Raw genomic sequence first — 72089 nt, forward strand, 5'->3', positions numbered from 1 at the left:
AACCTTCAGCCCTTCTACCTTCCCCAGAGGTCGGATATGAGACTGAAAGTTCCAATTGTCCAAGGCACAGTTGACTACAGCCCCTATCTTTATGTGCTTTCCAAAGTCACCTCCTTAACATACCAAAAACACCTTTATCATTCTCAACACTCAAGAAAATCCAAGGGTTTGGGGAGCTGTGAGCCAGAAACTGTGGACACAGACCAAATATACATGAAAATATATTTTGGTCTCCTGAATAACTGAATACATATTTCTCATAAATCACAATATCACAACCATCATTTCCCTCAGGCTCTCATTTCTCATGTTTAATTACTGGTGTATACCATTTCAGCACATTTTTACATAGTGTATATGTATTACATAGTTGTATTCAATATATTTCTATGTACATCTATATTGTATGAATTTTTTTTCAAAATAGAATCACACTACATATTGTTTTAGAATTTGCTTTTATTTACCCAAAATATCTACCATGGATATACACGGATTATCCTCATTCCTCTTAACAGCTCTAGAGTCTTCCATAACACTTCAATTTTTCACTGTAAATAAAATGTTGCAATAAATATCTTTACATAATTGCCTGGTTGTAAGATTACTTCTAGAGTTTATGCAGCTTAAAAGTTATGTACATCTCCTTCAAAACCTGTAACCCCATCTTCCTCCCACAAAATAAAAATTTTCTTTAAAAAATGTGGAGTTCTTAAGAAGTAATGTTCACTTGTTCACAATTTAACCTTGACAAGTTTAGTTAATTATTCCCTATCACTAGTTCTTTATCAGCAAAATAGGGATAACAATAGTACCTATGTCTTCACCTTGTTGAGAAGATTACATTATTAGAACAATTCCTTTCACTTAGTAAGGGCTCAACTAACATCACCTATAAACTAAAACGATTGTCAACCATCTAGGATATGAATGTGAAGTGAAGTGGCCAACTTTCCTTTTTTTTTTTTTTAATTAACAAAATGGCAAATAAAATTAAATAGTGCAAATTTGTTCTCCTGATATGAAATGACAATTTTATGATATACAAAATTCATAAAATTCTCTTTATTGCTTCTGAACCATGTATTTCTCTTTCATTGACTTACTAGTGTATTCTTGTACCATAACTGTACTATAAAACAGTGCCTTTTAGGGAATATAAATAAAACAAATAAAATATACCCATTACTATATCTAGCAATAATCACATGCACTTTGATGATCTTGTAGTGACATTTGGATGTGAATAACCTTTAATACTCAGAATTATAAAATTAGGAGTAAATAGCAAACATGTCCATTTGCATATTTCATCTCATTCCACTTCAATGATTTAAATAACTTAGTAAGCAGAAAGCTTCATTTGAGACATTTATTAACATACATAAAAAAGCCTTCCAATTGCACACATGCATGGGTATGTCTAGGTAACATTTTCAAAACTGTTAAATAAAGAATTACTACCATCTTTTTTTAATGTGTATTTTCAGTTAAAGCCTTTTTGAAATGCCCATTCTGTACTGAGATTCACTTTTTTAGTTATTCTTATGAGACCTATATTAATATAGGAATACCCAATGAGATATATATATGTGTGTGTGTGTGTGTGTGTGTGTGTGTGTGTGTGTATGTGTGTGTGTGTGTATAAGGAGCAGATATACACATACACAAAATAGGCTCATTATAGTGAAAAGTGCAAATCCAATTGTTCTGGATGCTTACTACTTCCCCCTTTGATAATAGTAAGTCTGGTTCTACAACTCTGAGTTATTTTGGAGGCTCTTCTTTTCTAATAAGGTCATGTTATACCAGAGAGCTTCCATTGTTATGTAGTCATTTGGAGGTTCCCTGTCCCTCTTTTCCTGTAAAGACATACAGGATGACAGGCACAGGGTTCATCTCTACTGGAAAGTTAGACATGGATTATCCACTCCAAAACCACTCCACAATGTGAACACTTCTCTTATGATATGATGAAAGCCTGGGGAATCATGTATGTTCTGCTGTAACTTTGCTTGTAGCATTTTGCCAAATAACCCTATTTTGAATTTACATGGAGTGACATCAATGGCATTTGTGTATAGAGGTCCATGTCCCCAACTATCAATAGTGGGCAAAAAAGTGCATAGTGTTATAATGTGAATTGAGAAAAATAAATATATGGTCAGTCACATTTATATTTAGCAGTTAAAACTAAAGAACATAATCAGTAAGTGCTATTGTCTATCTAGGAGGAGTTCACTATTTAATCAAGAACACATAACCAATATCGTCTCTCATTTCTTCTACCACCTATTCTAAACATTAACCAGAATCCATTCTAATGCAGTAATGAAAAATTCTTTCTTTTACATGATCGAATTTGAGGTCTTGAGTTGCACCACCAGCTATCGGAGCTAATTGAGAAAGCATTCTTAGTTTCCCTCTCTTGGATATTACTTTCCCCTGATATGTTCCCTGATCCTCCTTATGGAGAGTTAATTATGCTCTTCTCTATATTATCACCACTACCAGTGTATATTTTTATGCACTACTTTCATCAAATTCTAATTATTTCTTTGTTGATCTGTCTTCTCAAAAAAAATTTAGTTCCTTAAAAATTGAGGACACAACAATGAAAAGACAATGAAATCCACAATCTTAAAAGAGGAAAGAAATAATAACATAAACATACAAACAAATGAATAAAAATATAACAGGTAAACAAATGATTAAATAAAAAAATATAGATCATTAATGTGTGCTAAGAAGGAAATGAATAGATCACTATGATGCAAAATAGTAAGGGACAATTACTTGAATAAGGTCTATAGGAAAGGCAGCCCTGAGGCACTGAGGCTGAAATCCAAAGAAGGAAACATCGGGAATTCATGGGAAGAGAGTTCCAGGCAAGGCCAGCTCTGCCCTACATCATGGAATGAAAACTGGACTTTTTTCTTAGTTCAAATAATTTATTTCAACAGCATTGTTTTGGAATTTATAATACAGCTGAATGTAATGATAAACATAAGATATCTGTTCTCAATGGAACTTATACTGGAGAACAGGTGAGGATGAAACACACAGAAAGATATAAATATTAATAAACAAAATGATTTCAGGTATCAATAAGGTCTGTAAATATGATACAGAAAATCTTAGTGTAATGGGTTGTGGCCAGGGTGGTTTCTCTGAGCAGTAATGTTTATAGAACACTGAACAACATGAGGGAGTGAATCAAGTGAAATCTGAGGAAGGGCACAGCAAGTGGGAGTAGAGCAGTACAAAGCCTTGAAGCCAAGAAGAGTTTGACCAATGGGAGGAACAGCAGAGCTGGCATAATGGAAGCACTGTAAGTCACAGGGACAGCGGTAGGAGAATCAAGTAAAGAAGTGTACTAGAGCCAGATCTTTATAGTGTACTAAATCAAATAGGAACAGAAGAGTAAATGTAAAGAATGTAAAAAGAAAAACTTTAATCCAATTCTGTCTCCACATTTTTTTTCACTTATACAAAAGGACATGCTTTTCAAAATGCTTCCAGGAGGCCATCTAATGGCCAGGTATACCTTGCATTCACCTAACTAATGTTATTTTTGGTCTTTGACGAACATTAGAATCTTTAATGATTTTTATAAAGTTTTAAAAAATAAAAAAAAAATGTTCTTGGCCCCCTCCTTCATGAGGTGTAGAAGCCTAGATATGCATATGCATATATATACATATGTATGCATATGGGCAATCTGATGAGCAACAGAAGGAGAAAACCATTGTTTTCTATTCACTTGGTCGAATTGACCATTGTTTGTAGAAAACAGGAATTATCAGAAGAAAATATGTGATCATCAAGATGATTTCTTTCTCATTTTAGTTGCATTTTTATCATAGAAATTACCAATTGCAAAGTAGTGATGTGACTCAATCACATTTTGCTACCTGGATGTTATTGAAGATTTCTACATTCTCTTTTCAAACTTGAATCATATCACTAATGAAAAGATTAGTTTGTGGTCAATGAATACATTTTAATGGTAAAACCTCTGAAAGTTGTTTTTCTGACACTACAAGGATTACAAATTATGTAGTCATAACTTAATAGATATTACATTAGGGTTGAAATTTTAAGGTTGTCCTGACTGATAATTCTATCACAAATAAAATAATCTTTTAAAGTATAGCAATAAACCACTTAATTTCTATGCCATATGCTTAACAGTTGCAAAATATTATTGGAAATTAAAATGTACAGACTTATCTTAATATTTAATATGAATAAAATATACAATAGAAAGAATATAATACTCAGTAATCTTCCAGCTGAGCCTCAGAACTCCAATGCCAAATTGCTTTAAAAAATAAATTCTGATAGAATGGCATATATGCTACTACATTATGCATATGAGTCTTGTGTATATTGAAAAAAGGAATTACATTAAATGTGGTATTTTTGCACACATGGAAGAAAAGTTCTTTTCTGAAAATGAGATGAATCAATCAGAGTTCCTCAAAATCAAAATAAAAGGAAATGCCCTTTCTAAAACAAGTCTGTATATGAATACCACACCATTCAACAAATACACTTAAAGTTAGATTTAGGGATTATGTATAAAATTTTCCTTAATTACCATAGTAATTGCCTCTTTAAACATCTCCTCAGAGACTTATTCATCTTGTAACATTCAGAAAGTAAAGATAGATTTATAAATATGTTGAAGGTGTCTTATTAAAATTATAAGCTCTAGAATAGTGACTCTCAAAGGGGAAAAGATTTCAAGAAAAAGTACAAGGTGGGGCATATCAGAATGCAAAATATTATAAGTGCCTTAACTTTTTTTAATGTTGAATGCTATAAACCTCTTTTTAAAGCATATAAAAACAGACATGTGTTGAAAACTTATAAAATACTGCTTTAGAATTCCAAATGACATATTACATGTCAAAATATGTTTTGTGGCACTGTATTAAAGGAAAGGTATGTGAGATCTCTTTCTTCACTGAGAAGAGAAGGCCACAAAGGAAACATTAAAAAGAAAGACTATATAAAACTTCTCAAACATCAACCCTTATTAGAAATTTGACTGTGTTACATTGAATACATATGTGCAGGAAATTAGGATTTCCACTCTAAAAAGAAAGTAACAAATAACTCAAATATGCTTTCTTCTAATTTTCAAATTATGGCTGCTAATTCAGTTGTCATTTAGGGGAAGAGTATTTAAAGTTGATGATGATAAATTCCATACCAGTATAATTTTGTAGGAATCTTGAAAAATTTTGTACTTCAAACTTAGCCTATTAAAGTCAGCAACTAACCTAATAAACTCAGATCTTTCTTTTGCAAGGTAAAACGGACCTTATTAGTTTTAGATTTATACTTTAAAATATGAGAAAATACTGATTATTCCAAGGCAATACACATATAATGCCAGAAATTTATGACATGAGATCGGTAGGGGAAGAAAGGGATAAAGAAAGGGGGGGTAATCAGAAGGGGGAATGAAACATGAGGGACTATGGACTATGAGAAACAAACTGAGGGCCTCAGAGGGGAGGGGGGTGGGGGAATGGGATAGACCGGTGATGGGTAGTAAGGAGGGCACGTATTGCATGGTGCACTGGGTGTTATACGCAACTAATGAATCATCGAGCTTTACATCGGAAACCGGGGATGTACTGTATGGTGACTAACATAATAAAAAATCATTAATTAAAAAAAAAAGGAAAAAAAAGAAATTTATGACATGGCATAGCATCTCCTTTCATGCAATACACTGTTTTGAGGAAGAAATGGGGGAAACTCACTCACACGTAAAGGTCTACAAACCATGAGCCAACACCATGCTCAGTACTTGACGTACAACATTTTCTCTGATTTTCAAAATGCACCTCTTACTGCCTATTATCATTCAGCTGAGATAGTTTAGTTGAATTAGCCATTGCCACATAGCTTGTTTCGATTATTGCTGGAATATTAACTTTTCAGCCTAACTCCGATACCCTCTACATTTTATTCAGACACTGTGATCTCTATGTTGAACCTATATCATCCCATCACACCCAAAAATTAGTTGAATAAATCTTAAGTACCATTCCTAAACAAGTTCTTAATTCTAAACTACCTTCCTTGAAAGATAAGGGAAACAAATGACATAGTTAAGCAGGAACAAACACACTAAGATCTCCTGATTTTTCAGCAACAATAGCAGCAAAACTAGTTATATACAGGTATCAATTTCCCATGCTGATGATATATTTATACTTTCAACTTATTCTCGTTACTTCTCAGAAAAATGTGATTATCCAAGAAAATCAATCTACTTCTATTAGAAGAAGATTTCAGTGATGAATGGTGTCAAAGACTGTGTGTTTGTGTGTGTGTGTGTGTGTGTGTTTGTACATATATAATCTGTCTTGGAAACGGAATTGCTGGCTGTGAATAGCTCTTTCAAAAATTGCTATTTTTACTGGAGTTGTCTAGGACAGAACTTGTATTCAGAAGCACATATTGGAGTGCTGATTACATTATAAGGAGAAGCACTGTTGCCTGGACCAACCAATAAGAGGCAGGGAGAGGATAAATCAAATTTTAAAGATGGGGTGTGTTTGGAAACTTTCCTGTATTTGGCATATGCCCCTAAACAGATACAACTATCAGGAAATATAATTAGGATGAAAGATGTTTTATGATAGGAAAGGTGTTCTATGAGAGGTGGTTACTTTGTTTTTATTCTGATATTTCGTTGCCTGGACCAACCAATAAGAGGCAGGGAGAGGATAAATCAAATTTTAAAGATGGGGTGTGTTTGGAAACTTTCCTGTATTTGGCATATGCCCCTAAACAGATACAACTATCAGGAAATATAATTAGGATGAAAGATGTTTTATGATAGGAAAGGTGTTCTATGATAGGTGGTTACTTTGTTTTTATTCTGATATTTCTGAGTGATCTCCAACATGCATCTTAATATAATCTTAAACTATCTTATAACAAAGTAGGTAAAAAGGTTCAAAATCTTGAGAAAAATGGTTTTTAAACAAGATATTATTTAAAACAGATTAGAAAATACTCTTAAATACCATTTGACTATCAATTTGCAAAGGTCAAAATAATCACATTATTTCTGAAATGCAAATAAGTATTAACCTAGACATTAAAAATTAACAAACTATTCATAACCCATGATATTAATAATATTATACACATTTTTTCTGGAATCCAAAAGAGACATATTATAGCTCCAAAGCTGATGCAAATGTGCGAGTATACCTTTTAGATTACATTGGAAAGCCATAAAAGAAGCAAAGAATAACCTAATATTCCCTCAGATATGGACTTATAAAAGATGGGTTAAACCAAATATTATGTGGGTGGTATTTTCTCAATCATTACCAGTTTCTCTGCAATCTCTTTAAATAATCAATCTATACTACTTGAAGGGACAAATGACAAACTCCTCACTTATCCACCACAATAGGCTGAACTACTCTAAGAATACAATTTCAAATGTAAAGCAACCCATAAAATTTACATTTAATCTTTTATGTGTTACAATGTTTTAGTTTTGATATACACCACTTCAATTATATCCTTTTTCCTAAGAATCTATACTGCTTCGCAACTTTTTACTAACTAAATTTCATTTTTGAGTTCTCACTGGCATAATAAACAAAATAAGTAATAGTCATTTGATGGTAAAATTGACCATTTCTTATTTGCTTATATTTTGAGATGTTCTGGAGACTAAAATACTTCATTGTCTTTATTAAAACCATATAAAATGTAAACAGAGAGATCTGAGTTAGCCAATCTATTTTCCCACTGTAATGATGTGGATTTCAAAGGTTGATCATATATTCATACACTTGGATTCATGCATGTGTGAATAGATAAGTTTTTTTTAAAGCATGAAAAAGATGTATTTAATGGCACAAATCAGTGTTCTAAAGGTTTTCTAAAAATTGAATTATTACATAAGGCATAAAAAATCAAGACATTTCAGGGTAATGTATTATTAATGTCTTTTAAAAACATTTTACTCTGCATCAAATTTGAAAGAGACTTTTTTACTCTACTATGTTTATTAACCGTAAAAATATATAGATACAGAAAGTTGTACAGGGCCACTAAAAACAAATTACAACATAATTTTCAGATGTAAAACAACCTTGAAGATTCAGTAATTCATGCATCTTATTTTTTATATTTTGGGACCTGAAGAATATTTCATTTTATTCCAGAAGGCACCAAAGCATAAACATGCAAAGAATTGCCTTTAGAGCGTAAGGAAATCTATCAATAAAATTTAAACTCTCAAGTTAATTTTTAACTCCTCCAGAAAGAATGAGCCATGGCAATATAAGTAATACCAAAATAATGTGCATGTGAATTGCTATTAAATTTTTATACATCCATAATTAGAAAGAAAGGACCAACCATTTAAAACTTGGAAAGAAAATCATCTACAGGATTTATATGAGTTTATATATTTTATATTCAGTAGTGTTAGAGAATAATCATAAAACATTAAGATGCATATAAATATAGTCCAATGGGATGACCCAAATTCATGCAACAGTAGTTAGGAAAAACATGGTTCTGAAAAAGCATTGTATAAATAACATTAATATTACCTAAATGGCAATGCGAGGATCTGAAACATTGACTATTACTTGAGGTTCCCATTTGGAAAATCTGATATAGGTCAAGAACTTTCTTTCTACCTTTTAAATAACTTTTTTGTGTATATTCTGTTGTCCTTCTAGTCCTTCCTGGGCTTCTATTACTTTTGGTTATTGGTCAACTAATCTTTTTCTGTCAAGGACTTGGTACTACCAAACTACAGTAGTTTTCAAACTTCAGCATACACAAAAATTATCTGAGGATTTGATTAAGAATGTACTTTTCAGATCATAATCCATAGAGCTTGTGATTCAGTATTGAGGTGGTTCGGGGAGGGGGCACCAGAAGCTGAATTGGAAATTAGTGAGACATAATTTCCTAGAGTAATCCTGTTTTGTATCTCTCCTACACATTTAGTGGCCTAAAGTGGCAAACGTGGCAAACCTGGAATTTCCTATCTATATTGGTAGAAGATTCTTCATTGCCACTTTTGGCAATGTACTGATAGAATAATAATTCTTTCTACCAGCCAAAATTAATATAAAGAGACCATCACATAGATTATACTCTGAGAAAACACTTCATTTTCAAAGACAAAGAAAGAATGCACGTACGTAATCTACAAATAGACCCAGATGAATCTTGACTCAGAGTAAATCCTTTTCTAAACAAAACAAAACAAAACAAACCCAAAAAACAAAATTGACAAAAATCATCAGATGCATTCTGCTAACTAAATATTATCATTTTTTAAAGTTTCACCTGATAGTTGTCAGCATATGTAGTGGGCCTATATTTCTAATTGTGTAAAAAAATGTCCATGAGATATCAAAAACACTTTTTAATTTTTAATTGCACTGTGGCCAGTAGAGTGTAAATGACTTTTTCTTAAATTTAATGTTTTATACTTGAGATGCTTCTTTTTATTCACCATCAAATATGCACTTAATTCAATTAATGCCTTCACCTCACTTTCATAGAGCATTTTCTACATACAGAAAATGGTGCTAAGGGCTTCAGGGATTCAAAAATGAGTAAAATGCCTTTAGACTTATATTCTATTCATTTATCTGACAGTTGAATCCAGTTATCAGGTTTGTTCCTGACTTTCATCATTTTGTGTCCTCACTGAAACCACAGAAAAAATTAGGTTTTGCATTTAATATGCCTTGTCTTACACAGAGAAACACAATAGAAACTGATCCTACAAAACTCATATTTATTGTAGACATGTTCTTAAGGATACTGTGTATGATACTGTGCAGAAAAGTTTATCTCAAAATTCAGTAAGAGGAAAATCCATGTTTCTCTCTCAGAAATTGGTATGATTTTTTTAAAGTTTTTTGTTTTTGAAATGAAAAGGTTAAAGCTAAATCTATGAACATGCCAAAACACTGGTCAATACTACCAGACCACATCTATATTTGTACTACCTTATTTTTTTTATATTGTTTATACTGTGCAGAAAAGTTTATCTCAAAATTCAGTAAGAGGAAAATCCATGTTTCTCTCTCAGAAATTGGTATGATTTTTTTAAAGTTTTTTGTTTTTGAAATGAAAAGGTTAAAGCTAAATCTATGAACATGCCAAAACACTGGTCAATACTACCAGACCACATCTATATTTGTACTACCTTATTTTTTTTATATTGTTTTTTTTTTGTACTACCAGACCACATCTATATTTGTACTACCTTATTTTTTTTTGTTTGTTTGTTTGTTTTTTTGTATTTCTTATGTCTGATTTTATACTTGATTGAATGCCACTAATTTATACAAGCTACACATGTTTGTACACATGCAAACACATACACAGAAAAAAAAGGATAGATGAAATAAGAACAAGAACACCAAAGAAGGCAGGAATAGAGGGAAAAATAGAAGAATGGTTATGAAGTGGTAAACAGGTAGCCCATGAGCTGGACCTCACCCACAAAAGCATGTTATTTGAACTGTACAATATTGAAAAGAACTCTAATTTAAATTAAATAACCAATATTTTAAAAATATCATGAAAGTCAGATTTGGTTTCTCTTGAAAAATTGGAGGCACAGGAAAACTATATTTACATTATTTCATGGAAACAATTAATTATACTTTAATAGCTACTGCCCTCCTTAAGTACATAGATACTGTTTGATTGCTTATACTTAATGTGATTTTCTGTTTATCAAGCTAACTATGCCCTCTCCACACATTTACGTTGCTTAGTGGATCTTATAGCCAGTTAAGATTTTATCACTGAGTTATGATCTCTGTTTTGGTGTAATCTCAGTATTAAAGGGTACACAGGTACATACACAAATAAAGGCATATCCCATTTACTCCATTTTGAAATGGAGTAGAAGAGAGTTCCATAAATGTGAGTAATAAATAAATCAGCCACAATAACCCCTCTGGAGATTTTTCCTACACAGTGATTTCAAATTAAGTTAACGTAAAGTGTGGGATAATTGACTGACTTCTTTTCTTTCTTTACAGATATTCAAATGGTGGACTGGGTGGCCTACAGCTAGTCCATATCCATCTAAGGTTCATATATGTGATGGTACATGCCCTCTTGTGTTTAAAGGACATTAAAATGTTCCATGTTTGTTCATATTTTGGGAAACTTTGAATATATTTCCTGAGGATCAAATACAAATCAATGTCATCTGAAACATAGCTTGTTAGTGGCAAAGAGAGTCAAAAGCATAAATAAAACAGATCGGCAATTGTCATTCAAACTGAGGAAAGCAGAGTATTGCACTCCACTACACAGCTATGAAAAAATGGTGCTCTAGAAAGCAATGCTAAATGAGGTACGTCTATAAATATACCATTAGGCACACTGCTATAATAGATTTTAAAAGAGTGTAGCATAATGAAAGAAAAAAAAAAGATTAATTCTAGGTGGAGTATTATGGAGGAGACCCCATGGAAGAGGAGGGATCTGAGCAGAAATTTAAGGAAACCAACTTAGGCTAATAAAGAAAATGAAAAAGATATAGAATCACTTATCACTCAAGATAATATTTCTTCTTAAGCCTAAATTAAACTTGCACAGAGATAAACATTTATGACAATTAGGGCTACAGTCTGAAGCATTTTGGCTCACAGTGTAAGTGCATTAGTTAACGAGCAAAGATTTCTGTTCCTTTGCATGTGTAAATACTAAGTGCAAAATTTATCATTCACTAAATCGTATCTGCTTGGTTTCAGCATTTCACCAGTGGTTGCATCAATTGTCATTTGACTACTCTAAATAATGTGGTCTCTTCTCTGCTGTATTAAGCTATTCCTATCAAGGCTAATGATTTTCTGATTTCCACATGCCAGTGATTTTTGGCAGTAATAAATGATGCTTCTCTTTTTCATGTTGCAAGTAGCTTAAATTATATTTTACATACCCATTTAAAGGATCATTAGTTAAGTTAATATCCTTGCTATTCAGGAGTATCAAGTAGTTTTCAAAGTATAGTCTAACTAAATAGTAGTATATTCTGTAGTATTTCAATAGCTAAAAATATATTTTAATCTCCATATCTACATTGAATTTGACCTAAAAACATTATTAGACTTTCTGATTTATTGATATTTGCATTTTTTTGACTTCTATAAAAGATAATGGCATATGTATAAACTTTGGAGAACAAGTGTTATCTATTACAAAAATAATAAACTTGCTCCAGTTCTCAACCTTTGGGTGACTGTCCAGATATTTACCTAGTACATTTTATTGAACTTTTCATTACTTAACATTTTTACAAACAACACTTATTAAATAGTTATGATCTGGAATGAAAGGAATTTTGAAAACACTAATAAAAGCATCATGTTGTATTTTTGTTTAATCCACATATGAAGGACCTACCCTCTTTAGACTTTGGAAAATCCACCATGAATATCTATGATATAAAATGGGAGAACTGTTTTAACATGACTGATGACTGACAGATTGGCAAGAAGTTGGCTTTGTACTCAGCAAGAGCAAAAGGGCAACTAAATATCCTTTGTTGAGATAAGCTTAGGTATACATAGATCTGTCTTGTTCCTAATCATAGATCAAACATTAAACAAAATATAGTGCCTTATTGTAGCTATGTGTTGGGAGTCTATCTAAATGACAATGTGCCACTAGAGGCAAGATACATTGATCTCTTAATACTGAGGAATGGCTGACATCCCCCATGCTCTGGAACAATTTTTCCGATCATTACACACATTACATTTTGCTACAGGCAGTGAAAGGATAGTTCGTGGGGCACTGGGAACTCTGGCATTAGCTTCATCAATGGCCACTAACTCAGAAAACTTAGGGCTAATATTGCACTCAAAAGATCAGGTAGACTCTAGTTTTTAAGAATCACTATGTAGATGGTTAGCATATTATCAAATATTCTTCATAACAAGAATTAGTTGTATTAATTGCTAAAGATGAGTAGCTTCTTCCACGTATCAAATAGAAAGTTTACATGAACTAAAGGAGTTATAGGCACAGAGTCCACTGAACATCATACAAATTTCACAGAACCATTAAAAGCCATATGTGTTTTTCTCTTGACCATTTGGGACACGAGAAAAGAAAGCATTGTGATTCATGGAGAGACGGCTAAAGATAACTCAATTAATAGTTAATTTTTTTTCAAAGGGTTTGGATCATATCTTCTAGTAAACCTTTGATGACGTAGGTCAATGAAACATTTCAAAAAGTATTGGGGACAGGGCACCTGGGTGGCTCAGTCTGTTAATCATTCACTCTTGATTTCAACTCAGGTCATGATCTCAGCATTGTGAGACAGAGCCCCACATTGGGCTCCACAGCCTGCCTAAGATTCTCTCTCTCCCCCTATCCTCCAACCCTGTCTCTCTCTACCTTTCTATAAATACATACATACATACATACTAATAATAATAAGTATTGCAGACAATTATAAAAGATGAGGTATGAGAATTTGATCTGAATGGTTGTGAACCATAAGTTAAAATTGTAGGTCTGTAGGAAACTAGACATAATAAAGCCTACATGGTAAAACAAAGAAACAAAAAACACAACTGGGATTTACAAGGGGTGTCTGAGAAGAAACCTACCAAATATGTAGGAGTTCAGAGGTACCATATATAATGTGATTATTTTCTCATGTCAATTTGACCAAACCTTCTTCCTGACTCCTGTATCTACTGCACCTAGAGTTCTGCTGGGGAAGTGAGTTTAAGTGGACATGCCTCCTATCTTTCTGAATATAGGTCTTCTTTATATTGCCAGGGTAGTGATGAGAGACTGATTTATAACTTGAACTCAGAAAGAGAGGAAACGACATTCTTAGGTTCAATAACACATCATTTAAATACCTCATATTTACATGAAAATAAAGGAAACCTCATTTAAAATGGAGTCAGGAAGCCATGTACCACTCTTTGCAGCCTGCATAACCAGCAGGAAAAAGAAAGAGTGATTTAAACAAGGGAGGACATTGTTCACATAGAATTTTATTTCTTGCTTTTAAGAAAAGGAAAGAAGATTCCTTCCTACCCCAGCAACAATGGTTCTCCTGCCAAAACCTTGAACTCCTGCTCTTCTCCAATAAACTTTTGTTCAAAGCAATCCTGCCCAATTTCCTCCTAAAACCTAATAAAAGCTGATCTTCCCATTGTGTCTTCAAATTTGTCCATGATTCACCATAGCTTGCTTGTTGCAAATTGCAATTCCTCTGTTATTCCCAAATAAACTCATTTTTTTGACATAAATAAAATTGTTCTTTGCTCCATTTAAAGTTAACATTTAGAAGCTCTTCACAATGAGTAAGCTTAATGTGCTTGGTTTGGCCCCATGTTTTAGCTTGTTATACCTCTACTCCTCAGTTACCACCTGAAAAGGTTAGGAAATGTGCCCCAATATTTCATGCCTTTGAATTTCGGCCAATGATTTGACTAACACTAATATGCTGCTGTTGTCTCTAATATACCTTATAACCTCATCTGATTTTGCTTTGCAGCTGGTTTCAGGCATTTTCTTGCTACTCTGGCTATAATACTCATTGTATATGTCATATATCTCCCCGAAGCTATTTTAATGGAGGGCATGTCCATTTGAACTAATAATATCACTACAAAGAAGGAGAAGATAAAGATAGAAGATACAAGAAAAGAAGGAAGAGGAGGGAAAAGAAGGAAAATGTGGGAGGCTGTCATATTGTGATTTATAATAAGAAAAATATATACGGTCTTTCTTGCCATTCTTTGATCAAAACTCTTAAAACTCTTAGAATTTCCTAAGTGTTGAGAGCGATAAAGGAATTTTACATTGATGAGGTGACTTTTGGAAAGCACCTAAGGATGGGGGCTGGCTGCTGAGAGAACCAACCATGTGATTAGTGGGTTGGAACTTTTAATCCTTCATGCACCATGTCCACCACCTCCAAGGAAGGGAGAGAAGCTGGAAGTTGGATCACTTGTAAATGTAGCCAATGATTTAATCAATCACACTTATGTAATGAAACTCCCATAAAAACCTAAAAGGACTGGGTTTGAAGATCTTCTAGGTTAGTGAACACCTAAAGATGTGGGGAGAGTGGCACACTGGAAAGAACAAAAAAGCGCCAAGCCCTTTCCTCATACCTTGCCCTATGTATTTTCTTCATCTGGCTGTTTCTGAATTATATCCTTTTATAATAAACCAGTAATCTGTAGTTATATATAATATAATGTTTCTTTGAGTTCTATGTGCTGCTCTAGCAAATTAATTGAACCTAAGGAGGGAATAATGGGAATCTTTGACTGTCAGAGCAACCAGTAACAAACTGGACTTGCTATTGAGATCAGAGTTGGAAGGGGTTGTTGGAACTTCCAATTCATGGCCAGTTGGTCAGAACAGAGGTAACAACCTAGGATTGTGACTGGTGTAGGCAAGAAGTAAAGGAGCAGTCTTGTAAAAATGAACCCTTAACCTGTGTGATCTAATGCTATCTGGAATAGTACTAGGTTGAATTCTCAGATTCCCTGCTGGTGTCCAAAAATTATTTAGTTGTGTGAGGGACCTCAATGCCCATGTTGTGGAATTGGGTGCAGAACACTTTTAGAGGCAAAAAAGGAAACGTTAGCTACTATTTATTTACTGCTATGTGTTTTAGGCTGAATTAAATGCTTACAAAAAAAATGGTCTCATTCTAATCTTATTTAACTCTATAAACTAAAAATGTAGGTCTGCTTAATAATTATCTTGTAATTTAAAACAATATCCTCCCTAGTGAAGAACAAAATCTGAAATTTGTGGTGGGGGCCTGAGACATTTTAGAAATAAGGAAACTGGCTTGGAGAGGTATACGCTACTTTCCCAGTATGAAAACCGGAAAGTGAGTATCAAAGCTAAATATAAACCTAGCTTTGCCTGTAACCATCCTTAACCATTTACTATACAGTACTGCCTCCCCAAATTGGATATAAAACCATTTTCCCACACTATATGAACCAATTAAATTTCATAATTTTTAGAAATGTAAAAATAATTCTAGGCCATTTCTTCAAATTTTCTTCATTGCTAGTTTTTAGTACAAAATATGAGATAAATCTCAATTGTGTTCCCATTTGCACCCTCTGGTGGAAATGTTAATATAAAGAAAATGAGCAAATTGGATTTTGAATAAGGAAGATATTATGCCCAAGTATTTTAATAAAATTGGTCAAGTAGTTTATAAAAGTTGAATAGAACATGTTTGATTCTGTAATTGGTGAGCACTTAAAATTATTCCCTTAGCTTGCTTGGTCCTTTGGAAATAACAGTGTATATAAATCTAAATATACATACTCAAATGATACTTAGATTTATATATGTATATATACACATATACACATAGTATACATACACACACACATAGACACACACATATATATATACAGATGCATACAATAAAAGTGAATGGAGATACTAAACTGGGATAATCAGTAGTTGTAATGAACTAGAATTCAGCAGGAAAATCACTTCAAGCATACTAATATGCTTCATATTAGTATGGCCTTCAGTGTATGCATTAATTCACGCATTTATTTCTTTTTTCAAAGCTTTTATTTTTGCACTTTCTACAATGCTAGGCACTAGTATTTATAAATGGAAATCCAAAAAATGATCACCATTTAGTTACATGTATGTACATAAACATATATGAAATATTTTCAAAGAAAATTTATCTGTTGTAGAAGGGAAATGCCATGAAATTTGTATATCTTTATTTGTTAGCATATTACTGTTTATATTCTCAATGCCATTTTGAAATTTAATCTTTTTCTCATCAACACAAAAGAGATTCTAATATTGTGACAAAGAAAAGATTGTAATTGCTTAATTATTTGTACAATATGGCAAATGCACGTTTTCCCCATATCAACAGAGATGTTATGTGGAATAAAAATATTTTCATTATGTATTTGGGTTTTGAACAAATGTGCAGACCATCAAAACTGTTTACTAATAAGTTAAAAATATGTTTTTTCCTCTGCTAAATAATAACAACTACTTCCATTTCTTTTTTTTTTATGTTTTTTTATTATATTATGTTAGTCACCATACCGTACATCCCTGGTTTCTGATGTAAATAAAGTTCGATGATTCATTAGTTGCGTATAACACCCAGTGCACCATGCAATATGTGCCCTCCTTACTACCCAACACCAGTCTATCCCATTCCCCCACCCCCTCCCCTCTGAAGCCCTCAGTTTGTTTCTCAGGGTCCCTAGTCTATCATGCCTCATTCCCCCTTCTGATTACCCCCCCTTTCTTTATCCCTTTCTTCTCCTACTGATCTTCCTAGTTCTTATGTTCCATAGATGAGAGAAATCATATGATAATTGTCTTTCTCTGCTTGACTTATTTCACTTAGCATTATCTCCTCCAGTGCCATCCATATTGCAGCAAATGTTGAGAAATTGTTCTTTCTGATGGCTGAGTAATATTCCACTGTATATATGGACCACAACTTTTTAATCCAGTCATCTGTTGAAGGGCATCTCAGCTCCTTCCACGATTTAGCTATTGTGGACAATGCTGCTATGAACATTGGGGTGCATATGGCCCTTCTCTTCACTACGTCTGTATCTTTGGGGTAAATACCCTCTAGTGCTATGGCTGGGTCATAGGGTAGCTCAATTTTTAACTTTTTAAGGGACCTCCACACTGTTTTCCAGAGTGGCTGTACCAACTTGCATTCCCACCAACAATGTAGGAGGGATCCCCTTTCTCCACATCCTCTCCAGCAATTGTTGTTTTTTGCCTTGTCAATTTTTGCCATTCCAACTGGCATAAGGTGGTATCTTAGTGTGGTTTTGATTTGAATTTCCCTGATGGCTAATGATTTTGAACATTTTCACATGTGTCTGTTAGCCATTTGTATGGTCATCATTGGAAAAGTGTCTGTTCATATCTTCTGCCCATTTTATGATTTGTTTATTTTTTTCTTGGGTATTGAGTTTGAGAAGTTCTTTGTAGATCTTGGATATCAGTCTTTTATCTGTAGCATCATTTGCAAATATATTCTCCCATTCCGTGAGCTGCCTCTTAGTTTTTTTGACTGTTTCCTTGGCCGTGCAGAAGCTTTTTATCTTGATGAACTCCCACAAGTTCATTTTTTCTTTTGTTTCTCTTGCCTTTGGAGATTTGTGATGAAAAATGTTGCTTTGGCCGATGTCGTAGAGGTTGCTGCCTATGTTCTCCTCTAGGATTTTGATGGATTCCTGTCTCACATCGAGGTCTTTCATCCATTTGGAGTTTATCATTGTGTATGGTCTGAGAGAGTGGTCAAATTTCATTCTTTTGCATGTAGCTGTCCAATTTTCCCAGCACCATTTATTGAAGAGACTGTCTTTTTCCCACCGGATGTTTTTTCCTGCTTTATCGAAGATTAGTTGCCCAAAGAGCCGAGGGCCCATTTCTGGGTTCTCTATTCTGTTCCATTGGTCTATGTGTCTGTTTTTGTGCCAGTACCATGCTGTCTTTGTGATCACAGCTTTGTAGTACAGCTCGAAATCTGGCATACTATTATTCAACATTACTGAATTGCTCTATAACTTCTAATAGTTTGGGAGTGGATTCTTTTGGGTTTTCCATATAGAGTATCATGTCATCTGTGAAGAGAGACAGTTTGACTTCTTCTTTGCTGATTTGGATACCTTTTATCCCTTTTTGTTGTCTGATTGCTGTTGCAAGGACTTCTAGTACTATGTTGAATAATAGTGGCGAGAGTGGGCATCCTTGTCATGTTCCTGATCTTAAGGGAAAGGTTTCCAGCTTTTCCCCATTGAGAATGATATTTTCTGTAGCCATTTCATAGATGGTTTTCATGAGATTGAGGAATGTACCCTCTATCCCTACACTCTGAATGGTTTTAATCAGGAAAGGATGCTGTATTTTGTCAAATGCTTTTTCTGCATCTAATGAGAGAATCATATGATTTTTGAATTTTCTTTCTGGATAAAATCTAAGACACTGATAGATTTGCAAATGTTGAACCACCCTTGCATCCCAGGGATGAATCCCGCTTGGTCATGATGGATAATCCTTTTAATGTACTGTTGGATTCTATTAGCCAGGATCTTGTTGAGGCATTTTGGCGTCCATATTCAATTAGGAAATTCGTCTGTAATTCTCCTTTTTGATGGGGTCTTTGCCTGGTTTGGGGATCAAGGTAATATTGGCCTCATAGAATGAGTTTGGTAGCTTTCCTTCTGATTCTATTTTTTGAAATAGCTTTAGGAGAATAGGTATTATTTCTTCTTTGAATGTTTGGTAGAATTCCCCAGGAAAACCATCCGGGCCTGGAGTTTGTTTTTGGAAGGTTGTTTATCACTGACTCAATCTCTTCATAATTAATTGGCCTGCTTAAAAAATCAATTTCTTCCTGTTTCAGTCTTGGTAGTTTATAGGTTTCCAGGAAGGCCTCCATCTCTTCCAGATTGCTTAATTTATTGGCATAAAGCTGTTGATGAAAGTTTCTAATAATCCTTACAATTTCATTGGTGTTTGTTGTGACCTCTCCTTTTTCCTTCATAATTTTATTAATTTGGGTCCTTTCTCTATTCTTTTGGATAAGTCTTGCCAGTGGTCTGTCAATTTTATTGATTCTTTCAAAGAACCAGCTCCTAGTTCTGTTGATCTGCTCTACTGTACTCCTGGTTTCTAATTCATTGATTTCTGCTCTAATCTTGGTCAACTGCTTCCTCGTGTGTGGATTAGGCCTGTCCCTCTGTTGCTGTTCCAGCTTCTTGAGGTGAGAATAAAAAAACTGCTTTTTAGATTTTTCTATTCTTTTGAGTGAGGCTTGGATGGCTATGTATTTCCCCCTTAGGACAGCCTTTGCAGTATCCCATAGGTTTGGACCATTGTGTTTTCATTCTCATTGGTCTCCATAAATTGTTTAAATTGATTTTTGATTTCCTGGTTTATTGAATCATTCCTGAGCAGGATGGTTCTTAGTCTCCAAGTGTTTGAGTTTCTTCCCAATTTTTCCTTGTGGTTGAGTTCCAATTTCAAGGTGTTGTGGTCTGAGAATATGCAGGGAATAATTTCAGTCTTTTGGTATCGGTTGAGACCTGTTTTGTGTCCCAGAACATGGTCTATTCTTGAGAATGTTCCATGGGCATTAGAATAGAATGAGTATTCTTTGGTGGGGTGTAGTGTTCTATAAATATCTATGAGGTCCAACTCGTCGAGTATGGCATTCAAAGCCCTTGTTTCTTTGTCGATTTTTTGCATGGGTGTTCTGTTTATTTCTGATAGTGGAGTGTTGAGGTCCCCTACTATTAACGTATTTTTATCTATATGTCTCTTTATTCTGGTTAAGAGTTGGCTTGTGTATCTTGCTGCTCCCCTGTTGGGGGCATATATATTTATAATTGTCATATCCACTTGTTGGATACATCCTTTAAGAATAATATAGTGCCCTTCTGTGTCTCTGACTATAGTCTTTAGTTTAAAATCCAATCTGTCTGATATGAGAATTGCTACCCCGGCTTTCTTTTGAGGTCCACTGGTGTGAAAGATGGTATTCCATCCCTTTACTTTAGTCTGAATATATCTTTGGGTTCAAAATGAGTCTCTTATAGACAGCAAATGGATGGGTCATGTCTTTTTATCCAATCTGCAACCCTGTGGTGCTTTATGGGAGCATTTAGGCCATTTACATTGAGACTGAATATTGAGAGATATGATTTTAATGATGCCATGTTGCCATAAAGTCTTTGTTTCTATCGATTGTGACTTTCTGTTCTATATCACTCTTGGGGCCTTTTTACCTATATAGACTAATATCTCCTGTAGGCTGGTTTTCGTGGTTATGAAATTGTCAATGACTGGCATTCTGGAAGGTCTTTATTATCTCCATCAATTCTGAATGAAGCCTTGCTGGATAAAGGATCCTTGGCATGTACTTTCTCTGAAAGAGCTTTAAAAATGCCCCCAAGCCCTTTCTCTATTCCAGGTCTGTGGACAGGTCGCGTAATTCTGATACCTTTGCCTTGGTACGTGAGAAATTTCTTTGCCCTGGCCGCTTTCAATACTGTATCCTTGGATCTAATATTTGTGAATTGCACTATGACGTGACGTGGTATAGGTTTGTCGTGGTTGAGCTTGAGAGGGATCCTCTCTGCCTCTCGGACACGAATGTTTGTTTCCTTGCTAGATTAGGGAAGTTTTCAACTACAATTTGTTCAAATATCTCTTCTAGACCTCTGTTTTTATCCACCCCCTCGGGGATGCTGATGATTCTGACATTGGAACGTTTCATTGAGTCAGTAATCCCCCTTTTGACTGCATTTGATTCATAGAATTTTTAATTTCTGCCAGATTCGCTCTCATTTCCGCCCTTAGAGATTCTATATTCTCATTAACATTTTCGTTAATACTTTTTTCAAGTCTACACATCATCTTGACCATTGTTACTCTGAATTCCATTTCTGATAATTTGGTTATATCCATATCCATTAGTTCTGTGGCAGAGGCCACAGACTCATTGTCTTTTCTTTGCTGGGGGGAATTTCACCTTCTCGTCATTCTGATGAGGAGAGGTTGTGGGGTTGTCCAGAGCCCAAATTATTGACCGGGACCCAGGCCTTGAGCCCTTGTTTTATAGGGATCTTAGGGATGTGGGCTTCTTGATTTTTCAGGCTGCCTTCTGGGGGAAGGGCTTGTCCTGCGGATACTCAGACAACCCTGTTTGGGTAGAGTCTCCACGTCCCCTGCGAGTGGGGATGGGGATGGGCACAGTGTGAGCCGGTATTTCCAGGCTTTTGTTCTCTGGCGGCTTTCCCTGGCAGTTTGCTGTGCCTCTTCTGAGAGTCAGAGCAGCAGTGGCCGAATCTCAGCCTCTGTCTCAGAACAGAGGGATCATGGACCATTCTCCACTGATGTTCTGGCCACTTTAACTCTGTTTCTGTTGGTGCTGCTCAACCCTGCAGCATCCCGGGATGTGCGCCCCACACCTGGCGTCCCAGCCCTCACTTCAGGGCTGGCGCATCTCTGTCCTTTGTGTTTCTAACACTGCTAGCCGCCAGCCGCCCCCGCGTGCTCCCAGAGCTCCTGGTCTCAGTCTGGTTCCAGTGAGCGCACTGGTGCTCTGGTTTTCAGTCTCGTCATGTGCGCGCCGGTCTCAGTCTGCTCTCTCTCGGGTGCCAGTCCGCAAGTCCACCCGCTCCCCCATGCAGGCGGCTACCTCTTCCCGGCGCCTGAACGCGGCGGCTCCCTCCCCCTTCCATTTATCTTCTGATATCTGTGCGTGGTTTCACGGCTCCCCGCTTCGTACCTCAATACTCAGTGCTGGAGATGTTCATTTGTAGAGATCCAGATGTATCTTCCTGCATCTCAGGCTGATTCCGTGGATGTTCAGGCTGGTCTGGTACCTATCCAACTCGACTCAGGGGACCCCTGAAAAAGGGGTCCCCTACTCCTCCGCCATCTTAACCAATCTCCCACTACTTCCATTTCTTACTACAGTATTTAATTTCCTGTCTACTCAATGATAGGCACTGTGGTAGGCTGTATAGATAAAGTAGTTAGCTTCACTTAATAAAGTTGCTGTCTTCACTCAACTTACAATTCAGCCCATGCCTCTTGATTCTGTTTTCTAGTGTCTCAGGAGCTATTAAAAAATGACATTTGTAGGGCTTCATGCCACAGTTACTGAATCAGAATCTCCAGTGTCTAGACCTTAGCAAATCTGTTTTTAAAATTAAAAAAGAGGGGCACCTGGGTGGCCATTAGGTTAAGTGTCTGCCTTCAGCCCAGGTCATGATCCTGGAGTCCTGAGACTGAGCTCTGCATTGAGCCCCACATCAGGCTCCCTGCTCAGCTTCTCCCTCTCCCTCTGACACTTGCCTTGCTGTGCACACTCTCTCTCTCTCTAATAAGTAAATAAATAAAATCTTAAAAAAATAAATTAATTAAATTAAATTAAGAAAGAATTTTTTAAAAAATAGTTTCACATTTACAGAAAAATCACAAGGAATAGTACAGAGAAGTCCCATATACCCTATACCCAGTTTCCACTAGGATTAATACTGTTTATTTGTATGGTACATTTGTTACAACTAATGAACAAATATTGACACATTATTATTAGTAGTATTAGTAGTACCAATATTATGTATATTATATACTGACGTCCACAGTTTATTCAGATTTTTGTAGTTTTTAACTGATGCCCTTTTTCTGTTTGAGGATCCCATCCCTGATGCCGTATTATATCTATTTCTTTTAGGATTTTATTTATATATTTGAGAGAGAGAGAGAGAGAGAATGCAGGGTGGGAAGGGGTAGAGGGGGAGAGAGAGAAAGAAGCAGACTCCCTGCTGAGTAGGACGACAGATGCAGGACTTGATCTCAGGACCCAGAGATCATGACCCGACCTGAAGGCAGATGCTTAACTGACTGAACTGCCCAGGCTCCCTGCCGTATTACTTTTAGTCATCGTATCTCTTCAGGCTCCTCTTGGCTATGACATTTCCTCAGACTTTCTTTGTTTTTGATGACCCTAGCAGTTTTGAGGAATACTGGCCATGTATTTTAAGGAGTACTTCTCAGTTATGAGAATGCTCCAGAACTGGAATTTGTCTAATATATTTCTTATGATTAGACCAAAGTAATGGATTTTAAGGAGGAAGATCATAGGGGTGAGTGCTATTTCATCATACCTTATTAGAGATAAGTGCTGCCAAGACGACTTAATACTACTGCCTGTATTACTCATCTTGATCACACAGCTGAGGAAGAGTTTGTCATGTTTCTCTACTCAAAAGTTACTCTTTCCTCCTACTCCTTTCCCCCTATACTCTCTGTTGGGAATCACTCAGCATAGCCTACCCTGGCGTAATGAGAAGTGTGGTCTATTTCTGAGCTTTATATTATGTTTAATTGATCTATGTTCTATTCTTTTGCCAATGTCACGCTGCCTTGATTACTGTTGCTTTGTATAGTCTTGGAATTGGATGGGTCCTCCAACTTTTCTTCTTCAGTATACTATTAGCTATTCCAGATGTTTTTGCCTCTCTATGTAAATTTTACAGGTTTGTTGTTATCTACAAAGAGGTTTAAGTGGAATTGTGTTGAACTACAGAACAAGTTTGGAAGGAATTGATGTATTAACACTATTCAGTTTTCCAATCCATTAAACAAGGACTATCTCCCCATATTTATATCTTCTTTAATTTATTTCACTAGAATTTAGTAGGGGTTTTTTTTGCATATAAATCCTATACATATTTTGTTAGATTAATTCCTAAATATTTCTCTTATTCAATACTATTAAAATATATATTTTGTCTTCTAATTTCAAGTTCCAATTTTTCATGCTGGCATTTTAGAGAAAATATTTACCTTGTTGTATCTTGTGACCTTACCATATTTACTTGTTAGTTCCAACAATTTTTGTTCAGTTCTTTGGGATTTTCATAATCTTGTCATCTGTTAACTAAGACAGCATTATTTCATTCTTCCCTATCTGTCTACCTTTTAATTATTTCATTGTGTTATTGACTAGGTTGGAATTTCCACTGCGATGTTGAATAGGAATGCTCAGAGAGCACATTCTTGTTTCATTGCCAAATAGGGAGAAAGTCCAATTTCTCACCATTAATTTTAGCTGTTGGATTTTTGAAGATATTCATTATCAAGATGGGGAAGAGCCCCTCTTTTCCTAATTTTTGCATGTTTTTATCATAAATGTCAAATTTTTCAAATGCTTTTTCTGAATGATTAGATATGATTTTTCTTTTCTTTAGCCTCTGGATGTGGTAGGTTACACAGTCTGATTTTCAAAAGTTGAATCAGCTTTGCATACAGAGTAAATCCCACTTAGGTCATGTGTATATTTTATACTTTTTTCAATTTTATTTGATATTTTTTGGTTGAGTTTTGCTTCTATGTTTATGAGATATGCTGACACATAGTATTTCTTTCTTGGAATGTTATTATATGGATTTGATATGAGGGTATTGCATGCTCTGCAGAATGGGTTAGGAAGTGCATCCTCTTTGTTTTCATATTCTGGAAGAGACTGTGGAGAACTGGCATTATTTCTTCCTTAATTGTTTGGGAAAATTTACCAGTGAAATCATTTGACACTGGTGTGTGTGTGTGTGTGTGTGTGTGTGTGTGTGTGTGTGTTTAGAAGGTTAATAACTACTGATTCAATGCTTTGAATGTATATAGCCTTATTTATTCATTTCTCTTTGTAATAGTGTTGGTAGCTAGTGTATTAAGAGAAATTAATCCATTTCATGTAAATTATCAAACTGGGGACAAAGAGTTGTTTATAGAATTCCATTGTTACAGTTTTATTGTTCGTGGGCTCAGTAGTAATGATATTTCTTTCATTTCTGGTATTGTGATCTTTTTCTCTTAATTGGCCTAGCTAAACATTTATCAATTAAATTGCTCTTTTCAAAGACTAAGACTTTGGTTTTGTTGTCTTCTATATAGTTTTTTTTGTTTGTTTGTTTGTTTACAATTTCAGAGATTTCTGTTCTAGTTTTTATTATTGTCTTTTTTCCCCCTGCTTGTCTGGATTTCAATTGCTCTAGTTTCCTAAGGTAAAACCTTACATAATTGATTTCTTTATTCTCCTTTTCTAATTTGTGTAATGGTATAAATTTATATCTAAGCATTGGTTTCATTACATCTCACACATTTTGTTAAGTTCTATTTTTATTTTTACTTATTTAAAATATTTTTAAATTTCTATTGAGACTTTTTCCTTGATCCATGTTTTATTATATAAGTACTATTTAATTTCCAAATATTTGGAGGATTCTCCAGTTATCTTTCAGGTGTTGATTTCTAATTTAATTCCATTTTTGTCTGAGAGCATACTTTATATGATAGCTAATCTTCTATATGTGTTAATATATGGTCTATCTGGGCAAATAGAATTGCAAGCTTAAGAAGAATGTATATTCTGCTGTTGTTGGATGGAGTATTCTATAAATATCAATTAGATCAAATTGACTGATAGTGCTGTTAACATCAACTATATTGTTACTGATTTTTTCTGCTTGATCTATCAATTATAAAATAGGGTTACTGGTCTCTCCAACTATAATAGTGAATTTGTCTTTTCCTCATTGTAGTACTATCAGTTTTTGTCCATATAATTTGATTCTCTGTTGTTAGGTACACAGACATTTAGAATTGTTGTGTCTTCTTGGAGAACTGATTTATTTATCATGATGTAACACTCTATCAGTGATAACTTCCCTTATTCCAAATTACGGTTTGCTGAAATTTATAAATAGCTACTACTGCTTTCTTTGGATTGATGTGAGCATGATATATCTTTCTCCAATCCTTTGACTTTAACCTGAGTTTTTATATTTAAAGGGCTTTTCTTGTAGACAGCTAACAATTTGGTCTTGTATCCACTCAGATAATATCTTCTAATTGATGTATTTAGAAGATTCAGATTAAAATGACTATTATAAGTAGATTAATAATGAACACGTTTATAAATATTATACTCATTGTATTTGGTCTTCCTTTTTCTTCCCCCTCTTCTTTTCTGACTTCTTCAGTTTTATATAAGCATTTTATATGACTTCGTTAATCTCCTTTCATAGCATACAGTACTTTGTTTTAATAGTTTTTAGTGATTTCCCCAGAACTCGCATATACTTCTTTAATCAAAATATACGTCAAAATAACATTATGTAAGTTCACATATTGTGTAGTTGCCTTATAACAGAGTAATCCCAAAGTCCTTTTTCCCCTCCTTTATGACATTGCTGTCTTTCATTTCACATATCCATATGCTACACGCACCCCATACACTGTTACTATTATTACCTAAGAGATACTTTAGATGGATTAAGAACATAAAAATAAAAGATAATATTTTCCTTCATTTATTCCTTCCCTGAAATACTTTCTTTATGTAGATATGAGATTCTGACCTATACCACTTTCCTTTTCCCTGAAGAACTTCTTAATGTAGCTCTGCTGATGAATTCCCTGTTTTTATTTGTCTGAGAAAGTCTTTATTTCCCTTTTACCTTTGAGAAATAACTTCCCTAGATATCAAATTCTAGGCTGGTGGGATTTCTTTCTATCAATGCTAAATATTCCATTCTATGTCTTTTGAGCTTACATGGTTCCTGATGCAGTCTAAAGAAATGTTTATCCTAGTTCTCTACATGTAAAGTATTTCTTCCCCTACCTCTTAAAAGAAAATCTTTTAAGATTTTTCTCACTGTCTTTGGTTTACTTAAGTTTGAATATATGTCTATATATAGGGTTTTTTGGAATTTTTCCTGGTTGGTTTTCTCTGAGCATCCAAGATCTGAGTTTTGGTATTTGCCATAATTGTGAAAATTCACAGCTATTACGACTTCAAATATTTCTTCTGTTCTCTTTCTGTCCTTTCTGCTATTCCAGCTAAGTTTCTGTTACACTTTTTGAAAATTCTCCATAATTCTTTTATGTTTTTGTTTTTCCTCTCTGCATTTCAGCTTGGAAAATTTCTGTTGGCTTATCGTCAAGTTCACTGATTCCTTCCTTGGCCATGACCAGTCTGCTAATGAGTCCATCAAATGCATTTTTTAAATTTCTGTTACAATGTTTTTGATTTTTAGCATTTCCTTTTGATTCTTTCTTAGAGTTTCCATTTTTCTACTTACATATCCATCTATTTTGCAAGCTATCTACTTTTCCATTGGAACCTTTAACACTTCCAAATAATTTTTTTTCACTCTTTAATAATATTTTTTATTATATTATGTTAGTCACCCTACAGTACATCCCTAGTTTTTGATGTAAAGTTCCATGATTCATTACTTGCATATAACACCCAGTGCACCATGCAATATGTGCCCTGCTTAATACCACATAATTATTTTAAATTTCCTAACCAATAATTCCAAATTCTGTGTCACATGTGAATCTATTTCTTATCTTTTCTCTGTCTCTTCAGATTGTGTTTTTTCCTTGCCTTTTAACATACCTTATGATTTCTTTTGTTGAAAGCCAGACATAATGTGTTGAGTAATTACAACTATATAACTCTTTAGTGTTCTTTGCCACCATTGTTGTTGTTGTTAGTCTGGCTACATGTTTGGCTCTATTTAATGTTTGGTATATCTGTAGGTGCCAGGGGCTTCAAATTCCTTTAATATATTTGCTTTGGTCTACCTAGTTACATTTTAGCTTCCCTAAGGACTATTTCATACTTACTACGTGCAAGGATCCCTTTTATGTGTTTATATATGTATTAAGTCCTTTAATCATCACAACCACTCTATGAGGTAGATTCTATTTTTTTTTTTTTTTTACTATTTTACAGTTAAGAAAATCAGGATACAGTATAGTTAAGTAACTTACCTAAGGTTGCTATATTAATAACCCAGAGAGACCAGATTGAAAGACAAATAATTCAGCTCCAGACCCCATGCTGCAAACCACTAATGTACACAATAATATGCTACCAATCTTGGAATGTCCCACATGCCTACATGACCACTAGTCCTGCTGCTACTTTACTCCAGCTTCTTCCCAACTGTTCATCCAGCTGCCATGATTTTGACTGCTATGCCTACACAAAACTATTCACAGGAGTCAGAGGATTTGGAACATTTTTGTTAGTCTTAAATCAGAAATAAAAATATTTTTAAAATTATAATGAGTGTTGAAGAGAATTCAAATAAGCAAAAGAGAAATAAGATGGACTTATTTAAGTATTTTTAAATGGAAAAGATACATAATCAAGAATGAAGAGAATACTCTTTCCCTAGGTCATCCACTTGGAGTCAACAGTCTTTCTCTTACTTGTAAGACAAATAAGATATGCTCATGCTTATTTCTTGTCGCTGTTAACTTGGAGAATAAATTTGCCATATTAGCATTTTTGTTGTTGTTGTTTCCTTATACCCAAAAACTTAATAAATTCTAACTGCCTTTAACAATAGAAACAATAAATCCAAGCCCAATGAAACTGAGGGAAAATGTTTAGCCATATACAACCTAAAACAGGAAAGCTTTGCATAATAAATGACCTTCCTGGTCCAATGAGTTTAGCCACAAAAACAATATATCAGATTTTTAAAGTGTTCATTTTAAAATAATTTTAGATGTCATGGGAGCAGTTTGGAGATATTAAAATTATAAACTAGTATGAGTTTTGTGAGTATATGAAAAATTAAAACTTGAAGAAAAATGACTATGCTAAGAAATAGTTGAAATGTAGAGGCAATTGTTTAAAAATGAGCAATTCAAGACTGATAAATCCTCATTAAGGGCAATATCTTATTTATGTATGGGGTTCTAAGTTTTTCTTTTTAAGGATTAATATTTATTTCATGCTTACTAATTTTAAGACATAAGGTTATGCATCTTATAATCATTTTCAAAAATAATCATATAATCAGAATAAAAATCTATGTCTGGTTTCTATGAGTTTTAATCTGGAAAACTATATACTATTTCTTTTCTACTTATAGAATCTAGTGGAAAAAGAAGTCGTGCCATAGAATTAAGTAAAACATTTAATTTCCAATTTTTTGTTAGTGTTTTGTACTGCCAAAAAAGACCTCAGAACGTGTGACCTGTTCTTTATAACAGCACATTTATTTATTTTTTTTTGTAATGCAAAAAAAGCTCAGAAATCTCTTTGGAGATAGTAGAGATAGGGAGCCTTAAATACCATTATATGTAGAATTTCACTTTTAAAAAAAATTTGGATGGGAGTATGGTTGCATGCTTATCGAAACAATCCAGAAGAGTGGAGGAAGTTGATAATGCCAGAGAGAGGTAAGTAATTGCACCATTTCCTTTTATAGTCCTGAGGAGAAGGTATTCAAACCATAAGTGAAGGGTTTAGCCTTAACTAGGAGCACAAACAGTTCATTTTTAATAACATGATCAATAGCAGAAGTTACTGGCATAGATATTATTATATTAGCTCCTGTGGCTGTGGAAACCTTTGGAAGGTCTACTCAGATTGCTTCTTGGTGAAATAAGAAGCAGGTTAATCATCTAAAAAAGAGACAGGGAAAGAATGCTTGGTTGGAAAAGTGAAAAGAAGGTGTGAAATAATGCTCTAGGTGAGTACAAATGTGAATTATAAATACAGCACCCCTAAAACTTCATGGTTTTATTTTTTATTTCCATATTTTGTGTTAGTTAGTTGTGTTTGAATACAGAGGGTGAGTGAAGTAGACAGAAGATTTTCTCAGGGGGAATACAAAATAAGAGTAAGAATGGCAGGAAGACTGGGTAGAAATATAACCCAAGATCAGTAAGGAATCATTGGAAGATATAACAGATGTTGAGAGAGGCCCTGATCATTCCAGCATGGTCTTGATGAGTTTGCCAAGAATACAAGGCCTAGATTTCTCTCTACCTGGGATATTTCTCAAGATTGTATTTCAGCAGCAATTCAAGGAGATAAATTTAGATCTCCCTCCAGGATAAAGAGCAAACTTGCTATAAAAGAGATGTATGCCAACAACTCTCTGTTCCTTGGCTATGATGGAAAAGCATCATGCATGTAGCATCCACCCAGGTCACAATGCTTCACTCCCATGGAACTTGAGCAATGAGAGGAACCATTGCAAACATGAAGCTCCTATTACTTGTCATGTGAAAATTAAGTCCTTTATTCCTGACTAGGGAGTTTTGTGTCTTCTGCCAGCATCCATAAAACCATAACAGGCTATTTAACTAGCTGGCAAGTGAGAGCCTAGATTCTGAAACAGGAGTAAGTAGAGTGAAAACTTGTTACACTGATGAACAGGGGTTCCTTTACTAGCTTATAATGTAGGCAGTGACATTATTTTGTTGAGTGAAGAGGTAAAGAGATTTGAGAGGTACAGAAATTTGATATGGTATTCAATTGATATCAAGGGAGACAAGGTGGGGGCAGATCCTCTTCCTCCAGTATTATTTTGAATATTATGGAATGGGATAAGGAAAAGAGTACAGAACCAAGAATCAGACACTCTTTGTATTAATACCAACTCCACAGACTTCTAATTGTTTAATCATGGACAAAGTTATTTGATATCTTTGAGCCTCAGCTTCTCTGCCTGTAACATATGTGCTTGGTCCTTGGCAGGTGAAATAAAATCAAGTCCTCGGTACTGACTTTGTCTTTAGAGTACCTCATTTTGTATTTCAGTTTCAGAGAAATAAGTTACCATGAATATGAATAAAAAGAAAAGTTAGATCTATCTTGATATTTTATAAAGGATTTAAAATTCTGAAATAATCAGAAAATATTTCTTTAAAAATATTTCACCTAAAAATCAGATGCATTAAATAAAACATGATAAAAGTATTACATAAATGTCCCTATAAAATAATTGGTGTCTTACTATGTTAGAAAAAGAAACACAAACTATAACCAAGGTAAGTTTACAGTTTGAAGTTTGGCTAACCTAACTGTATAAAACTGACACAACCTTTAAAGTGCCTAAGGCCTCTTTTCATTCAGAATTAAACTAAGTGAAATTTGGCAACATTGCTTCTATATTATTCAGATTCAATTCAATTTAATTTGACAATCATTCTGTTATTTAAATGTTGCAACTCAGAGCAAAATCTAGAAGTGAAATCCATAGAGGAAAAACATGGATTTCCCATAATATAAACATGTAGCACTTTACATATAAATCTTAAATCATAATGACCACAACTTTAATAATGTTTCATAAATCACATTCAAGCAATTTTTATTCCTACTTCAATGAAAACTTTTTTTAAACAAGATTTTATTTATTTATTTGACAGAGAGAGAGTAAGAGAGTAAAAACAAGAGGAGCTGCAGAGGGAGAAGGAAAAGCAGGCTCTCTGCTGAGCAGGACCCTGGGATCATGACCTGAGCTGAAGGCAGATGCTTAACCAACTGAGCCACCCAGGTGCCCCAACATTTTTCTTTTATACATCCTAGAGGTCAAGATAGAATCTAGAGTAGCAATTATAATCTAAATCTATGTATTCAGATCCAATATTGTCCTTTTCAAAAGTATTTGTCACATTTTCTTCCTCACCACTACCTACCACCCACCTCAAATAATTTTAAATACAATTTAGGAAATATATAGCCTTTTGAAAAATGATTCACAAATTCCATTTAAAAACATGCATGTCAAAAAAAGGGGGGGGGGCACCTGGGTGGCTCAGTCGTTAAGTGCCTGCCTTCAGCCCAGGGCGTGATCCCAGGGTCCTGGGATCAAGCCCAGCATTGGGCTCCTCCACTGGGAGCCTGCTTCTTCCTCTCCCACTCCCCCTGCTTGTGTTCCCTCTCTTGCTGGCTGTCTCTCTCTCTGTGTCAAATAAATAAATAAAATCTTTTAAAAAATAAAATAAAATAAAAAATAAAAACATGCATGTCAGGGGCATCTTGATAGCTCAGTCGGTTAAGTGTCTGCCTTTGGCTTGGCTCATGATCTCAGGGTTCTGGGATCAAGCCCAGCATCAGGCTCTCTGCTCAGCCGGGAGTCTGTTTCTCCATTTCTGTTTCTCCCTCTGCCCCTCTCCCTGCTTGTGCAGTCGCTCTCTCTCTCTCAAAAAAATAAAATCTTTTAAAAAATAAATAAATAAATAAATAAATAAATAAATAAATAAATAAAAACATGCATGTCATTACTAATAAATGTGAGCCAATAAGATAGGCTTTATTGGGCGCCTGGGTGGCTCAGTCAGTTAAGCGTCCGCCTTCAGCTCAGGTCATGATCCCAGAGTTCTGGGATCTAGTCCACATGGGGCTCCCTAATCAGCAGAGAGTCAGCTTCACCCTCTCCTTCTGCCCCCTGCTCATGATCTATCTCTGTTTCACACACTCTTTCAAATAAATAAATAAAATCTTAAGAAAAACATAAGATAGGCTTTCTTAAACTTAACAGTTTCAGTATTCTAAAGTTAGTTCTAAAGATGGGTATAAACAGTTTAAGTAAATATAATTTTGATCTTTTTAGTCATATACAGATTACAAATGCAATGGTTGACACTAGGACTCTTTAAAACAAACAAACGAACAAAAAATGAAAAAATTGCATGCTTTATCCATGGTGGCATTCCCACACAAAAATCCAAAATTTATTTTGAGTGGAACATAAGTAAACATGTGCATATAATGTGGATACATGTGACTACAGTATGCTTCTGTTTATCCCCAAAGTATAGAAATAGTGTAGGGAGCATCCTATCCCAGTTTCACTCTGTAGACATGGCTACAAATATAATTTTCACTACCATAATTTAAATTATTATTATATTAAGTTATCAAAATATTTTACTTGTTTTATTTCCTGCATCAAGAAGTAATAAGTAGTAGTAGTAATAAGTAATAAATCTTTTTTTAAGATTTATTTGTTTATTTATTTATTTTAGAGAGTGTGCACAAGCAGAGCAAGGGAGATGCAGAGGGAGAGGGAGGGAATCTCAAGCAAACTCCCCTCTGAGCGCAGAGCCTGACACAGGGCTCAATCCCATGACCCTGAAATCATAACCTGAACCCAAATCAAAAGTCAGATGCTTTATCAACTGAGCCACCCAGGAACCCCAAATAAGTAATGAATCTTAAGAGCAATGAGATTTTAGTGCACATCTCTTCAAATCATAGCAAACTAACTAATGAAAACAGAATTGATGGTGGTGGAGGAAAAGAATTTTTCTCATCTAAAGCAAGTAGAAATGTAGGATTCCTTACATTTCACAAAGGTAGACAAATTCAAAATCTCAAATTTCCTTATTGAATTGTTTCTAATATTCATTTTATATATAGCAGATAAAAATAGAGATAATAAAAACAAAACAGCAAGTTTGGATCTATATGCAATGAAACACCCAGACAAACCATTTTAGAGAACTTTCCTTTACTATAATCAAACTAGTTACATTTAAAATACAGATTGGAAAACTGTCCTGAGTTTGTCTTTTCTATTACTGCCTTTTGACCAATGCTATTACTGAACCAAATACACTAGATATCTATCACACACACATACACACGCACATAATCATACTGGTCAATATGCAGGTTTGCATATTTATATATGATATTTTCTTTTTTTTTTTAAGATTTTATTTATTTATTTGACAGAGATAGAGACAGCCAGCGAGAAGGGGAACACAAGCAGGGGGAGTGGGAGAGGAAGAAGCAGGCTCATAGCAGAGGAGCCTGATGTGGGGCTCGATCCCAGAACGCCGGGATCACACCCTGAGCCGAAGGCAGACGCTTAACCGCTGTGCCACCCAGGCGCCCCTATATATGATATTTTCAAAATGAATGTTGATTTCTCAAAAAAAATCTAAATAGAATGTCATAATCTAAAGTTATCAAAATGAAGAGAAATCTATAAAATTAGGAACACAGGATTTGGATTGATTACAAAATTAATCTTCTGCCTCAGAAAGAATAACACGCTGACATTTTAAAACTCATTTTGAAGGAAGAAGAACAGATTGAGAAAATCTCCATATAATCTCTGAAAGGATATAGTTTTCAATGAGCATGAATTACATTTCATTTTATGCAAGGTTTTTTACTACTGAAGTATTTTCTGTTATATTGAGTTATAACCCCCTACCCATAGAGGCAGCTTTGATTTGATTTTCATTGCCTTGGGCAAGCATGATTGAGGACCCATAAGACTGTAGACGATGTTGATTGATTCTTTTGATCCTAGGAGATAATAGAAAGTGTTTAAATTGGTTGTGTTAAAAAAAATCTGAGGATGAATTGGGACTTTAGGCAAATTGCACAGAAGATTTTTAATCTTCGATTTGTTCAAATTTGTAACATAGGAAACAGAAAAGATTTGTATCTCCCCTTGTCAAATTCCTTTCTATTTCATATCAATCACTTTTTTTTTCTCTTCACCTTTTCTGTTCCTATGTGGCTCCTTTATTCCTAGAATTAGAGGCCTTTGGGTCTTATTTAAATTTTAAAAAGATATCAAAGTCATACATAAAGTGAAATTTAAGCCACAGCTAGATTGGAAAACAGGCCAAAGTAAAGAAAGAAAGAAAGAAAGAAAGAAAGAAAGAAAGAAAGAAAGAAAAGGAAAGAAAGAAAAGTGAACCTATGTGCTTCTCTTTAGAATTCAAAAGTGCTAATCATTAGATCACTACCTTAGGCAGTGTAATAGAACAGTTCTCAACAGAGCTCTTGTGATATACTGCTAACCAGAGTGTCTCATTGAATGTTGAGAGGTTGAGAGGTATAGCAAATAATTTGTTATTAATATATAAAGTACCGAAATTTTAAAATTAATTCCTTTCATCAGAGAAACTAGAGCAGATGCACGGTTGTACTAATTAAAAAAAAAAAAATCCCATACTAATGATAGTGATAGAAAAGGAACTCACCAAAGACCAAGGGAAGGCTTCCCTGGATTCTGTAACCCAGAGCTTATTTTATCTCTGGCTGTCTTAGTGAGACATCATCACTCAAAAATGCAGTTAGAAATCATTGAAGAGTTTTGAGTTATTTTTGCTTTAATTTCCTTCTATATGTTTTAGGATTGTATTACAACCTGGAGGTATAGCTGCTCATTTCTACATAGGGGTATTTTAGTGATGGAAAACCTATTTGTTTTGAGGGAGGGTGGGCTCTGAATTTGGATTTTCATAGCATTTTCCATGAGATTGAGAAATTACCCACTGATTTGATCAGAAAAAAGAGAGAAAACGAAAGGGCTGGTAGACATTACTGGAAAGATATTAGTGAAGTTTAATGAAGATTTAGTGAAATGTGGGGACACCAACCATGTGGGAACAACTGGAGAGGTGTCTCATTTATCATTAGAATATAAAGTCTCTATCATTTTATCTGTATGTTGTGAAAAGAACTTGAAAATCACTACTTTAGTGAAAAATAAAGACATTTTGCAGAGAGGCAAACTGGGTTTTAGTCTCAGCTTAAATTTTCTAACTGTATAAACCTGAGGAAACAAGTTTCTCTGTGCCCTTAGGTTCATTTATAAAATGAATGAAACACTTTTTGAAAATTATACAACCTTATTATTATATAAAGTTTGTACTTCAGAGATTCTTAAGTGGAATAATTCATAAAAATGCCCAATGCATAAAAACACTCTCTGTGCATGTGCATCTGTCTATACACTTGCACTGAGCTCAACAGTGTAAGAGAGTTTCTTAAACATATTAATAAATATTAAATCATTTAAACTTTTAATAACTCCATAAGATATATAATGTTATTATCCCCATTTCATGATGAAACCGAGAAACAGAAGGCTTAAATAAGTTGCACAAGATCACACACCAATGAGTAAAGCCATGGTTTGAATAATACATTCATATTATTAACCACTAAGCTGTACTACCCTACTATATAATAAAGTAATAGTTCCCTAGCTCCAAACCCTTGGAAAGTTTCACCCAAGAAGAGTTCTGTCAATATGTATCTTTGAACCTTTAGAATCAGTCAACACAATTTTGAAATAACCTTCCTCCATTTAATTTACATTGATTTTGTGCTACTTCTCCTAGAGATATGATTAAGGGACACTTTATCATGCAATTGAAAATGAAATTCTCAACAGTTAACTTCATCATCATATAAAGATTGAAATAAGAACTGTAAGACTTGGATCATATAATTACTCTTCGCCTTGTACCCTTGTCCAGAGCATTTCTTCTCATCAAAACTTTATCACTTCTGTTCCTCACATTACTATGCAAAGAAGAGTCTTACCCTTAGAATGCAGAATTAAGAATATAAAATTTAGATCATGTACAACCAGATTCTCACTCAGAGAATAAAAATTACTATTAAAAAAAGTGGGTAAATAGTGTCCTTTCAATTCTTCAATTCCAGTTTCTTGCAAATTGTTGCATTTTACACCATTAAATATTTCTTCAAATGATAACAGGTGACTATTAAAAACATCATGGGTGTTCAGTAAATGTGACCAAAGTGACCGACTGTAAAATGGATCCATTTTTCCATTTATTTCCACAATGATAGGAGAGAAATTCTGAATTAAAAAAAAAAAACGGATGATATTGAAAAGTGACATTAAAATGATGTCCTTTCCATTGGGAAGCTGGCCATTACAAAAACTTACTATTTGTGGGTCTGTGTATGTGTGTGTCTGTGTAAGAATTTTCCTTTTCCTCAACTAAAGAAAATCTCATGCTGTAAAATTTCCTTTTTATAATCATTACTTTTATTCACAAACATGGCATCAGCATTATCTAAAGAAATTTATGTTATAAGACAACTGAACATTATACTATTGCCTCTGAAACTTACATTTTAAAGCTTATTTTTCCTAAGTGATATCAAATGTGATTTTTTTTATTCCTTAACATCTCCTTATGTGTCAGTACATTTTTCCTGAAAGTGATATTCTCTATTCTAACTTAAGCTTAATAATTTAGAACATTTGAGAGTTAATTAACATTAAACTCTATAATGTGAATATAAAATTGGTCATTTTTATCAAATCAAGACTATTACAGGTTTTTTTCCCCTCTTTCTCCTTATGATTTTATTTTTTACCCTCCAATTAACTAGTTCAGAACATGAGTCATGGTCCTATGACATACAAAAAAAAAAAAAAAAAAGAACATGAGTCATGGAGAACCTAAACTTAAACTTCTGCTCCCCCATTCACTTAAGTTTTAAACCTCTATATGCCATTTCCTCATTGTAAAAAGAATACCCACCTTATAGGGTTGTTGTGAAGATTAAATGAAATTAATACTTACCAATTAATTAGAAGTAATTAATACTAATTATGTTAAATTAGAAAGCATAGGTGGATCAGTATTTCATTGCAGATTACTTCACCATTTTATCTATGCATAGCAGCAATTTCTTTGTCAAGCTTTTTTCCATATCAGATATTTAATGAGACATGTGAGCATGGTGGTTAAAAGCACAGACTTCTGAGCTGAATCACAGGTTCATGACTTACTATCTGTGTGGTTTTGGAAAATTACACAATCTCCCTGCATCTCATTTAAATGGGAATCACAATACCCATCTCATCAGGCAGTTGTGAAAATTAAATGAGATCACATATAACAAAGATTTTAGAGCAGGAAACTAGTATGATAATCTTTATTATTAAGGTTGTTATATGAAAAATACACATAATATTCATTCAAAAGGATAGCTGACGTTTTCTTCCATTTTCTCATGTTAAATGCAGAACTGACGAGTAATGGCATAGGGTGAAGGTAGTATAATGAAAGTCATCCACCCTGGGAGCAAACAATAAGGAGGAACATTGTCTATAAGGAATTTAAAAGGATAATAACACTGACTAAAAATAAATTACCATCATGTCCCAGCAATTCTAAACAATCTTTTTGCTGAGGTAGACTATTTCCACTGCCCTTTGCACCACTGATAGCAAAATGCTGGTGCATTTACATTTTTTTGTAACTTTCACCTTTACTCTAGTTTTATTTATTAACTCTCACGATCTTTATACAGTGTGTTTGCTAAAACATATATACAGGGATTAAATAATTTCTTTATATAAATTCAGTAGTATTTAATTTTGGGGGTGCTTGACTAGCTCAGTCGGTGAAGCATCTGACTTTTCTTTCAGCTCAGTCATCATCTTAGGGTCCTGAGATCAAGCTCCACTTCAGATTCTGTGCTAGGCATGGAGACTGCTTAAGATTCTCCCTATTTGGGGTGCCTGGGTGGCTCAGTTAGTTAAGTGTCTGACTTCAGCTCAGGTCATGATCTCAAAGTCCTGGGATCTAGCCCCATATCCTGCATGGGGGCCCCTGCTCAGTAGGGAATCCTCTTGTCCCTCTGCCACTCCCACTTCTTGTGTTTGCTGTTCTCTCTCTCTCCCCCCCAAATAAATAAATAAAATCTTAAAAAAAAGAGAGAGAGATTCTCTCTCTCACTCGTCGTCTGTCCCTCCCATGCCCACATGCATTCTCTCTCTCTTTAAAAAATTATTTTTTTTAAAAAAAGCATTTAATTTTCACATTATTTTTTTCAGATAAATAGAATTCTTTCATTCATCATTGCTTTAATAAATTTTAACATTATTAATAGGTGGGGTATACTACTTCTAAGTGTAAAAACAACAGGACATTGAAAAATCCAAAATTCTACAACTGGCAATTGTCCCAACCTGAGACTATTGCAAACATTTGACATTCCATTCAGCTCCTTCTCAGTAAGCAAGAAATTCTCTGTGTGACTTGTCACATATTCCTTGTATAATCCTTAAAGTTTCTGCCTTAGTTCAGTATATACAATATGTCTGACTTATAATATCTCCCCATTCAAAATCTATCCTTAAGAAAAAAAAGACTACTAAAGAATGAACCTCAGAGTAGCATATACACAGTGGTTATAAGGTATAAAATAACTATATTATTTCTCATAAATGGGTTATAAGGTATAAAATAACTATATTATTTCTTATAAATGGGTTATAAGGTATAAAATAACTATATTATTTCTCATAAATGATGGGGGAACAGAAGTAATATCCCAAGTTATTCTGAAATAATATACACATATAAATGTTTCTTTTCAACTCTATAATTTTACAAAGATAAGTTATTGTAATTTTTATAAAAAAGATATCAGAATATTTGCTGTAGATTTTACTAACTCTAAAACACATATAAATACATACATTAATAGGACAATATTAAGTCAATCTTGAATGACAGAGTTATCAAGACATACATTCTAACATTTTTCATGATATCCAGGCAAGAATTTGGGGAGATAAATATCTATAAAAATTACATTTGTAATATGGGGATAATCTACTTGAGTTGTGATTTTACTGCAACTAATCATGAAACTTTATAATAATTCAAACTTAAATATCACCATGTTACTGTTTAAACTCCTTATTCAGTTTAAAAGAATGAAAAAGGTAAAAGTAAATATTATCATACTCTTCTTCAACATCTGTATTATTCATCTGTTTGATGGTACCTTTATATCAGTAATCCTCAATTATAACTCCCCAAACTATATTTATTTCTCCTGCTACTACAATAACATATGCTTATTTAAATATATCCTTTTGACTATGCCTTATCTGAAGGTTGGCCTCCTTTTGTCAAAAACACCTTAACAGGAAAATTTAAAGACATACATTTATAACTAACATAAATTCTAATTTATTATCCAAAAGTAAATTCTTATTTTGTATTATTTACTGATCTAGAATTTAAAATATCACCACTTGGGACATTTTTTTAAGCCAACATTATTAAGTCATCAGCAAAAAAATATTTTTAAGTTGGTTTCATGCAAAACATAGTTCCACAGACTAAGCATCATCATAATATAGCTCAAATCTGTTTTGCCTGGACATTTGGATGTATATGCTAATTAGATAGGAAATACGTTCATTTCATTCTGAAAAGAATATACATTTTTTAAAAACTCAAAGCTTTTTGGCTTTCTGTTTTAACAATTACCATGTGTGTAGTCATTGTAATTATGGTTAGAACGCATCAATATAGAGAACCTAATGTTAACTTTCATGTGATAGATGTATTTAATTCTTTTGGAAAACATACTGTAAGGAACACCAGTGAGGAGTCTCACCATACAGTTAGGTAAGAGCTGTATTTTCTCTTGCATGCAAGAAAGAACCAAGATTCTTATAATATCTATTTTTAAGTCTCTTTTTGCTCCATTTAAAGATATTCTTCGGGCACCCATGATGGCTACACACGAAACATTTGGTCTTGCAGGTAGCTAATACAAATATACAGATGACTAGAAGATAGACCAAATAATAATGTGTCTACCCCAGAATACAAAGAGTGTCAGAAATTAAATGAGAGATTTTGTGAAGCTGATGGAAGGGCATCAATGGAAATGGGCCTTGGAATATAAATAAGCATTTGGCATGTGAAGATGGAGGAAAAAAAGTTGCTAAGAGCAGAAAGATTTGGAAAAGGAGGAAAGTAAGAGTCTGTGGTGTAGTGTGTACGTGTGTGTGTGTGTGTATGTCTGTGTCAGAACAGACAAAATTATTGTATGCAGAAGGCACCCCATATATTTTAATAAAAACAAAAGAAAGCTTTAAAAAAGCCCCAAGAAATAAGGCAAAGAGTGTTACAGATTATAATAATTTCTAAATATCCTATATATTTATAGTATGTTGGTAATGACTGAGCACTTGGAACTGTGAAATACATAACACAACTTGTAGGTTATGTGCCATTCTTGAATTTTATCTGTGTTTTTATTACTAGGAAGGTCTGCTGTCCTTTTCTGCTTTCTCTCCTACTCAAGGGAAGCTTCACAGAAAGCAAAGTATTAAATGTGACGTTACATGCATGAGTCTACATAATTTTTTAAAAACAAAACATTCACAAACTTGAGGCTTTAATTATGATTAGTAACTAACCATTGGTGATATACTTTACAACTGGTTATAGTATGCCAGAGCATCCTAATATTAACCTAAATTACTTATATCTAATTAACGTATCTATTTAAAACAAAGAGAAAGAGGAATAAAAGGATGTCAAAGGAGCACTGGGAAGAAAAGAACAGGCATAATATAGTTCAAAATAATCCAAGGTAACATAAATCTAGGACAAAGGAAAAAGAAAACCTATCAATGGCTACAGAAATGATAAAGATTACAGAATGATAAAAAGTCGTCATATTTATCAATTAAGTTATTACTACAACATTTGGAAAATCTAACTGCAAATAATAATTGAAAAAAATATTTTTATGTGCCAGAAACTGTGCTAGAATTTGAAGTTATAAGTATACGGAAAAAGAAAGAAAATGTATTAGTAAATATAAATAACTATTGAACTCATGGTTTTTAAGCCTGAGTAGAGATGATGGAAAATAGGTAAGCATTAAGGAATTAATAGAAGGCAAGGACGTTAAATAAATGTGTAAGTATTACATAAAAGGAAATAAATGGATCTGCAGCTTGATGATTTCACTGTTTTTCTATGCATATGTATAATTTTATAAAATAAAAATGTCTTTTCTTAAACAAAACTCATTACCTAGATGTTAGGCTTCTTACTTGTGTCCGATATATTACTAGTGTGGCATGGAATCAGGACCAGCTAAGTAATCTGCAAGGCCCACTGTGAAATGAAAACATGAGGCCCCTGGTGAAAACAGTATTGAGAATTTCAAGACAGTGAGAGAAGAGCATTAGAAGAAGCATAGTGCCCTTTTGAGTGTTAGGTTCTACACAGGATATATGTCTATGAAGCTAGCCCCAAATGGAATTTATTTTACCACCCCATTATTCCTTTACAGACTCTGTTGCTGGTTCTTCTCCCTCCCCACCCATTTATTCTGACAGTGCAGGGGCTTAGTTGTGCCTTCTTCTCTATCTACATTCACTCCATGGAGCATTCATTGAGTCTCATTGCCTGGCAAACCATCAATACACAATCATTCTATCTCCATGCCAGGTTTTTCTCCTAACTTCAATCCCATACACAGACTGCCCAATCTACCTCTCTATCTGGCTGTCTAAAAGACATTTCAAGTTCAATGTCCCACCTCACAGCAATCAATCAATCAGTCAATCAATAACATTTCTTTTCACTTTATATACACTCCTAATCCATGAATTCTAGGCTCTAAATTAAAAATGCATCCAGAATCTAAATGTTTCTTATGTCCAGTTTCCACTCTGGTCTGAGACACCATCATTTCTTTCCTGGATCACTGCAACAGCTTGTTAATTGAACTCCTTGTTTTCTACCCTTGTCCTCCACAGACTATTCTCAACAGACTAGCCAGAATGATTCTACTAAAGCCTAACTCAGATGAAATCACTCCTCAATGTCCTGAAAAGGCTCCTTGTCCATCTCACAATAAAAGATGAAGTCCTTAAAATGCCTTCAAAACTCTGTGAGATCTGACCTCTTGTATCTTTATTACTCTCTAGTAATGCCCCATCCTGTCCAGTCATACTGGCTTGCTTTCCACCCAGGAAACACTCCCTACCTCCTCCTACTGACAGAGATCTGTCAAATCTCACCTTCTCAATGAGGTTTATCCTAATTCTCTCATGTAAAATTGCAACAACTGCTTGGGCTTCATCTCCCCATAAACTGCCTCCCCTGTTGTTCTGCTCTATTTTTCCCCCACAATTTTTTTCATATCATCTTGTAAAATGCTGCATAATTTGTAATTTTTTTAACCTCTTTTCCTCTACTAACATGAAAACACCACTAAGACAGATATCTTTATTTATTCCTTATTACATATCTAATATAGCATCTGGCACATATCAGGCACTCAATAAACCATTGTTGAATGAATGGATCATTAAATAAGTGACTAAATGAAAGAAAATATTTGCACACTACACAGCTTAACACTGTGCAGTATTGTAAAATGAGCAATTAGAAGTAAATAAATCCTGTCACACCCTAAAACCCTGGTAGGTAATAAGCAACATGATATAACTAAAATACTCCATTTTACTCAGTGGTATTTATAGTAATGACAGTCATAAAATGCACACTTATTGGGGGATATGAAGCAAATTTAATTTAGTTCTATGTTAAATGTTTCTCACTCTATCCTTTCATTTCCAATAACTTAAATATCAATAAATGTATTTCCTTACGGGTATTATTTCTAACATTTAAATTTCTGACCTCCAAAACAGCAGGAATTGATTAACATTTAACAACATGGAAATGTGAAGAAATGAGAAAATTAAGTATTGCACCTCATAACTCAGAGCTTATGGCTTAGTTTTAATGCTTCATGTAAAGGCTTTAGACTTCATATAATCTATTTAAAATGTGTATTCTTACACACTGTGGTGGCAGATAAGAAGGAAGTGTACAAATAATTCAATTTAATCCCATTCAAAGACTCAGCGTCCATTGGAGTTGTATGCAAATAAATAGAAAAAAATTCATAATCTCTAATCATTCTCATTTAGACAACAACAGAAGCTAAGCACACATTGCTTGAATGACAATTTTGCCTGATTTTATACCATTCACTATACAACGTGGTTTAAAAATGTGAACTATGAGTTTGAGAAAAATGGGAAGCAGAATAGAGTTTTGGACAATATGGAGTTAGAGATGCTACTATCAGAATGATTCTTTTTAAAATATGAATCTGATTTTGCCACTACTCTGTTGAAAGTCCTGCAGTGGCTCCCTTTGACAAAGGGGAAATCAAAGCTAAAGTCCTTACAATGGTTCACTGTGCTACATGATCGGGCCCTCCCCACTCCTGACCTAATTTCTACCACTTCCCTCTTTTGTCTTCTCCTGTCTCACCAATCTCCTTAATATTTCTTTAGCACTACAGACACTAGAATCCTTTTGATTACGGTTCCTCTTCCTAGAATATCCTACTCTTCTAACCTCTTCATGAACTCATGAATATACAAACACATAAACATGCATTTAACACTAGCCTCATGATAAAACTCTAGAAATACCCACAACAAAGTAAAGAATAAAACAAAAATGTCCACCATCACCACTATTACTACAAATTACTGTGGAAGTGCTAGCCAACTTAACTGCATGCCATTTGCCTCTTCCCCACCACACACACCTGTGCATTTAATTTATAGCTACTTGAAGATATTATTTACTTAGAAATCTGACAATATCACATTCAAAACATTTCTAGAAAGTTGATTTTTTTTTTAAATCAAGTCAGCAAACATCAAAAATTTTCTAACTTCTAGGCACTTTTTAAGAAAATATACTAGATGTTGCTGCATAAACTTTAGAAATGAACAATATTTCTATGAAAAGAACCCTAGAATTCCACATGAAGGAACATAAAACAACACCTGAATAAAATAACAGACTTTTATAAGAGACTCAATCACATGAGGTTAATTCTAGTAATTCAATCTGTCATGAAAATTTAATAACATCCCAGTCAAAATCTCCATCATGATATAATCCTACAGTTAATCTAAAATGTAAAGATATGAGAATTGACATAAAAATATGCAAAAAATAAAGAGTAATGATCATGTGCTTTCCCTACCACATACTAAAATATATCATAAAACTATATTAAAAATTTTATAATACCAAATTTTTATTCTTGAGTGTATGAATTAGACTACTAAGAAAGCTTGCTGAAATTTTTACTATCAACAATTGTCAGCATTTTTTTAATTAATTAAGTGCAGGCTTCAAGTATCTAGTCATATTATCTGTAAATAATAAATAATTTACATTATTCTATCCAATTTTTATACTTCATTCCCTTCTCTTGTCAAAATGAATTGGTTCATATTTTCAAAATTGTTTAATAATAATGCCAAAAATGTATACCTCATTCCTTGTTGCTAACTTTTGAGAATACTTTTTTTTTCTCACTCTCAGGAAGAAAATATTGAGAGTAGACTCCAAATTGATCAAGCCGTAATAAGAATATTAGCGTGAGAAAGACAAAACATTCAGATAACTAAAAGTGAGGAAATATTCAGAGGATATGAATATCAGAATATAGACATGGTTACACAAATGCTATATTTCCTAGAGTCAGAGCAGCAGCAAAAGCGAGTGCTCTAGAGATATGAGATATGGCAGCTACTACCATGGTACGGTATGGTATGGTTTCTGCTATTCCTTTTTGTATTCAATTAATTAATATATATAGTGTATTATTAGTTTCAGAGGTAGAGTTCAGTGATTCATCAATTACATATAACACCCAGTGCTCATTACATCAAGTGCCCTCTTTAATGTCCATCACCCAGTTACCTCATTCCCCCACGGACCTCCCTTTCAGTAACCCTCAGTTTGTTTCCTATAGTTAAGAGTCTCTTATGGTTTGTCTCCCTGTCTGATTTCATCTTACTTTATTTTTTCCTCTCTTTCCCTATGATCTGTTTTGTTTCATAAATTCCACATATGAGTGAAATCATATAACTGTCTTTCTCTGATTGACTTATTTCACTTAGCATAATACCCTCTAGTTCCATCCATGTATTGCAAATGGTAAGATTTCATTTTTTTGATGGCTAATATTCCATTGTATACATTTTTAAAATTTTTAGAATGATTTTATCTTTTATTTAAATTCAATTAGCCAAAATACAGTATATTTATAGCACATCTTCTTTATCCATTTATCTGTTGATGGACATCTGGGCTATTTCCATAGTTTGGCTATTGTGAACACTGCTGCTATAAACATTGGGATGCAGGTGCCCTTTTGAATCACTCTGTTTGCATCCTTTGGGTAGATACCTAATAGTGCAATTGCTGGGTCATAGGGTAGCTCTATTTTTAACTTTTTGAGGAACCTCATTCCAGAGTGTCTATACCAGCCTGCATTCCCACCAGCAGTCTAAAAGGGTTCCCCTTTCTCCACATCCTCGCCAACATCTGTCATTTCCTGACTTGTTAATTTTAGCCATTCTGACTAGTGTGAGGTGATATCTCATTGTGGTTTTGATTTGTATTTCCCTGATGCTGAGTGATGTGGAGTATTTTTTCATGTGTCTGCTGACCATTTGTATGTTTTCTTTGGAGAAATGTCTATTCATGTCTTCTGCCCATTTTCTGACTGGATTATTTGTTTTTTGGGTGTTAGTTTGAAAAGTTTTGTATAGATTTTGGATACTAGCCCTTTATCTGATAAGACATTTGTAAATATATTCTCTCATTCTGTCTTTTGGTTTTGTTGACTGTTTCCTTTGCTGTGCAAAAGCTTTTTATCTTGACAAAGTCCCAATAATTCATTTTTGCTTTTGCTTTCCTGGCACAGTGTTTTAATTACAGAAAAACACATTTCATTTAAATATGAGGAAGGGAAAGAAGTTGCAATTAAATCACATATTAAAAGACTAGAAGAATAAAAGGAAAGACCCCTAAATAATGTAGTAATAGTTAACTTAGGCATAATAGAAAAATAGGGCCATTGGGGAGACTGCATGTCTCAGTTGGCTAAGCATCTGACTTCAGCTCAGGTTATGATCTCAGAGTCCTGGGGTCAAGCCCCATGTCAGGCTCCCCATTCAGTGGGGAGTCTGTTTGTCCCTGTCCCTCTGCCCTTCACCCAACTTGTGCTCTCTCTTTTTCAAATAAATAAAGACTGTTAAAAAAAAGAAAAATAGGGCCATAAAATATGTGAAGTATCCTAATTTAATGTTACTAAATTAGGTAAGTTTTAAAAATTATAGAAAAATGAAAAAAAGGAATAAATTAGAAATTTAAAAAGTCAAAATGATAAGACTGAGTAATAGAGAACAGAGCTCAGGAAACAAATAGAAAATAAGGAAAAATATTCCAGAAATTAAGAGAAAACAAGAAGCTACATTAAGTAAGGACAGACACATTTGAAATTATGACAAAAGAAAGAAAGGAAGAAATAAGAAAACAATCAAACAGAAACAGAGAATACAATAAAAAAGAATTAAGAGATGATCATTTTAGAAGGCAAAGAAGATCTAACATAGATATAATTGAAGTTCTCAGAGAAAACCAACCGATACAGATATAGTTGAAGTTCTAAGAGAAGAAAAGAAGTCAACAAAACAAATGGCAAAATATGTAATTAAAAAAATATTACCCAAATTAAGGAGAACTTGAACTTATATTTAGGAAGTAAAACTGTGTAACTGAGAAAATCATCCTAGAAAGGTTTAACCCAAACTATATTTTAGAAAAAGACCACTGTAGTTTAAATATAAAGAAAACAAACAAATAAATATATTCAGACAACTAGGCAAAAACAGTACCAAGTAAGGTTAAATAAAAGATTATATTTCCATCTGACTTATCAACCACAGCACATCTTAACACAATTGAACTATATGTTTAAGATTGTCAAAGAAAAAAAAATTGGTACAATGATGTTAAGTTACAGGCAAAATTACTTTTCATGTATAATAGTTATAGAACAGTTATGAGTCTACAAGCCATCAACAAATTTTGTTCTTTTAACTGAAGAAATCTTTAAAGAATGAGTTTCAGATAACCAAGAGTTGTTGACAGAAGTTTCAGTATAAGGTGTACTGGCAGACACTGACATACTTAACTGTAGCACCATGACTAGGCCATAAGGATAAAAGTGACAGAATATTAGGTAAATGTTATATGTTCTGACAAAACATATAAAACATCAAATATGAGAAAATAATGTAGAAAGGAATTTCTAATTCAAAATAAGCTTGCTGACTGACTTGCAGTGCCAACTGAAAATAATGTCATTTGAAATCAGATGTTAATTTAGAAAAATAAAAAAGAGAGTAAAGAAGTTACAAATTAAACCCATGATTATCCATAGTAGGAAACCAATCAACAGTATCTTATAAACAGGGAATTATCATTATAATGGCAACCAGTAGGATAAAAATACAAAAATTCCTAAATACCAAAAGGTACTTAAAAATAAACTGATCATAAATAAAAGTGTTATAAGATCACATACCAAAAGTAAGACCAAATATATTGGCTGTATTGATAAATACAAGTAGGCTCAACGCAGCCATTAAAGGAAAAAGATTTTTTAACTAAACACCAAAACCAGCTATGTATATATTTTCTGAAACCAAAAGAAAGTTTAAATATGACTGGATAAAAAAATTAATACCATGGGACACCTGGGGACTCAGTCAGTTAAGCATCTTACTCTTGATTTTGGCTCAGGTCATGATCTCAGGGTTGTGAAATCAAGCCCTGCATTGGGGCCCAAGCTGGGCATGGAGTCTGCTTAAGATTCTCTCTCTCCCTCTGCCTCTGCCCCTTCCCACCTGCTCTCTCTCCCTCAACAAAATAATTAATTAGCTAGTTAATTAATTAATACCAATAACATAACAACTGTCCTAAAGCGAAAACTACTGAAGATTCCATATGAAAGAGAAGCATGTTGATAATTAACAAACATTTCAAAATTCAAAACAAATCCAGTAGAAAAAATTCATAGGATATAAAAGACCTAACAATATAATTCACAAAATATTTTTATAACTAAATGCTTAACATGAAATTTAAAGAATTTTTCTTCTTTTCTCTTTTTTTAAAGATTTTATTTATTTATTTGAGAGAGTAAGAGAGAGAGAGCATGAGAGGGGGAGGGTCAGTGGGAGAGGCAGACTCCCCACTGAGCAGAGAGCCCAATGCAGGGTGCAATCCCAGGACTCCAGGATCATGACCATCTGCCGAAGGCAGATGATTAACTGACTGAGCCACCCAGCAGCCCAATTTTTCTTCTTTTCAATGCACATGGAATATACGCAAAGATTAACGTTATATTAGGCCACAAGAAAGTCATTAAATTTCAAAATAAAAAACTAATAAATGCCGCATTTCTGCCTATAATGAAATTAATGCCAAAATTAGAAATACAACAAAACAAAAAACAAACAATGATTTCAAGAAAGGCCTTCCACATGGAAATTTTAAAAACAGGATAATGAGTCAAGTAATATAAAGTGAAACTGCAGTTGGAAGACGGAGATGGAATAGGATCCTAAGCTCACCTGGTCCCACGAATACAACTAGATAACTATCAAATCATCCTAAATACCCCCAGAAATTGACCTGAAAACTGACAGAACAAACTTTGCAAATAAAGGTAGAGAAGAGGCCACATCAAAGAAGGTAGGAAGTGTGGAGAAGTGGTTTGAGAGAAAGGATCATGGTCACTGAGGTGGGGAGGGAGCTGCAGGTGTAGAGAAAGGTGTGAGAGGGACTAGCACACAGAGGAGCACACAGAGAAAACAAATCCCCACAGCAACTCACTTGGAAAACAAGAGGGGTCAAACTTTGTGAGTTCTTGCAACCAGCAAGGCTTAAAGCCTGGAATTATAAAGGTCAGCAGGTGTGTCAGAGATAGAGTTCAGAGGACATTCCACCGTTCCTGGAGAGAAGGTAGGCAAACAACTCCCAAACATATAGCAAGGAAACAGCAATCTGAAGAGTGCCTGGGGCACATAGGGAGGAAGTTATTGGTTCATCTTGGAGTGTGTCTCGGAGAGACAGCTTCAAGGGAAGAGTTTTACAGCAACAAAGGAACTGGCAGGCAATATTTCCCTCCCTTGCCCCTCATTATAAGCAGAAGGCCACCCGCAGGAACCAGCACAGTGCACTCACCCCCTAACTTGGTTACACCAACTCCTGTCCCCCCTCTCCCACCACACTTTGGTAGAACTGCCCCTCCCAGTCATACTTGCCTCAGTCCCAGCATAGTGGGCCCCCTCCCCCAGAAGACCAGCCCAAACCTCTGCTCACACCATATCTCCCCACTCAGGAGTTTTGCAGAACCTCTGTTCCAGCAGTGGCAGCAACAGGTCTCATCTAACAGACAAGAGCACACCTAATTAAAACACAACATGTTCAGGCCAGGGACCAAACACTGCTAACAATAGGCAAAGAGAGACTCTACAGATGAAGGCCTGAAGGATAAAGTGGCCAGAACAAAACAGCAGAACATATGCAGCACACACTTTACATACTCCCAGAAATACCAGGCTCTGGGGAACTGAGGACTCTACAAGACAGGACACTACTAGACCTCTTCTTCATAAAGCCATTACTCTCAAGAACAGGAGATGTAGCCAGCTTTTTTAGCACATAGAAACAGGCACAGAGACTTAGACCAAATGAGAATACAGAGACATTTATCCCAAATGAAAGCACAGGTCAAGGCCATGGCCAGAGATCTAAGCAAAACAGATATAAGTTACATGCCTCATAGAGAATTTAAAGTTATGATCATAGAAAATACTCACTGGACTTGAGAAAGAGTTGAAGACATGAGTGAGACCCTTAACAAAGAGATAAGGAATAACATAGCAGAGATAAAGAGTTCAATAAATGAAATCAGAAACACACTTGATTGCATGAACAGCAGGCTGGAAGAAGCAGAGAAATGAATTACTGACCTAGAAGACAAAGGAATGGAAAGTAATCAAACTGAACAAAAGAGAGAAAAAAGAATTGTGTAAAACTAGAATAAACTTAGGGAACTCAAACATAATGACATTCACATTATAGGAGTCCCAAAAGAAGAAAAGAGAGGAAAGGGGGTGAAGAGTTTATTAGACAAAATAGTAGCTGAAAACTTCCCTAATCTGGGGAAGAAAACAGATACCCAGATCCAGGAAGCACAGAGAACCTCCATCAAAATCAACAAAACCAGACCCACACCAAGACATGTTGTAGTTAAACTGACAAAATTTAAGAGAAAAAAAAAAAAAAAAGAACTAGAAAAGAGAACTACAGGCCAATATCCCTGATTAACATAACGGCAAAAACACTCAACAAAATACTAGCAAATCAAATCCAACAACACATTTAAAAAGAAATCATTCAACACAATCAAGTGGGATTTATTCCTGGGTTGCAAGGGTGGTTTAATATTCATAAATCAATCAACAAGATATACCAAATTAATAAGAGAAAGATAAGAACCACATGATCATTTCAGTAGACACAGATAAAGCATTTGAAAAAATACAACATCCATTCATGATAAAAACCTGCAACAATGTAGGTTTAGAGGGAATGTACCTCAACAAAATGAAGATCACATATGAAAAATCCACAGCTAACATTATCCTTAATGGGGAAAAATTGAGAGCTTTTCTCCTGGGAATAAACAAGGATATCCACTCTCACCACTTGATAGATTCAACATAGTACTAGAAGTCCTACCCACAGCATTCATACAAGAGAAAGGAATAAAAGGCATCCAAATCCATACGGAAGATGTAAAACTTTCACTATTTGCAGAAGAGATGATATATATAGAAAAACTGAATGATTCCACCAAAAAAAAAAACCTGCTGGAACTGATAAACTAATTCAGTAAAGTCACAGTATACAAAATCAATGTACAGAAATCTGTTGCATTTCTATATACCAATAATGAAGCAATAGAAAGAGCAATTAAGAAAATAATCACACTTACTATTGCCTAAAAATAATAAGAAACCTAGGAATAAACCTAACCAAAGAGGTGAAAGACAGGTACTCTGAAAACTATAAAACACTGATGAAAGTAATTGAAGATGATAAAAAAGAAAGAAAGAAAGAAAGAAAGAAAGAAAGAAAGAAAGAATGAAAGCAGAGCTAGAGGTATCACAATTATACTATAACTTGAAGTTATATTATAAAGCTGTAGTGATCAAGCCAGTATGGTACTGGCACAAAAATAGCACACAGATCAATAGAACAGAATAGGAAATCCCAGAAGTGAACCCACAACTATATGGTCAATTAATCTTTGACAAAGCAGGAAAGAATATCCAATGGAAAAAAGAGTCTCTTCAACAAATGGTGTTGGGAAAACTGGACAGCAACATGCAGAAGAAAGAAACTGGACCACTTTCTTATACCATACACAAAAATAAATTCAAAATGGATAAAAGATGTAAATGTGAGAGCTGAAACTTTCAAAATCCTAGAAGAGAACACAGGTAAGTAACTTCTTAGAAACTGGTCAAAGCAACATTTTTTTTTTTTTTTGATATGTCTCCTGAGCAAGGAAAAAAAGCAAAAATAAGCTATTGGGACTATATCAAGATAAAATGCTTCTGCACAGTGAAGGAAACAGTGAACAAAATTAAAAGGCAACCTCCTGAATGGGAGATATTTGCAAAGGACACATTAGATAAAGGGTTAATATTCAAAATATATAAAGAACTGATACAACTCAATATCTAAAAAATGTATAATCCAATTAAAAAATGGGCAGAAGACATGAATAGATATTTCTCCAAAGAAAACACAGATGGCCAACAGACTCATGATAATATGCTCATCATTACCATCAGGGAAACACAAATGAAAACTATAATGAGATCTCACCTTACACCTATAAGAATGGCTAAAACCAACAATGCAAAAAAACAACAGGTGTTGGCAAGGATGTACAGAAAGGGGGACCCTCTTGCACTGTTGGTAAGAATGCAAACTGGTGCAGCCACTATGGAAAATAGTATGGAAGATCCTCAAAAAGTTAAAAATAGAACTATCCTACGAACCAGTAATCACACTACTGGATATTTACCCAAAGAATGCAAAAATACTAATTCAAAGGGATAAATGCACCCTAATGTTTATAATAACATTATTTACAATAGCCAAACTATGGAAACATTCCAAATGTCCATGAATTGATGCATGGATGAAGAAAAAGCTGTACACAATGGAATATTATTCAGCCATAAAAAAGAATGAAATCTTGCCATTTGCAACGACATGGACGGAGCTAGAAAGTATAATACTAACTGAAATAAGTCAGAGAAAGATAAATACCATATGATTTTACTCAAATGTGGAATTTAAGAAAAAAATAATAAATGAGCAAGGGGAAGAGAGAGAGAGAGAGAGAAATCAAGACCCAGATTCTTAATTATAGAGAACAACTTGATGGTTACCAGAGGTGTTCTTGGGGGGGGGGGGGTGNTGGGTTCAATAAATGATGGGGATTAAAATATGCACTTGTTGTGATAAGCACCAAGTGATGTACGGAACTGTTGAATCACTATATTGTACAACTGAAACTAAGGTAACACTAAATGTTAATTAATTGGAATTAAAGTAAAAACTTAAAACCAAAAAAAAAAAAAAAAGAGAGAAAAGAAACAAAATGAAATTGCATAATTTCTTCAAAATAATGATAACAAAATAAAACGTATCTGATCTATGGGATTCAGTTAAAGTAGTGATCCAATAACTTTTCATGGGATTAAGTCAGCTAAATAGAAACAAACAAACAAAAAGACAACAAAACTTAAAAAGGAAACTCATATAGTTCCAAAGTAGATCAATTAACTAAACCAAAAGAAAGCAAGAGAAAATCATTTTATTAATATCAAAAATTAACATTACAGAAAAGAAAGTGTTGAAACTAACAAATCAAAAACATGATTCTTTGAAAAGAAACTATCAAAAAATGCAAAATGCAAATTAATAGCCACCCTCATTTTTAAAAAGAGGAAGCAGAGATACAGAAGATGGTAGAACAGCTATCAAAGCACAGAAATTTAAAAAAAAAATAATTAGTAATTACTGGGAGAAACTCTATGCAAATGTATTTGAAAAACCTAAATAAAGTGGATATAACCCTAGAAATATAATTTAACCATAATTGACTACATTCAGTAGAAACTATCCAGTTTCCATAAAAGAAAAAGAGAATTTTCCAAATGTCTCCTCAACACAAAAGGAACCAGACCCAGTGGCCTTTATATCATTATTCTAAAAAACATAAATATCAGATAATTGATGGCAACTGACCCAATTCAGAGCACTAAGGAAGAAATAAGCATTCCAAATATTTCATATTAAGTTATGTAAAAAACTTATTTCAAAACATTCAAAGATATTACTAAAAGAAAGCACTACAGACAAATCACCTTTACGTATACTGAAGCAAAAAACTACAAAAAGTACTGGCAAATAAAATCCAATGAAATGTTAACTAAATAATTCATTGTGACTCACTTAAGTGTTTGCTCAGAATACAGAGGTAATTTAATATTAGGAAATATATTAATATAATTTACTAAATTAAGAAAAAGAAAATTATTTTCTACATCGAATCCAAAGAAAGCATTTGACAAGATATTTTCATGATTAAAAGACTAAATTAAAGAGGAATAGATTTTAGGTCTAAGATGGCAGTGCAGGAAATTCCTGAACTCACCTCATGCCATAGACACACCAAATCTATAGCTACATATAGATCCCTACCTTCTGAAAAAGATCTGAAAACTGGTTGAACTATTTTCCAGAACAAAGGATAAAAAGGTTTACTTGTGATGGCTAGGAGAGGCAGAATCATGGCCTTGTGTAAAACAAAACAAAACAAAACAAAACCACCCCTGGGGACACACATAGAGAGGTATCTCACCAAACATGTGCTTCTCCAGAAAGAGTGAGGGGTTGGTGCCCCACTTGACTTGAACACATGGCTTGGAAATCCAATACGGCTGATGTGCAGGGGTCCCAATGTGCTAAAAAGGAAACTAAGTTTCCCATCCTGGAGGGTTCATATGTAGTCTTGCTCACCTTGAGACTCGGGGGGGGGGGGGGGGGGGGGGGGAGCAGTTTGAAAAGCATCTAGATTATATGTGAAAAAGATTCCATTTGCTTATCTAGGGGCATCAGCTAGAAAGCCAGAGGACAACTAAGATGCTCCCCAAAGACAGGCACTGGCAGATACCAATGATGAACTCTAAGTATACCCTGATAGCACAGGCAGGTGAATTTAAATGTGGCACCCTCCCACACACATTGCTGGAGTGGGCAAGGGTGAGCAGTTGCAGTACTTGCTGAGGCCAAAAAGCACAGGCAGTTGCAGAGAAATATGTACCAAACAAAATAAAATGACAAAACTTCAGAAAAAGACTTTAATGATACATGTAAGTTATCTACCTAATAAAAAATTCAAAGTAATAGTCATAAAGATGCTTACTGAACTCAAGAGACAGTGAATAAACAAAGTGAAAACTGCAACAAGGAGACAGAAAACATAAAGTATCAAACACAACTCACAGAGCTGAAGCACATAATGACTGAACTGAAAATAAACTAAAGGGATTCAATAACAGATTGGATGAAGCAGAACAAACCAGTAAGCTGAAAGATAAAGAAATGGAACTCACCTAAACAAAGCAGCTAAAAGAGAAAAAAAAAAAATAATGAAGATAATTAAGGAACCTCAAGAACATTAGTAGAATAACATTCACATTATGGGGTCCCAGAATGAGAAGACAAAGAAAAAGGTAGAAACATTATTTGAGAAAATAATGGCTGAAAACTTCCCATACTTAGGGAAGAAAACAAATATCCAGATCCAGCAAGTCCAGAAAATTCCAGGAAGATGAACCTAAAGAGAGCTACACCAAGACACATTACAATTAAAATGTCAAAAGTTACAAAGAGTCTTAAAAGCGTCAAGAGAAAAACAACTTGTTACATACAAGGGAACTTCTTTAATACTATGAGCAGACTTTTCAGCAGAAATGTTGCAAGCCAGAAGAGAGTGGAATGATATAACTAAAGAGCTGAAAGGAAAATCTTTCAACCAACAATACTCTACCTGGCAAGGTTACCCCTCAGAATTGAAGGAGAGATAAAGAGAAACTGACAATACAAAAATAGGTTTTCACACCCCACTTACATAGATGGATAGATCATCCAGAGAGAAAATCAATAAGGAAATGCCAGCCCTAAATCATGCATAAGACCAGATGGACTTAATACATATATATAGAACCTTCCATCCAAAAGTGGCACAATATATTCTTCTCAAGTACACACGGGATATTCTCCAGGATAGATCACATGTTAGGCCACAAAACAAGCCCAAAAAATTCAAGAAGACTGAGATAACATCAAGCATCTTTTCAGACCACATTGGTACAAAACTAGAAATCATTACAAGAAGAAAACTGGATAAACTACACATATCTAGAGATTAAACCATGTTACTGAGCAACTACAGAAAGCATTAAAGAAGAAATAAAAAATACATACAGATAAATGAAAACAGCAGTGTGATATACCAAAATCTATGAGATGTAGCAAAAGTAGTTCAAAGAGGAAAGTTCACAACAATATAGGACTACCTCAAGAAACTACAAAAATACCAACTAATTTAACTTTGCACTAAAGAAACTAGAGAAAGGAATAAATGAAGCCCAAAGTTAGTAGAAGGAAGGAAATAATAAAGATCAAAGAAAAATAAACAAAACAGAGAGTACAAAGGCAGTAGAAAAGATCAACAAAATGAGAAAGTTATAATTGATACCAAAGAAATACAAAGGATCGTAAGAGACTACTATGAATAATTATATGCCAACAAATTGGACAACTGAAGAGAAATGGATCAATTCCAAGAAATTTACAATCTTTCAAGACTGAATCATGAAGAAATAAAAAAAAAAAAACTGAACAGAAAATTACTAGCAAGAAGATTGAATTAGTAATCAAAAAACTCTGAACAAACAAAACTCCAGGACCACATGGCTTTACTGGTAAATTCTATCAGCCATTTAAAGAAGATTTAACAGCTATCCTTCTCAGATTCTTCCAAAAAGTTGATGAGGAGGAAAAGCTTTAAAACTCATTTTATTAGGCCAATATTACCCTAATACCAAAACCAAAAAAAGATCCCACAAAAAAAGAAAATTATAGGTGAATATCCTTGATGAACATAGATATAAAAATACCAAACAAAATATTAATAGCAATATTTTAACAATATGACAATATAATGACAATATATTTAATTCAACAATATAGTAAAAGGATCATAAACCATGACCAAGTGGGACTTATTCAAGAGATGCAAGAATGGTCCAACATTCACAAATCAATCAATGTGATACACAACATTAACAAAATGAAAGATAAAAATCATACAATCATCTCAATAGATGGAGAAAAAGCATTTATAAAATTCCACACCCATTTATGATAAAAACTCAACAAAGTGTCTACAGGGGGAAAAAAATGTACCTGAAAATAATAAAGGCCGTGTAAGACAAACTCACAGTTAATATTATACCCAATGGTGAAAAGCTGCAAGTTTGTCCTCTAAGATCAGGAACAAGACAAGAATGCCTACTCTCATCAATTGTATTCAACACAGTATTAGAAGTCCAAGCCACAGCAATTAGCCAAGAAAAAGAGTAAAAGGCATCCAAATTGGAAAAGAAGAAGTAAAACTGTCACTATTTGAAGATGACATCATACTATGTGGAAACCCCAAGCGTTTCACCAAAAGACTGTTAAAACTAATAAATGAATTCACTAAAGTTACAGAATATGAACTTAAGGTACAAAATCTATTGCATTTTTATGCAATAATATGTAACTAGAAGAAAGAGAAATCAAGAAAACATCCCATTTACCATCAGATGAAAAATAACAAATACCTAGGAATAAATATAATCAAAGATCCTGAAAAACCTGTGCCTGGAAAACTATTAGACACAGATGAAAGAAATTGAGGAAGACACAAATAAATGGAAATATATTCCATGTTCATGGATTGGAGAAATTAATATTGTTAAAATGTCCACACTACTCAAAGCAATCCATAGATTCAATGCAATCCCTATCAAAATTCCAATGCCATTTTTCACAGAACTAGAACAACCCATCCTAAAATTTGTTTGGAGCCACAAAGACCCTAAATATCCAAAAGAATCCTGAGAAAGAACACAGCCAGAGATATCACAACTCCCCCATTTCCAACTATACTACAAAGCTATAGTAATCAATACAGTACAGCAGTGACATAAAAACAAGCACATAGATGAATGGAACAGAATAGAGAAACCGGAAATAAACCCACACATACATGATCACTTGATTTATGACAAAAGCGGCAAGAATGGGGACAAGACAATGGGGAAAGGACAGTCTCTTCAATAAATGGTGCCAGGAAAACAGGATAGCAACATTAAAAAGAATGAAACTGGACCACTTTCTTACATAATATCAACAATTAATTCAAAATGGATTAAAGACTTGAATACAGGCACTGAAACCATAAACATCTGGAAGAAATCATAGGCAGTAAACTCCTTGATATTTGTCTCAGTGATTTTCTTTTTTATTCCTACTCCATAGGCAGGGAAAACAAAAGCTAAAATAAGCAAATGGGACTACATCAAACTAATAAGTTTCTGTGCAATGAAGAAACTCATCAACAAAAAAAGGCAACTTAATGAATGAAGAAGATATTTTCAAATCAGATATACGATAAGGGAATAATATCCAAAATATATAAAGATCTCATATAGCTCAATAATAATAACAAAAATCTAATTAAAAAATAAGCAGAAAAAAATACATAGAGGATCTGAATAGACATTTTTCCAAAGAAGACACACAGGTAGAGAAAAGATACATGAAGAGATGCTCAACATCACTAATAATCAATGAAATGCAAATCAAATCACAATGAGATATCACCTTACACCTGTCAGAATGACCATTATCACAAAGACAAGAAATAAGTGTTTGTGAGGCTGTGGAGAAAAGGGAGCCCTCAAGCATGTTTCATAGGAATGTAAATTGGTACAGTCACTACGGAAAACAGTATGGAGCTTCCTCAAAAAATTAAAAATAGAACTACTATATGATCCAGCAATTCCACTCTGGGTATCTATACAAAAAATAAAAACACTAATTTCAAAAGATATATGCATCCCTATGTTCACTGCAGCATTATTCACAACAGTCAAGATATGTAATCAATCAAAGTGTCCAGTGATGGATGAAGAAAGTGTCTATTGATGGAATACATACACTATTCAGTCATAAAAAAAAATAAAACACACTTGTTATTTGTGACAACATGGAGGAACTTTGGGGGTATTATATTAAGTAAAATAAGTCATACAAAGACAAATAGTGCATGATTTCACTTATATGTGGACTCTAAAAAATAAAACAAAACAAAATCTAGACTCGTAAGTACAGAGAAGAGATGATAATTGCCAGACTGGAGGGTTAGGATGGCAAAAGGAGTGGAAGGGATTAAGAAGTACAAATTTCTACCTATAAAATAAATAAGTCATGGAGTGTAAGGTATAGTTTGGGGAATACAGTCATTATTACTGTATTAGCTTTGTAAGGTGACAAATCATAACTAGACATTGTGTTGAACATTTCGAAAGGTATACAAATGTCAAAACTAATACATGTCTATTATACCTCAATAAAAATATCTTTAAAATAAAAAAGAGGAATAAGTAGATATTTCATTAATATAAAGTGTGCATCTCAGCTCCAAACCATGTACTTTACTTGTGTAACAATATTAAAGGTATCCAGTACAGTCATATGCAAAACTTAGCTACCCACTATCTTCACCACTATCTAACATTGTTTTCAAAGTATTAGCCAAAGTATCTATTTGCAGATTACTTGACTGTGTACTTGGAAAACCCATAAATAACAATAAAAGATAATTTTAAAATTTGGTAAAAAAGCAGGATATAAAATGTATTGATATCAATTACCTTCAAACATAAGATAAATAATAAAATAATTAAAAAGGCACATTTCAATTAAAAAAAGAATACATAGTCATAAACCCTAATAAGAAACTTCCAAAACACTCCTGAAAATCATGAAAGGTAGATTTAAACAACTAGAAGGATATACCTAGATCCTGGAGAAGAGAACTTGATAGTACAAAAATGTCAATTTTCCTTAATTTATAACTTCAGCATGATCCCAATAATGCACTTGGTTATTCCAGGTTTTAAAAAGTTCATTATAAATCTCAAATTAAAAAAATAAACCAATAAGAATACTTAGTAAATGCCTGAAAACAGGAATTCAATGTGTGTGTGTTTGTATGTATATATGTTTTTGTGTGCGTTTCAAAAGGGGTAATCATTCCAACATTCAAACATATTTACTTTAAAGCTTCTATAATTAAGTCATTGTTGAGACTGGTACTTGAGTAGGATAACAGTCCAGTGGAATAGAATAGGAAATACAGACATAGACCCAATGCATATATAAATGTAGTACATCATTATAACAGACATCCAACAGTGGATCCATTATGCTATTGAATGTGGTTTTGTTTTATTTTGTTTTAATTCATTGAAATACATGTGATTACATTTTATTTGTTCCATAGGAACATTTTTCTGGTTAGTGTTTTTCATAGGTGATGTTTATCTTCCTTCTTTTTTTCATTTCTTTTCCTTCCTTCCTTCCTTCCTTCCTTCCTTCCTTCCTTCCTCCCTCCCTCCCTCCCTCCCCTCTTTCTTTTCTCTTTTCTTCTGTCTCTGTCTCTCACTTACACACACACACACACACACACACACACACACATATACATACACATACCCACCCTCCCTATCTCCCTCTTTTTTCTATATTTGTATAGAATTCATGATTCATTTTGATTATCCTTGTTTTACATGTGAGGGATGGGTTATGTTCATGCTTTAAACAAGTACAAAGGTTTGTTGTTGTTTTTTTTAAGATTTTTTATTTATTTATTTGACAGAGAGAGACAGGCTGTGAGAGAGGGAACACAAGCAGGGGGAGTGGGAGAGGAAGAAGCAGGCTCCCAGCGGAGGAGCCCGATGTGGGACTTGATCCCGGAACGCCAGGATCACGCCCTGAGCCGAAGGCAGACGCCTAACGACTGCGCTACCCAGGCGCCCCAAGTATAAAGTTTTATTACTGATGATGAGTATGAGATCTCTTCTCAGATGTCTGTTCACTATGTTTCTTTCCTAACTTCTACCAGCAATAGAGTTTATTATAATCAAGTCTTAGCTTTATGATTCTTTGTTCAGCACCCTTGTCTCCTGTGCTTGTGCTTAGAACCAAAGCAAGTACAGTCAAACTCCTACCTTCGCCCTGAGAACCCCACTGCCATTGTTGCAGATAAGAAATACTGGCTTTGTACTGCAGGGTCTGTCAGGATTTAAATGTCTATTTGTGTGGCTTTTCGTGATAACTATAGTCAAGAGTGTCAATTCACTATAACGTATCAAAACATTATCATCATTGTTGACCATCATTGCTTTTGGAAGACCCAACTCCTATATTCTGTTTTGTGCTTTCAGGTATTTCTTAATTTCTTTTAAAGGTGAATTTGGTGTTAATTTCTATTTTTTTTTGTTCTGTTTTTCATGATTTCCAGATAATGAAGCAGAGGATATTGTATTTACTTTACATTTTTAAAATAGAAAGTCCTGCTCCAAAAATTTTTAAAGCACATATTAAAGTCCCTTATAATAATTTTAATCTCAAGTAGAAAATGAAATTCTTCTCAAGTCTGAGCTTCAGAAGATGAAGGTATGGGCCATTTTATTATTTTCAAATGTGGCAATAAAGTCCAGAAGTACCAAAGGAGTCTTAAAAATAAGACCCACTAAAAACCTGGTTCTAATAACCCTAAAAATGTATACCATAACACTTCAGTAATTTCACAGGTGGGAAAAATGTGAAGTGTTTCTGCTATTTACCATAAGCCAATTTTATCTGCATCAAGCCATATGGTTTGGGAAACAGGGAGTTCCAAGAGAATCTAGAGTGAAATTTAACAGTACTATTGAAAACAGAGTAAATTGAGGAGTTTATAACCCATTCTAAGAAACAGATGATTTTTTTTTCTTTCCTCTCCCCTTTCAAAAAATACTACACTAATACTTAAAATAGTATGCACAGGGGCGCCTGGGTGGCTCAGTCATTAAGCGTCTGCCTTCGGCTCAGTGCGTGATCCCAGCGTTCTGGGATCGAGCCCCACATCAGGCTCCTCTGCTGGAAGCCTGCTTCTTCCTCTCCCAATCCCCCTGCTTGTGTTCCCTCTCTCGCTGGCTGTCTCTATCTCTGTCAAATAAATAAAAAACCTTTAAAAAAATAAAATATAATATAATAAAACAGTATGCACAGTGTTTTTGCCATATTCTGAAAATTGCTCCATCCATTGATACACTGATCTACAGAAAACTTTGTTGCAAGGTTTGAACTTCATTATTGGTAGCTTCTTTTCCTATGTAAGAAATTAGAAGTATTTGATATAAGGTATAACACAAGCAGGGGGAGTGGGAGAGAAAGAAGCAGGCTCATAGCAGAAGAGCCTGATGTGGGGCTCGATCCCGTAATGCTGGGATCACGCCCTGAGCCGAAGGCAGACGCTTAACCACTGTGCCACCCAGGCGCCCCAAGGTATAGTTATTTTTAAATATCAATTATTATTTTGAGGTTTCAAAATTATTTAACTATACCTATCGAAATAAACATTGCTGGGGAATCATTTGGAAGAGTATGAGGAAATCTGGTCAAAAATTACATACCAACTAATTAAAGATGATTTTGGGAAATTATTTTGATATCTACAGAACAACTTAATATAAAGGCCAAAAAGCTTTATTTTTTAAAAAGATTTTATTAATTTGACAGAGAGAGAGAGAGTGAGAGAGCACAATTGGGGGAGCAGTAGAAGGAGAGGGAAAAGTAGGCTCCCTGTCGAGCAGGGAGCCAGATGCAGGGCTTGATCCCAGGACCTCACAACCTGAGCCCAAGGCAGACACTTAACCGGCTGAGCCACCCATTTTATTTTATGCCCTTTCTCAGTGTGGAAACTTATCATATACACTCTAAAGTATCAAAGGCAAAGTTACTTAAAACATTATTTTAAGATTTGGAGCTTGATTTAAATGTACTCCTTAGGCTTTTAATTTTGTTTAATGTTTTTGGACTACAGCTAAAGTATAGTATTTAAAATAATATGTTACTTTAAAAAACTTTAATACATTCATAAAAATCATTAATTTAAAACAACTAAAATATCTAAAATCTTTTAAAAATTTTCTAAAAATCAAGGAAAAAGTGACTTGCCCACATATTCCTTATTAAAATAAAAAGAAACTTGATTCCTCATCATCTATTACAGAATTCCTTAAGTTGATAAGTCAAATTTATACAACATTGATTAGTTTGGAAACAATCACTCCTGTAATTAGGATAGGTCAAGAAAAGTTTCTTTATAAATAATTTATCAGAAACTACTCTATAAACCTAGAAAAATGTCAAGCCAGGTGCAATCTTTTTAAACTATTCCTGTATAAATCAATTAACGTGCTTTATTTTGACACCTAATGTCAGTATTTACCAAACGTAGATAGACAAGTCCATCCCTGCAGCATGCATTTGCAAATAAGTTTACTCATTAATGTTTAATTAAGACAGAGGAAAACTGTCCTTGATATTTTGCTGCAATTAGTGCTCTCTATACCCCACTGACTTCTCATGATGAATTACTTTCCAAATGAAAAGTGAAGTGATTAAAACTGGAGACACTCCATCTACTATGCATTGCCCATACCACATTTTAAAGAGGAAAACCAAATAACGCTATGCATTGTGAAAACACAAGTGAAATTATGTTTTTGCCAATTTCAACTGTAAAACTTCTTTTTGATTATGACTCCAAGGTGATATAACATCCCAATTTATTTCTATTAAATCAATAAAACCATAATACTAGAGCTTTGGAAGTTTTAATTCAAACCCCTCAATCTAAAACATTTCATAAACAGTAAGTAAATTGTGAAGGTCACACAGTTTTCTAAACGGTTCTCATCATTTCACCTATGGTTTTAACATTTTACTCTTTTGAAAGACTCCATAATCCATCTTGTGTAATATACTAATTTTATCAAACAACCAACCTAATCCAACACTGCACAATAACGACAATAACAAAAACTTAAAGCCTGGAAAGATCAGTTGACTTATGCAATGTTAGACAACTAACAAATGATAGATTAAAAACTGTAATATAGTTGTTCTACCCCAAAACCTTTCCCCTAACTCTCTACTCAAATTGTCATTGTGTTCATTTTAGACTGGAAGAGCAAATATAGTAAAAAAAAATATTCATGAACTCTTTGATCATTATATGCAGATATCATCCAGGTTGGAACATTATTATTTTTTTTGTGTTTTGTTTTGTTTGTTTGTATAAGAATGCTCATAGTAGCTTTATTCATAATAGCCAAAAACTGGAAATAGCCCAGGTGGCCATTAACAAGTGAATACATGAACAAATGATAGAGCACTACACTCAGCAATAAAAATTAATGAACCACTCATGTACATAACAGCCTTGATAGATCTCAAAAACACTGTCAAGTGAAAAAGTCAGATATAAAAAAATACTTACCAATGAACCCATTTATGTGATATACTATCATAGGCAAAACTAATCTGAGGTGAGAGAAATCAAACCAGTGCCTGCCTGTGGTGGGTTGCATTTGACTGGAAAGTATAAGGAACCTTTTTCAATTGATGGATACATTCTTTATCTTGATTGGTGTGTTGATTACATTGGTGTGTACATTTGTCAAAACTCATCAAACTGTACAGCTGAAGTCTATGCATATCAGTGAATGTAAATTTTCTTACAATTAAAAAAATGCTGTGGTATTTATTTTATCTTGGAATCATTTAAAAAGTGAGATATTACTGTTGTTTTTTAACAGATTTGTTGAGGTATAAATAACATACAATAAGCCACACACATTTAAAGTGTACAATTTAATACACTTTGATATATCACCACAATCAACAAACATACACAATTATCTATAATTATAATGAATGTATTCGACACCCTCAAATGTTTCATTTCTCTTATATAATCCTTCCTTCCCACAGGTAGGAACATTATTGAAATATCATTTTGTTACACATGTTTTATGTTATATCTAATATTAATGAACTAAGATGTTGTCAGTAATGGTAGATAACTATTTCCCAGATTTTTTAAAAGTGTTCTTTACATTTATTCTATCAATTTTAGAATCTCCCATCAAATATATGAAATACTCAGAATTTGTAGACTAATAACCTGAGAACTAATGTGAGTTCACCAAACAATGGTTATGTTTGTTCTACATTGTGAATTATTTTCCAGTACAGAAAAAGACCGAAATTTCAAATAACAAATCCAGATCTCCAACTTTCAATAATTAGTACTCAATGGTATACTGATAGGGATCAGATTAAAGCTACAGGCCAGGAAACATCCATTGGTAAGGATATGGTGTGGAATGAAGAGCTGAACTGTCTGAATAGACCAGAGGCACTGCCAAGTAAGAAGAAATTAACATATAGTGTTAGGACAGTCTGGCTGGAGCAGAAAAACTAGGTTATACTGAAATTAGTAGAATAGTTCAAGTAGAGATTGTAGAAGCCTAGCATCAGGAATTTGTAACTTACTTGCTTAATCTTCTAAAATAGGAGTGTGTATGTTATGGTTACTGAATATGAATGGGAAGATACTGTCCATTGTTTTTTATCCTCACAAAAAATGCTATTATATTTAGAAAATAATTTCCTCTACCCCTCCTTCATATACCAAATTTCTCCCTCTCATCAAGGGGGAAAAAATACTTAAGTTCTGACAATGGCTATTGTTAGGTCTAAACTACAACATGATCTTAAATAATTAAGATAAGATAAACCTATGAAAAGTTCAGAAACACACTGAGGAAATATGAGCAGACCTTAATACTGGTCTCAGTATTAGGTGCTGGTTATGATAACAATTCAAAGACCTTGAGCTATCAAGTAGGCTTACTGATGGAGGACTCTTATCAGAGCCCCTGCTGTTAGTTCTGACAGATTTACCACACATGGCTGCACATGGCTACACTTGTACCTACTCAAGTGTATAAGAAGTGTCTAGTGCTGAGCCATTGAGAATTCGCCTCGGTAATGTTTTAATTGGAGCGTTACCTCAAACCAACGAAATTAAGCCTGATAGAAAAGTTGTCCACATCATTATTGCTCCTTTGTCTAATGCAAAGAATCATTTTATTTGAGAATATATTTTCGACACTTTCTCATTACATGTGAAAATGTCGAGAATGTCCTTCGGATTGTTGAGATCCATTTATAGACAAGATTGTTCCTTTTCACATAACAGAACTAAATAACCATACATTTCATTAAAGACTGGATAACACCAAGACAGAAAATATTCATAGGCATTTTCCGTACACTTGAGAAACCAAAACAAAAAGTTTAAGGGAGAAGGTTAGTACCTTGAAAACAAGTAACAGATAATAACCAGAAATTTTGACAGGGAGTCTCAGCTAAATTCAAGACACAAAATTTTACAACTGTGTCATGCAATCCCTCCTTTTAAAGTTAGATTATTGGAATAATAACATTTTAGGCCTTTAGCATCCTTCATCATTCAATTTATTATTGAGAAAAGAATGATCTGCTTAAAGAAATGGACTTTCAATTTAAGCGATCCAATTTTGAATCTGAGCTCCTCCACTTAACAGCTGGAGATTTCATACTTTGAAACTACTAGAATAATGATACCTACCTTTCAGATACTTTGAGAAGACTAATTAAAATAATGTGTATAGACCACTTAGCACTCAAGTATGTAAAGTCAAAGTATAGTATATACTCCAAAAATATTATTATATATAAATGGGTATTATGTACAAATTATGTAAAAATATAAAATTTGCAATTTGCTCATTTAAATGTTTTAAATATGCAGGTTTATGTGCATGTTCATATGTAATGTATAAATTATTTTTTAATTAGCTGCTTTACTGGATATCAAATAAATGCATAAGTTGTTTATAATCTGGTAAAAATCACATATATCACATATCACATAACTACACATACAATTTATGATTTTGCTCCATAGTAAGATTTAATCTACAGCTAAAATTACATCCTTGAAGCCAATAATTAATCTAGCTCTAAAAGAGGCAGAAGAGAATCACTAGGAAGTAGAAATACAATCTTAAACATAACTTTTGAAACTATCTGGAGAGTTGGTTATAGCCCAAAATTATGTATAGAGTCTATCACCTACTGATTCAGGTGTATTTGCTGGTGTTTTTAACGGCAGGATTTTAATGAACACTTTCCTCTTAATCAGAGGTTACAAAGGTCTTTAACTTAATCTCAGTTTTAGCTTCTATGTAAGATGATCATTTTTAGAAGGATCCATTAGTACACATCAAAGTGAGCTTTTCATATGCCACATGACTGTATACACATTACTACACTGTGTCATTGTGTATCAAAGGTACCCTCCAACTTGAGTAAAATCCCATTCATGTGATTACATAAATGTAGAAAATAAATTTTAAAAATAGGTAGAAATATTTTTTCTTTTTAAACAAATTTGGAAATAATTTGAAAGTCTTGGACTTACTTCGAAGTAAACTTTGGCTCTGTTCAAAGAAATGGGAATGCCTATACAAGGCAATCATCTAGTCCACATATCTAGTCAATATTTTAGTTACCTACTAAACTCTACTCCCATGGAATTGCTTGGTCTTAATTCAATACTTGATTGTGATATAATAAGAAAATATAAACTAATTTAAAGGTGTCTTACAAATGTCATTCTTTTTTCCTACTGCAATATTTAGGTTGTCTTACCACAATTGATCCAATTTCTCTTTTTATGATAGTTGATTAAAAGCTTTGAGAAAAGGGATGTGTGGGTGGCTCAGTTGGTTAAGCATTTGCCTTCATATCAGGTCATGATCCCAAGATCCTGGGATGGAGTCCTGAATTGGGCTCCTTGCTCAGCGGGGAGCCTGCTTCTCCCTCTGCCTACCACTCCCTCTGCTTGTGGTCTCTCTCTCTGGCAAATAAATAAATAAAATCTTTTTAAAAAATTGTAAAAAAGCTTTGAGCAAAGATTATGAATCATCTTTATAATACTGAAGAAGCTTATGGTTTATATTTCAGTATTAACTTTATTCTTGGCTTCATTTTTAAATTTATATTTATTTTTATTTTTTAAACCTAGTTTTGATTTATTGCAGTTTGCTATATGTCTTTGTAATTAGTAAAAATCCCTTTCTAAAATAAGGTAGACTATAAATTAATAAATGATTTAATGTACATCATGGCAGATAGATCCTCTGATAATATGACCTCAACTTCTCTCTTTAGCTTTGTCTTCCACTATTCTTCTGATGCATTATTTCTCTATCTACACTTTATTGAGGTATGATTTTTTAAAACCACTTTATTGAGGTATGATTGACATATAAAATTTCTATACATATGAATACAACTTGATGAATATGGAGATAAGTATACACTCATGAAACCATCACCATAATCTATACCATAAAAACAGCCATCACCTCCAAACATTTCTCCCTGCTCTCTTTATGTATTATTATTATTATTATTATTATTATTATTATTATTATTTTGGAAATAAAACATTTAACATAAAATCTATATTTTCTTAGAGTTCTCTAGATACACTATTTGACAATGCTAAACCTCACCTTACAACACCTTTCCATAGTCTTTTCCCTATGAATGATATTCATAAGACTGAACTCAAAAGTTAACCTTTCATGACTCTTGAAATGAATTAATGAAAGAATGCAGCTGGGATACTGTCTGTGAAAGTGAAGGATATACTCATTTACTTTGCCTTTTTTTATTTAATCTTACTTAAATTCAGAATTATAAGATATTAAAATCTCAATATAGAATAAAGTAAATGTTATATTTCAAAAAAACTTGATCAGATTTTTAAATGTGGTAATATATTAGAGGATGAAAATCTAAGAAATGACTCCAAGTTTCAAGATGTATGTTCTCTCCACTAGTGCATTGTAATTTTATTACTACTATGCATTTTTAACAAATTCTTATTCTCAGATGTGTTTTGATTACTTTAATAAATTATACTAACTTAAAAGGCCAATTCAATTTTTAAATTATTCTGGAACATTGTTTTACCAGATATTACCTGAAGGTAGGTAACCTTAAAGTCATTTGCTAGGCAGAGATTTGTAGTATGTGTGGATTGGCTAAACTGACTTACTAAAACACTATTTGGGTAACCAATTTAAATAAGAGTAAGCTTCTCAGGGAGACTAAAGGGAAAAGCAATGTGGGGTAAGTCAACCTTCTGAGTTTTTCAGGTTCTAGCATACACGACAGATGTACTTAATATCCTGGAGCTCTCCTGGTGTATGCTTCTAATCGAAGTTGGCTTTGTTCTGTACTACTTTCAAAAGTAAAAGAAAACTGGAACCCAAGTGCTCTATCAAGAGTAAGGCATTTCTTATTTGAGTTCCGACTTGCTTATGTGGTTTGTTTGCTTTATTTATTTATTTATGGTCAGGATCACAAGTAGAAGGTATTGGCCCTTTGAAGAATGAACGCTGCTGTCATCCTCCATTTCCTATGAGATGTCACAGCTGTGACAAGGAAGGGTTTATAATGGCACAGTTCGGTGCCTTCATAATTTATTCTCTCTGATTTTATGCTCTTTTAGTCTCCTGCTCAACCATCCACTAACAAGTGGTGATATTAGCCAATAAATCAAAGACGTCTGCTTGTCACCGCCAGATGCTTGGCCACATCGCAGCCGATTATGAGACGTACAAAAGGACAATTTCATGTAGGGAGCTCAGCAGAGGTGTTCTACTGATATTCTGTTTGATAGGAAACCAGCGTGAGGTGAATGTAGTAAAATTCAATAACTTTTGTGCCTTATAGCAATGAAGAACTAAGTTGAAATAAAACTGGGAAGTAAATTAGGACCTCAGCTTTATTACTATTGCTTTTATGATCCTAAATCTCTTCCTTTATCACTTCAATACAGGTTAGAGAAAGAAGAAATATTTTAATGTACTCAGTTTATTTTCCTGGATCTAAGAGTTTATCTTCTTTTTCTAAAAGCATCAAATAAACCATTTATATCTATCTATTAAAATGTCTATTAAAACATTTTAAAGAAATATAATGATAGCATAATATTTATGTGAATGTTAGTCATTGTACAAAAAAGAATATCATCCTATTTTCTCTTTACTATTAAAACCTATTGACAACTAATTAAAATCATCCACTAGGTATTAGTTTCTTGTATTTCCCTTTATTTCTCTCATTATTCAAATTAGTAATCCACCACAAAGTACATGTCCCTTTCCTGTGGTATAAATAAAAACAACAGCAGCAGCCTGAATTTATAGATTTCAAATGAATATGCAAGGTATTTTATGAAATGTTCCACAACAAAACATTGATTTTTTTAAAAAAAAGACAAGAAGAACTTTATGTTTTTTCCTTTAAATGAAAGGAGATAAAGTAGGTTTTATTTTCCTAAGAAATTACTAAGTCTTTCTTCCCTGAGAAGTTTATCATATTTATATGTTGAACACATGACCAGATTGTTGACTTAGCATTTACTATATTGATAGTTTATTACAGAGCAATCAAATAGATCCTATGTTGTAAATCTAACTTTATGTTAAGGTACAAAAAGGCATGAATAATTTAGCTTAGTTTTTAATTAGTATAGCTGTGCTTTATCTTATGACCATCTTATTTTTTCATGTCTTCCTTTAACCTTCTAGAAGTCCTGAAAGTACCCCACAATGCCACAATTTCAGTTACCAACTTTCAGAGGCTAAAAGAACCGTGTTTATTACTTTAGCTTTTCCTCATATTTCCTTATGCTATAGATGTTTCGAAATACTGTTTTCAAATACTATTGTCTTCTAAATCACCTCAGGATAATAGCTTTCACTTTCCAAAGAAAGCATGTCAGGTAAAATATAAGAACTTTTTGAAGTAAATTGTTTTTGTATATATTTAAATAATAAATAGGAATTTCATAATTCCACTCAAACTACTGATGCTTTAGTGATGTTGCTGTTGCTTTGTTATTGGTGTTGTTTTGTTGTTATTTATACTATGACTTCTACATTGATATTTCATATGATGGTTTTATTTCTCTCCAGCCTAATAGGAACTCAAACGTACCATCTATTTAGAAAGCTCTTGACAGAGAAGATAATTCACTTGGAAGTATGTGCTTGAAGTCCTTTTTTACTTCTCTGAGATACAGAATTATTAATTATTATTAAGTATTTAAGTACCAGTTTACATTACACGAAGTTTTCATAACTATGCTTTTATGTCTTACATTTCTATGCAACATAAGAGTAAATTTCCAGTTATATTAAGCACAAGAAACCAAGGAAGTACACTAAAAATATACTGAATACTAAAAAAAGAAAGAAAATAGAAACCTCAGGAATATTACAACAATGATGAATTATAACACAAACACTTTGGTCTCAGCATGACCACCATATAGAATAGGATGCCTGCTTTCATCTAAAGAAGTGTGTCAGTTTGTTCTGCCCTGCAGTAAAAAGATAAGGAATGACTTAAAATGTAAAGGACTATGAAAACACAGAAAATGATAAGATGATTAACGATTTGTTCAGAATTGATTTTTGATGAGACATTCTTAACACTAAGTTTATCTAGCTAATGCAACACATGAGTTTAAGTGGATGTGACTGAGTTATTCAAAATCAATGAAAAACTGTTTTTTGTTTGTTTGTTTGTTTGTTTTTGTTTGTTTCAATATCCAGAACTTGGTAAAGCCAGAATAATTTAGAATGAATGTACCACAAAACTAACAATATCAATTCAAATTACTGGTCTCATCTCTCCATTATTTACTCTTTGCCTTTGTAATATACTTTATCTGTAGGTTCTTGATATGGGATTGGGTGAAAAGTATTGGT

Source organism: Ursus maritimus, unplaced genomic scaffold (assembly GCF_017311325.1).
Source record: "Ursus maritimus isolate PB19 unplaced genomic scaffold, ASM1731132v1 scaffold_15, whole genome shotgun sequence".
Taxonomy (NCBI): Eukaryota; Metazoa; Chordata; class Mammalia; order Carnivora; family Ursidae; genus Ursus; species Ursus maritimus.